Source organism: Cryptomeria japonica, chromosome 4 (assembly GCF_030272615.1).
Source record: "Cryptomeria japonica chromosome 4, Sugi_1.0, whole genome shotgun sequence".
NCBI classification, from domain to species: domain Eukaryota; kingdom Viridiplantae; phylum Streptophyta; class Pinopsida; order Cupressales; family Cupressaceae; genus Cryptomeria; species Cryptomeria japonica.
Window position 1 is genome coordinate 777,487,887 of NC_081408.1, and position 72,089 is coordinate 777,559,975.

Here is a 72,089-nt window from a genome sequence, read left to right on the forward strand (position 1 = left end):
CACCAACCATCAATCTTTCATTTCATCAACAACTCATCATCATCTTCAATCAACTTCAAAACCAAACTTGTAAACAAAATGGCTCAAACCCGATCCCGATCAAGGCAACGAGAAATAGAAATTGAGGAAGAAGAGGACAACCTCAATGAATTTCAAGAAGCACTTGGAGGAAATATGAATGATGAAAACCCAAGTACTCCCACTCCTGCAACAATAGAGAGGGCCCAGCATAACCCTCTCTTTAACAGACTGTTTGACGAAATACTCAGGAGTAATGCGGATGCTCACTTCTTAAAACTCGCTCAAGAAGGAGCCAAACTCCCCTCTGACTTTGATCTTGCCCAATTAAGACATGCATCAGAAAGACAAAGTCGCCATGAGGAGGAAAGAGGTAGAGATCACATCAAATATAACATTCCTCGAGGTAACCCACCACCTCCTCCTCCAAATGAAATAGAGATGTTGCGGTAACAAGTCAAGAATCTCGCCCAACAACTTCATAGTGGTGTTAAGACCAATCAATTCTCACTTAACGACATCTGTCCCTATCCTTTTGATAGGAATCTTTATATGCCACCCTTTCCACGCGGGTTCGAAACACCCAAATTTGAAAAATATAGAGGAAAGGGGGATCCCCGTGATCATGTCCAAGAATTTCATTCTGCTTGTCTTGAAGTGGCTTATGAGGACACATACCTAATGCGCCTTTTTCCCCAAAGCTTGGGAGGAACCACCACATCATGGTTTTCCCGACTACCAGGTGGCATTAGAACATTTGAGGAACTCATCCAGAAGTTCCTATCTCATTACTCTCATAACATTGAACGCGACATCACCATGGCTGATCTATGCAACACCAAACAAAAACCAGGTGAATTATTCTCAGTATTCCTGCAACGATGGCGCCAAATGTCTAGCAGACGTTCTCTTCAGTTACCTGAACAAGAACTAGTGGAAATTTTCATTTCCAACTTAAACGAAGAAATGGAATTTCACCTGGATGTCAAAGACACAGACTCCTTTAACGATATGATCACCAAGGGTATAAAATGTGAAAGGGCACTCATCAAGAAAGGACTCATCAAAATCTTTAATGAACCAAAAGATGGTCCTCGCCCGCGCTTCAATAGTGATAAACCAAACTTCTAGAACAAGAATAAAAATATCGTCAATGATGGGGTTGTGGATGCTCGAACTATCCAAAATGCACAACCTGTGGTTCAGTTTGCAGGACAAAATCCTCCACCTCAGAATAACACAAATGTTCCTCCTAATCAAGGTCGCATCACATCTCATGATGAACCAAGACCTCATCCACAAAAACAAAAACGCACATACACTCCCTTAGGGGAACCCATTGAAACAGTGTTGCGACAACTCCTTTCTCAGAATTTGGTCACTCTACCTAAACTATCCAACTATGAGCCTCAGGTCAAACCAGCATGGTGGAGAGATACTGAACACTATGAGTTCCATCAAGGACGAGGACACAAGACAAGTAATTGTCACCGATTGAAGGATCTCATTCAGGATCTTATTGATCGAGGAGAAATTGAAATTGAAGGACATGACCCAAAAATGACCAATAATGATCATCTCATGTTCAAGGATCCACTTCCATCACAAGATCAAAGGGGTCCTTCCACTTCCCGGTGAGGCACTGATACCACTGATTATACGCAGGCTGTGTATAACTACACTGTAAATCACCTGTATGATGCCAGTGAACAAATTGCAACTATAACCTTCAAAAATCCCACCTCAAATTGCAATGTTGTTACACGTCGTGGCAAGGTCACCATCAAGGCAGCTCCACAGGGCACCACCTCCGTCCCAAAGCAATATAATCTTGTGGAACAATTAGATAAAACGCCTGCGCTCATATCCATTTTAGAACTATTGCGCCTATCGCCATCTCATAAAACAATCTTGGATCAAGCACTCCAAGAGGCGTCAGTCCCTGCAAACCTGAACACAGACCAATTTCAAGCCATGTTTGGAAATCTAAAGTCATCACCTTGTCTCACTTTTTCTGAAAGTGACAACTCTTCCTTCCAACAACCTCATAATGCTTCACTACACATTGAAGGCTTTATCAACCAACACAGGATCAAGCGAGTCTTGATAGATAATGGAGCAGGCCTAAACATTTGTACGCTATAGTTGGTCACAGCATTGGGATATGTAATAGAATCAGTGGATCCTCGCAAGAAGATCACCATCAAAGCCTATGATGATGCAGAGCGTTCATCTAAAGAAGCTGTGGTCCTACCAATCCGAGTGGGCCCTGTGGTAAAACACATAATTTGTTAGGTTCTGGACCTTCCTCTGCCATATAATCTATTATTAGGGAGACCTTGGATACATGCCATGCAAGCCGTTCCATCTACCTACCATCAATGTATCAAGTTCCCACATAACGGTGCAGAGATCACAATCCTGGGCGATGCAAATCCCTTCGCATTTTGCCATAATATCAGCCATCAACCAGAAATTACTGTTCCTAATAATAGGGAAGCCATTTCCTCTACATCATATGTAAGTCCCACCTCTCTTGCCAGTTCGAACACCCCTATACCCAAGCAAGAAAAGCTTAAAATGAAAGTCGCAGAGGAAGGTCCCGGGGAATATAACTTAAGTCAACTCTTTTGTGTGGGACAAATGCCCACTTCTCCTAAAACACATGGTAAACCATAGCAGTTACTCCAGCAACGACTAATCACGCCAGCATGTGCTTGGACGCCTTTCGTCCTTGGAAGGAGTCAAGAGGAAGAAACACAAGATGAGGACCTAGCGGACTGGATCTATAAAGATCCCATCACCACTGACATACCGCGAGTTACACTTCCTACAGAATAGTATGGCAAAGGCCTCCTCATTATGCAAAGAATGGGATATGATGGTCAGAGTGCTTTGGGATACTGCAAACAAGGACGACATGAACCGCTGCTGCCAGAGTTCAAGCCCAAAGGTAATAAAGGCCTAGGCTTTGAAAAAGAGATCCTTCCTAAACTCAGATTTAAAGGAAAACCTAGCAAACCATTTTTCCCACCTACTGTAAAGAGGACACCTTTCATAATCAAAGCACCATCAAGCAATATTGTCACTGCCCCATCAAGGCTCACAAACCCACCGCAACCGTCATCAGTGCCAAAAATCCCACCAATCGAACTAGTAATCCCATCCACAGCAGTCATCACATCAATAAAACCATTCATAGCAGCAACTATATTGGAACCCGTAGCAGCATCTATGGCACCAGCCATTCCAATAGAAGCCACTAAATCAACCCTGTCGATACTTCCAGTGACAAAACCTTTAAACCCCATCACAGTTCCTGCAGCACCGATCACCTCAAAGGTACATAAACCAATCACACCTGCAGTATTCAACTCCAGTGACATCCCAGTATGGTATAGCAATTGGATGCTGGAAAGTGATTCAGAGACCGACTCACATGAGTGGGAATTTGATTCTGTATAGCTTAACACTTCAGATGAGGAAGACACGTCACCACCTCCGCCACGCAAAGACATTCCTATTTACGGAGAAGCACAGATAAAGACCACTTGGGTACCTGAGCTGGAAACATCTTCCACAGACCCTACGTCTCATCCTACGCCGGATTTTGATAGGGAGAGTACCATCAACGACCTTCACCACACTGTCTTAACCCTCACTGATACATCTCCCGCACTTAACTTAATCGATGAAGTAATGCCCATTATCCACCCTGAACTCATCGAATGGAACCAACCAAATCCCCCATGTCTTGACCTCTTCCAAAATGATGAGGCTATCATTGACTTTTTGGAATTAAGGGATAATCTACCAAGCGGGGATCACAAAGCTGGATTCGCCATTGAACTTAATAGCATAGCATACTTCGAGGCGGATGCCAAACCCTTCAGCTGCAAAAATATAACATTAAAACATGGATCTTCCAGTGAAAACCACACTGTGGCACTGTTTGATCCAACAAAAGTAAAAAGAAAGAGCGTATCCAATGGTGAAAACCTCTCTGAGGCACTTGAGGATGAAGGGTTTGACATTCTCCCTACTAGTACACAACAGGAACGATCAACGATTCTCATTGAGGAGACTAAAGAATACAATGTGGGGACTCCTGAAAACCCTCATATCATACATCTGGCATCTCTTCTCACTCCAGAGGAACAGCCTCAATTTATAGAGTTCTTCCAACAGCATCAGATCAACTTTGCATGGTCATATGCAGACATGCCTGGGCTTGATCCTGATTTAGTCATGCATCATCTCACAGTAGCAAAAGGAGCCAAACCTGTCAAGCAGAAGCTTCGTAAGATGCATCCTCAGATTGCCGTGCTAGTCAAAACAGAACTCAAGAAACTCCTGGATGTTGGTTTCATTAGACCAATTGATTATGCAGAATGGATCTCCAACATTGTACTAGTTGGCAAACCAAAAGGGGGCATCTGCATTTGTACAGACTTCAGAGATCTGAATAAGGCATGTCCTAAGGATGACTTCCCTCTACCAAATATCGACATCATAGTAGATTTGACAGCAGGACATGTCATGCTTTCACTCATGGATGGCTTTTCAGGATACAATCAAATAAAGATCGCACCCGAGGACCAACATAAGACAGCCTTCACATGTCCATGGGGCACATACTACTGGAATGTAATGCCTTTTGGTCTAAAGAATGCAGGAGCGACCTATCAAAGAGCAATGACCACCATCTTCCATGACATGATGCATACTATAATGGAAGATTATGTGGATGATTTACTAGCAAAATCACTTACTAGAGAAGGACATCTTCACATCTTAGATAAAATCTTTGATAGACTGGAACAATACCATGTTCGACTCAACCCAAAGAAATGTGTCTTTGGAGTGACCTCCGGGAAGCTTCTAGGATACATTGTCTCAAGCAAAGGTATTGAGGTTGATCCAGCAAAGGTTAAGGCAATCATGAACATGCCACCTCCAAGGAATATTAGTCAGCTAAGGACACTACAAGGACGGCTTCAATCCATCCGCAGATTCATTGCACAATTGGCTGATAAGTGTCACCCATTCACACACCTGCTACACAAGAACATCCGCTTTCAGTGGGATGCCCGATGCCAGCAAGCATTTCAGGCGCTTAAAGACTATCTCATGAATCCACCATTGTTGATGCCACCAGATCCAAGTAGACCATTGTTACTTTATATCTCAGCAACAAGTACAGCATTAGGTGTATTACTGGCACAACATAATGCAGAAGGCAAAGAGTGTGCTGTATACTACATCTCTCGTACACTGGTTGGCTATGAACTCAATTACACACCTATTGAGCGGGCTTGCCTAGCAGTAATCTTAGCAGCCACTAAATTGCGACACTATCTGTTGACACACAAGGTACAACTCATCGCAAAGATTGATCCACTCAAATATTTACTCAACAAAGCAACATTGACAGGTCGCTTGGCCAAATGGGTGATGATTCTAAGTAAATTCGATATTGAGTATGTGGACCATAAAGCTATCAAAGGTCAGGTTATTGCAGATCAGTTGGTCGATGCACCTCTCATAGGTGATCATCCTCTCATTTCCAATTTTCCAGATGAAGAGATATTCATGATTACAGAAGCACAGTCATGGAAATTATACTTTGATGGTTCATACACTAGGCACGGCTCGGGGGCAGGCATTCTGTTTATCACACCTCAAGGTGATAGCATCCCGAAGTCTTACAGGCTCACATTTCCATGCACAAACAACATAGCAGAGTATGAGGCCTTGATCACAGGACTCAGATTAGCCATACAATGGAAATTAAAAGAATTGCAAGTATATGGCGATTCCCAACTAGTCATTCGACAAGCAACAGATGAGTATCAGACCAAAGATGATAAACTCATGCCATACAAGCAAATGGTGGACAATCTAAAGACATCATTTACTACTATCACTTTTGAGCAGATACCAAGAGATCAGAATCGAGCTGCTGACGCTATGGCTACCATCGCATCTCTACTAGATCTTCCACAGAATTCAACACGCTACGAGTTCTTGGTAGAACAACTTTGGATCCCTGCTTATGATATCCCCGAATCTCAAATGATATGTTGCCTTGTTGGTTCTGAATCCCCATGGTACGGTGAGTTCTACACCTATCTCCGTGATCACACCCTTCCTCCCAACCAATCAAATAACCAACGTAAAACCTTCATTCGCCAAACTGCTCGATATACCATTATTGCCGAAACCCTATACCGACGCGGTCTTGATGGTACTCTCCTTCGATGTCTAGAACAAGGTGAGATAACAAAGGCTTTGGAAGACGTACATGAAGGAATTTGCGGGACTCACTCAAGTGGTCCATCACTAGCCAAGAAGATCATGCGAGCTGGATACTATTGGCCATCTATGGAAAAGGATTCCTACTACTTTGTCAGGAAGTGCAAAAAATGTCAAGTTCATGGCGACCTAATACATGCACCAGCTCAAGAATTGCAACCAATCACAACACCATGGCCTTTTTGTCAATGGGGTCTTGATCTTGTGGGTAAAATCCATCCATCTTCATCCAATGGCCATAAATTCATTATTACCGCCACCGAATATTTCACCAAGTGGATCGAAGCTGTTCCACTTACCCAAGTCACCGGCAAGCAGATCGCCTCATTCATCCTCAATTACATCATCTGCCGGTATGGTGTGCCCATGTCCATTGTCACAGATAATGGTCTTCCTTTCAAAAATCAGGATGTTCGTGAGCTTTGTGAGAAATTTCATATCCAACACCGCTTTTCCACTCCCTATTACCCACAAGGCAATGGTCAGGCCGAAGCATCCAATAAAAACATATTGAGGATCCTAAAGAAGATAGTCAATGATGTCGGTCGTGATTGGCATGTTCAATTGAATCCAGCGCTATGGGCATATCGAACTAGCATTCGGACCCCTACAGGTGCAACTCCTTATTCATTGGTCTATGGTGCTGAAGCTATCTTACCTATTGAGGTCGAGATACCATCCTTACGAGTTTCATTGCACAATCTCATCGATGATGAAGCATACAGAGTATCTCATCTTCAGGACTTAGAGTTACTAGATGAGAAGCGACAAGCTGCATACAATCACCTCAAAGCCTATCAGCAGCGCATGAGTAGAAGCTACAATCATCGAGTTAGATCTCGTACATTTGAGGTAGGTGATCTTGTTCTTTGAGAAAATCCTCGCAACCAACCAAACAGAGAACATCAAGGCAAGTTTGAATCAAACTGGTTGGGCCCATATGTTGTCACTGCTGTATTTGGGTCCGGGGCATATCAGTTGGCTACATCAGACGGAGAACCGCTCGTAGATCCAATCAATAGCATGCACCTCAAACGGTTTTATAACTAAGGTGTACAAGGCATCAGGCTCCCCTGCATATCAGAAAATACCAAAAACATTCAGAAAAATGTCCTAAAGAAAATACCAAAAACATTCAGAAAAATGTCCTAAAGAAAATACAAAAACATTCAAAAAAGTAAAGAAAAATCATGCATCCAAACGGTGAACAACCACTCCAGTGGCACCTTGGGTAAGTACGATGGCGAAAACCTGGCAAATAGGCACCACTCGTAAAGGCAATGGCTCCAGTATCTTTCAGGCTCATTGCGATCACATTCATACATACACACATCCATCCATCTAACCATGGCTTGTTATTTGATCTGTCATCCAAGAAAGTACTTCATGCGTCTAGCATCCCGCTTTTTCATAAATCATGTCCAACTTGGGGGCAATGCCCTTACAATCTAGATGATGGAAGTGGATTCTACATTACTGGTGATTCATTGGCAAAAACATTCAAAAATGTCTCGCAAAATACAAAAACATTCAAAAATGTCTCGCAAAATACAAAAACATTCAAAAATGTCTCGCAAAATATCAAAAACATTCAAAAATGACTCACAAAATCCACAAACATTCAAAAACTATTACACAAAATCCAAAAACATCGAAAAACCATCGAAAATCACCCAAAAAACATGACAACACCTTGTACATATTCATCCGATCAGATACAAAATACTCACACAAATGACCACTTATCACTCGACCAACACAATCGACATCAACAATCCAAACTATCTTAAACAAGGATGCATCCTTCCTTATCAAAACAAAGACAAGATGACATTTTCTTTGACAAGAAAATTATGTTAAGCTATCAAATACTTGGTTGATTTATGAGTACAATCATTTGTTTATCTGTATCGGGATCTTTCAGCATTGTTTTGTATCGTTTACGCATTACTTCCGATGAAGTACTGGGGCATGTACTAATGGTGTCTACGTGGGAAGTTCACCAAGCTACATGATCTTATGCAAAATGTAGTCATAGATCACTACGGCTTGCTGACTACAGCGTATACCTCGACCATATGAGCATGAACCATTACCAAGGATCCATATTCTTTATTCTTTATGTATATATTGTTTGTTTGTAGGTACAATTCTCTTTCTTTGGTTCCTCCTACCTCATCCAAACTGGATAAAGGTTTTATCTCTTATTACGGTATGCACTTGTCTCAGGATATGATCAGCCTAAGATCAAGGAGGACGTTCCAAGTCATGCATGAAAGGAGATAATCCTTATCTGTTCCACAAGCAATACTCAGGTCAACTTGATCCATTATATCAAGTTGCTTGTATTAACTTGCTATATAAAAATCCATGTAAGAAATACTCTGGTCATCTTGAATCTTTATGTCAAGTTGCTTGTATTTTCTTACAACATTTTAAAGCTCAATGATGAAAAATAAAGCACCATGGATCGGCATTCCATCTCATTTGTATATATTGCATTTCGTTGCATTCCACCCATCCATACATTCATAATAGCTGCATATCATGCATACGTAGTCATAATAATGCATACTCTATTTTACTCATCTTCTTCCATAGGACTCGATCCTAGTCCTCCATATCTTCTATCTAACATCAAATCCCCCCTCACCCTCCCTATCTTGATCATCAACATCATCCTAATCCCTTCATCGCTTCCCATCCTCACTCATCCACAAAATTAAGCCAGTTACTCTGTCTACACAGATACATCGACTCCCACACACCTAGACTATCAACAGATACTCTGATCACGTATCTTCGGGTCTCAACAGGTAATCGATTATGGTAATCCTAGACTACATCAGGCATTTATCATAATGACCTAGTCTCAACGGGGCTGCCATGATTCCCCACAACCATCCATCACATGCACATACTATCAATTGATCAACCAATCAAACACAATCCAATGGACAATTACATCAATTGTCTAAGTCTCAACGAGTATTTTGCTTCATATACCTTGACTTCATCGGGCAATTACATCAATTGTCTAAGTCACATCAGGTCACTTTGATTCACTTACTCAGACTTTATCATGTCCAAGCGACCAACTGACATCAACTGTCACGCTTTGACTTGACCGGGGCAATTAAACCGATTGCACTAGATTGTCCAAACAATTTTGATCAATTGTATAGCATCAATCCAAACCCCACACTACATCTGCTATGTATCTCTTGCATGACCTCAGGGTACTCGTTGGCTTGTTGTTTCTTCATATTCACTCCATTTTCTCCCATTCTTTCATCATTAGTTCTAATTTCTTCTATTCTACCTCCCCTCCACTTTTCATTCTTTTTCGAGAGATCGCCCGATTTTAGAAAAAAAAAAAAAAAAACATTCGGCCCATCTCTCGAGGGGGCATACCACCCATTAAATTTACATTTTATGGGGCATTTCTTCACACCTATTTTTCTTTCTTTGAAACGACGCGATAAACCGCACCGTCTCAAAGAGGGGCAAATGTAGTCACATAAATCTGTCCACTTAATTAAATGAATACTTAGTATTTATTTGATTATTTAACCATCAATTAATAATTAATTAAATTAATATTTAATTAATTCATCTTAACCCTATTCTCCTATTAATTAAATAAATTATTCAATTTATTTGATTTAATTCACTTAACCAAATTCAGACCATTAATTAAATAAATAAATCATATTTATTTAATTAAATCTTCTCTCACATTTAAATAAATTAATATTTATTTAAAACCCCCAAAATCCCACCTCTCACATTTAAATAAATAAATCATTTATTTAAAATCACCTTTATCCTCCACCCACTTGCATTTTCCTACAAATACAAGTTGCACAATTATTTTAAATAAATAATTTATTTAAATCACCTTTATCCTCCACCCACTTGTATTTTCCTACAAAAGCAAGTTGCACAACTATTTTAAATAAATTATTTATTTAAAATCCTATTTATCCTCACCCACTTGAAACCTTTAATGGTTTCCCTTAAAGTATTCAAACTTGATGGCTTTAAAGTCTTCAAACTTGATGGCTTCCTTCTATAATCTTCTTAAGACTTTAATGGTTTTCCTTAAAGTCTTCAAGCCTTTAATGGTTTCCCTCAAAGTCTTCAAGCATTTTAATGCTTTATCTTCATTTTTCTCATTTAAATAAATTAATATTTATTTGAATATTTATCCAAATGCAAATTACACCATTTAATTGAAATAAATGATTTTATTTTAATTGAAAATACCAAAATTTCTCCCACTTGCATTTTCCTACAAAATCCACTTGTATGCCTAAACCCCTTCTAGATTCTTCTAAACCCTTCCTAATTAGCCTAATCCATCCCCTAAATATTGTCACATTCCTAAGCAAATTGGAGTCACTTCTCAAAGACTCCAAAGTCTTTGAAAAGCAATTAATGCTTTGTGTGTTCAACAAATTAACCCTCAAAGTCTTTGATAACCATTGAAGGCTTTCAACCTTCAACCACTTAATCCCCAAAGTCTCCAATAACCATTAATGGTTACCTCAAACCCTCCCACATGGTTAAAACATTTGTTTTGACTCAACCTCTACCCAACCCAAAGGTCTCATCAAGCCTTTAATGCTTTGACCATGATTATCTCTTAATCATTTGCACAAAGGTTTATCCTTGGATTAACTCTTAATCCAATGGGTAATCTTAATTTGGACTTGACCCTTAGCCTCTAGATAACCATGAGGTCTTCTCAGGCCTTTAATGCCTCCAACCTCTTCTCTCAACCCAATCCTATGTTGACACTTGTCACCATTTTATTGGTGCCAATTGTGCACGTGGATCCCCAACTTTCAAACTTGGCCCTTGATTAAACCATTCAATCTTAGCCCTTCATTTCCCCATTTCTTCTATAAATAGAACCCTTCTCCTCAAGCAAAGGAAGAAGCATTAGAGTATTGTTGTTATACTGGCATTAGCATAGAGCTTTCTCATAGCATCACTATCTACTCTTGCATAGTATTTGCTTATCATATTCAACCATCTTGAATCTCCATATGGCATCCATGGCTAGTGCTAAAAGCTGAGAGCTACACTCATTTGGGACTTGGAGAGGAGAGGAACAAGGGAGGAGCAACTATGAGCATCTTGATTAGCTATTTTATTCTATGTTTATATGCTTTCTATTTCATGCTTAATATCTCTCTTGATATGCCTGTTTAGGATAATCTTTTGTTGCTAACACTAACGTTTGTTTCTTGTGCTCTTGTGTGTGTTGCCATCAAACAGATTTTCTAATCCTTTTTGCAGAGCATCAAGTAGTACTGATAATCTTAGGTAATATTTTCTCCAATTTGCATGCAGTCAATTTCGCTAAGATTTTATATGACACATTCAACAGTGTAATAGGTCTCCAGTTTTTAATTAGGGTTTTGTCACCCTCTTTAGGGATGAGCTTGATCAGACCTTGGTTAATGTTTTCTCCCAGGGATCCAATGTGGATAGCCTCAGTATATAGAGAGTGAAGATCATCCACAACCCATTCAATATTTTCTTTGTAGAATTCTATCATAAATCCATCAGGGCTAGGGGATTTGTCATTATTGAGGGTCGATATAGCTTTCCTGATATCTTCTTTAGATATAGTCATTTCAAGCATCTTACTATCTTCCTCATCAAGAAGTTTGGGGATGAAAGACATGACTATCTTTCTAGCATTATCCTACTCCTCCCTAACTGGTTCTGCAAAGAACAATTGCTTGTAGAACTGAGCAAAGCACTCTAGAATTTCAGTTGGCTTAGAGAGGTTCTTATTTTGTTCCCATATGGTGTCTATTTTCTCTCTTTCTTGTTTCATTTTAAGAATCTAGAAGAAGAATTTAGATCTTCAGTTCCCACTATCTAGCTAGTTTAACTTAGCCCTAGTTCTCCATCCTTTGATTTTCTGATTTTGCAATCTTCTAAGATCATTCTTAACCTTAATTAGTTTCTTGGTGAGTGCTAAATTCTTAGGATCCCCTTGAAGATCAAGCTCAACCACTTGTAGGGCACTATGCAATTGCATCTCGAAGGCTCTGGCATCTTTAGCCTTCTTTTTACCCACAACCTGACAAAGTGAGGTCCAGGTTATAACATTTTGGTTCCATCTATCAATGTTGAACAAATGGTTGTTTCCATATTTATTAAACATTCTGACCAGGCACAATGCACATTTTAGGTCATCATCCTTTAGAAGACTAATGTTCATTCTAAAGTTTGAACTAGGGCTTGGTGGGGCCACTCTAATATTAGTTATCTTTAGCCCAATCATAATAGGGTGATGATCTGATAGTGTATATGGTATGACAGCATATTGAACACCCTCCTCATTTTTAACAATTTTGAAGAAGTCTTTGTTGAAGTAAAATCTATCTAGTCTGCAGTAGACTCTCTTATTATATTGTTGGTGGTTACACTAGGTGTACCATATTGACTTATGCTCTCCCTTCTTTCCTGCTATTAGGTCAGTCGATCTCATCTTGTTAACCATCCTTTCCCAGTGTATTCTCTTAGCACCTTTCCATTCCACCTTGTTCTCTCCCTATTTATCTTGTGCATTAATTACCATGTTGAAGTCCCCTCCCAAGAGCCAGGGGATGTCTTCCAATTTTGCAAGCCATTCCCACATCGCCCCTCTTTCTCGGTAGTCATTAGATGCATAGATTGAGCAGAGACCAAATGTAGAATTATCATTCTATATGATACCCATACTACCCTTTCACAAGGGGATTGTCCCCATTTAACAACTTTATTTGCCCATTTAGTTTTAATAATATTGCAGCTCCACCCTTTCCTTTAGGGTGATTGGTGTAGAAGGGAGTGGCCTCCCTCCAGATGGATTTTAGACCAATTTCTAGGGTAAACCCCACTAATTTTAGTTCTTACAGCATAAGGCAATCAATGTCCTTGTGCATATTTAGAAATCTTTTGACCACATATTTCTTGTTAGGGGCCTCTAGTCCCCTGATGTTCCATGAGATGGTTTTCAGCATTAGGAGGTTAATTCAGGAGTGTCCACTAGGGATTTAAATCCCTCAAAGAACTTAGGCCATTCCTTAGGTTTAGAAAGATGACTGGCATCAAAGGCCACTATTGAGAGTGGTCTACCTCTCTTCTTCCTAAGTTCAGAGAGCTGCTCAGGCCCCAATGATTCTTTCCTAGTTGTAGTCTCTTTATTGGCCTTAGGAAACCTTTTTCTTCTTTTTTTATTGTTTATTAACAGCTAGGTTTTCTCCCCCATTATTACTTCCAAAATCAAAGGTTCTAGGATCAGGGGAAAATGAATTATCCCCCTCATTACTGCTAGTCACAATTCATCAGACTTCAACCCAAGTCCAGTACCATGACCATTCTCTAAAGATTGGTCGGAAGGGGGAATGGTAGGCCCCATCTCCCCATCAGTGTTATCAGATGCCTTCTCAAGAGGTTTGGTGGGGTGTGGTGTTGAATCACCTCCATCCTTAGTCTCCAAGGGAGTAATTGCAATTTGAGGAATGCTCATATCCTCGGTAGGGTCATTTTTATCCCTACATTCAAGCCCTAGAAGAGAATGTCTAAGAACATCGGTAGCACTAGTGGTAACATGAGCACCACCATCCTCCCCTTTGATCAACTCTTGGAGGAAGGGTATGGTACATGATTCAATCTCCTTTTTTTGGTTACTTAATGTTAATTCAAGTTATTTTCTGTGTTTTGCAGCCATTTTCAACTTTTCCAAGACAATTTGCTAAGCATTTTGAGTTCTGGTCCACCTTTAGTGGAGATTTTAATTGCATCTAGTTCCAGTGGCTTAGATTCACTGGTAGCCACATTAGCTTCTTTCAAGGCCAACTGATACTTGAGTAAGGATTCGGCAAGCGAGGGAGGAGCACTGATAGGAATAGGGAAAGCTTGTGGTTGACAAGGTGGGGGAGTAGGTTCGGATGGGGCTAGTAATTCAGTAGAGATAGGATGAGTATTGATTGATGGATCAAGAGGTGAAGGGGCAGAGTGCACTGGGTGAGGAGTAGGATCATTCTGCTTAGAATTCGAGGGGTCTTCTGAGGTTAGAAGCAGGTGGTTTCAAACAGAGGATTTCTTGGAAGAGGTACCATTTTTCCTTCCCATCAGAGGGCAATTTTTAAGGAAGTGCCCACTTCTTCTACATTTATGACATCCATTAATCCCCCCCAAATACTCTAAGGGACATTAGAATAATTATTTTTCAATACATATATCTATTCCAAAGGGGAAATTTGAACCAGGGTTGAAAACAATGAGTACCCTTGCATCCATATGGGGTAGTAATGCAGTAGAGGAATCAATTTTAATTACTTTGCCTAGAGGTTCAATGATTTTTGTGATATAGTTCCATAAAAATGGGGGGACATTTTTAATAACTACCCATTTAGGGTTGGAGAGTGCCATTATTTCTCCGTTACATGTAAGACGGGTCTAGGGAACAGCCCTAAAGCAGGCGTTACCTATATTCCAGAATTATTTATAGACAACCTTCCTCTGTGTTTCTTTATCATTAAAAAAAATAAGAAATAACCCTTTTTGCAACATTCTAGAGAACGAAAAATGAATTCCAAATTTTATACACCAAGTATCTTGAAACCATTTATTCAAATATTGTCTAGATGGTATTCTATCTACATCAAGGGCTGATAAAAAAATCACAAAATCCCTAAGCCTAGAAATTTCTTTAGAAATGCAATCAGTCATAGAAGAATTAAGTTTGATGACGACCCTTGAGGGCGAGGCAACCTCACCTTCTTCGCGGGCTTGGGTTGCTGCTGCATCATGAGTGGCCTCTAGTTCAAATCTCGCCTCATCTAGGAAGGTTGTGCAAAGCCCTTGGACAACTTGATGAAACATTTTTTTCCCACCATTGGTGTTTTGATGGGTATTAATCCCAGCACCATCGGAGTTCTTCTCCATTAATGGAGGCACAAGCAAGAGGAAATATGGGGGCTTCCCACTAGGTTTGGGATCTCTCGGGTGGAGAGCCGACCTACCACCAAGGACTATTCGTATTCATCCTTGGTTGCAGAGCTCTGCCAAAAAAATCTTGTCAATAGAATATATATTTGTCTAAAATTAGATTATTTAATTAATTATATTTTATAATTTATTTTTAATATGTTTAAATTGATAATTTTAAATATAATCATATTATAATATATCTATATTTGTGATGATATTTCAATTATAAAGTATAATATATAATTACATAATCATTTTAAAAATAAATTTAAATTATATAAAATACAACATATGAAAATAATGTTTTCATCTTCATACTTGGTTTTTCTTTCTTTGGTTCATTCAAACAAAAGAAAAACTATGTAGATGTTAGGATATTAAGATTATTATTAAGAATTATATGATAAGATTTTATATAGGGAAAAGAAATTTTGCTACTTAGAAGCCCACTAAAAAATATGTATGGGCCAATAGCCACCCGTGACTAGTATACCAAGTAGTTGGGCAAAAAGTTAATAACTAGACTAATTGTGCAATTTTATTGGTACCAATAGCGTACGATTACTAGGGCATTTGTGCACATTGGACTAGTTTTGCAAATTTTGTGGTTGCCAAAGCGAATAGTTAATGGGGTAATAGATTATGTATTGAACGTTAAATCAAAATGATCACTTTTTGACCCTTGCATGCATAACATTAAATCCCACTGCATTTGGAACATCATAACTATCCAGAAGACAAAACAACAGGTATAGCTTGCACTTATTAATGATTATATATTATATTTTATAATAAATATTATTAGATATAATCTAATATAATTTACAATTATTATTAAGTTAAAACCCTAAAATTATATTCTCTATATTAATTGATTGGGAACATATTGTCGATTCTTATATTGGGAAATAGTAATGAGGGTTTGTTTTAAGTGTCATGGTTATTTTAAAAATGTGAGAGAGCATTTGAGACATGAAAGAAGAGATCAAATTGCTTTGACTTCTTCTCATAATAGCCAATGAATAGATTTGGAGACTGTTAGGATTCCCACAGATACTAAGAGAGGGGAGGGGGGGTGAATCAGTATCTAACCGGTGAATTGAATTTCTTAACTTAAAACATGTAGAACATATTATAACAGTGTACTAGTATGTAAGAAATAATGCAATAAACAAAATTAAAAGCATTCACATGAAAAACACACCATAACAAAAGGATTTAACGAGGAAACCCAATGTGGGAAAAACCTCAGTTGGATTTGTGACCCACAATATTCACTTACTAGCCAATAAGAGAATATTACTGCTACAAGAGGGGCCTGCACATGCAGGAAGGCCAACTACCTAGAGCTCACTACTCAAATACAAAATGGGAAGTCTCACTGACTTACAAAAATGGATTATATAAATCCAGTATCTTGAACTACTTCAGAATAGCATGTATAATGCTAGATCCAATACCGGTTTCTACTCTACTTCTTACATAAACCCTTAACCTATAATTCGCATAATAGGTCTGCCTTAATTCGCCTAAAATATTCCACTCTCTTACTTACAAATGTTCTACAATGATCTCTCTTATATAAGAGTCATTTTACAATGATGCCAAGTCGGCTTACAAAGATTTTACAATAATAAACAAAATATAATATAACAAAAATCATGTCGGCCTCTGTGCCGGTATGCTTCCTTTCTCTACCGGTGCTAGTGGTCTGAGTGCAAATGTTGAGTCTGATCTTGCTAGTGCCAGTGTAATGCCTTGTCGGTGCCATAGGATTGTAAGGTTTCCATCAATGACAAAACCTTCAACCATCTACAATGTCTCATTGGAGTGTGCATATGCCAACAATCTCCCCCTTTGGCATTGATGGCAACACTCATGAGAAAATTAAAAAGTGTATCCAAAACTTGTAATCCAAAAATGTTTCCAAAAATATGTTACCAAAAATATAAGAACTCCCCCTGAGTAGATAAGTCTTTTGTCAATTATTTTCTCATACTATTACTCCCCCTTTGGCATCAATGACAAAGGTTGTCAAGATGTCAGTAGAGTTGTAGTCTCAACCTTGTAACTGGGTCGTTACAATTTGAAAAAAATCTGCCAAAATTAAGTTTATACTTTCCATAAACTTCTTGCTATCCTTTATTGTTGTCTCTATTCTTTGAACTGTACCGGTGAGTTGCTGCATATGCTCTGCTGGTGTTCTTTGTCCCTGTACCAGTGCCTTAGATATTTCCTTCCATAATGATGCTAGATAGTCCAATCTTGGACTCAGTTTTAGTCTCAAATTCTTTGCCTTATTTACTATTCTCTCTCTCCCTTTCTCTTTCTAACTTAAGTAACTCTTCCTCAAAACTTGTTATCCTTTGTTCAAAAACTGATAATGTATCAGGTGAGTTAACAAAATTATCAATAAGTTTATTGATTTCATCCTATACCTTGCTCATTTTCTTATCTATGTCTACTGTCAAAAAGTTTGTCTTGCAAGTATCTTTGTACAGAGTTTTGAATTCCTTCAATAAGTTACATAGTTCTAGTAGAAGTGTGTCAAATTCCCTAGTACACTTCTTTATCTGATCTTCAAAGAATTTTTGCTTTTCAATTTCTAACTTGTCCTTCAATGCCTCTTCCTTTATTTGCTCAACAGTCACTGTGTTCTCAGTGATGTATTTACACAAAGTGTCAAGTTGTTTTAAAGAATCCTTATTGTCCATGTTATAGTTAGGAGCTATCATCTTCAAAATTGGGATTGTGTCATCTATAGCTTTATAAGCCTGTGAACTACAATCTGTTATCCTTTTAATGGAGTCCAAAAGTACTTCAGTTACATTTGTTGATTTGTATCCCATTGAGGAGGAACCAACATTTTGAATTCTGTCGGTGGAGGAAGTAACCAAGCTTGTAGTGACCTCTAGTAGATCAGTTTGTGTTTCCATTTCCTTAAGCAATGGTTTTTGATCTTCTCCTGTTGCCGGTGGCACTATTTCCACATGAACCTGTTGCTGTTCCAAAGCCTATTGCTTTGCTTGTCTCTCTATTTGTTGCTTTGTTTCATTCTGATTCTGAGTCTCTACCTATTGCTCTATGCTATCAACTTCAAATTTTCTTTCAGTATTATCAATGCTGTCAGTTGCTAGTGGCTTACTAGCCATGTCTGTCTTGTCGATTGTATATTTGTCTATCATAATGTTGACTTTTTTTTTATCAACATCAACGATGTATAGTACCTCAGGGTTAGGATTTGTATCCTTTATGTCCATACTCTCATCTACTAGTTAATCTTCAGTAGTTGTTACCGGTGATGTAATTGGAGGCGATGGGAGTAAGTTGTCTTTTACTTTGATGCTCGGAGGTCCACCAACCTTTCCTTTTCCTTTGTCCTTCTCCTTTTGGTATACCTTTAATGGTTTGGGGTTCCTGTACTCTTCCTATTTTTCTTTCTCAACAAGAAATATGTCCCATGCATTTTTTGTTTCATCTGTTACTTCATTCACTCTTTCAACCATTAATGCAATATGCTGGTGTGCAGTAGAGAATACTGACCGATTGGCTTGTGCAATTCAGTCATCTATATCCTTAGATGAGTTTACTGGTAAACAACAAGTAACTTTTCAATTTTGATTTTATTATCAAGCTCTACAATAGCTTGTCTTCTTGCTTCCAGTCTTTTGAACAATTCATCTGGTAGTTCATCTACAACTTCCATCAGAAACTTCTTATAGATATCTAGGTGTAAAATGACACTGTTTTCAACTTGTTCTTTTTCATCTGTTGACAGTGTATCATGGACCTTTCCTATGTTCTTGAGTTTCCCTTCCTCTGTGATTTCATTTAGCAATTTGTCAAGAGGGGCCATGTTTTGTTTAGTCTTTTTCTTCTTTGGTGTTAACTTTTTCTTTAGTGTTGTCTTTCTAACCGGAAACCTCACTGCCTGTTGTTTTTGTCTAGTCTTTCTAAGCGAGGGTGTGGATGCTGGTGAAAGATCCCTTTTCCTTACAACTCTTTTGAAAGTTGCAGGCATGTCATTCTCTGAAGAAGTAGCTACCAGTGAAAGGTGAGTTTCTGGTTGTTGTGCCTGTAACTCATCTTTAGTGATACCAATTTGTTTTAGTATATCTTCTTTAATAGCCTTAGCTTGTCTAGAACCTCTTCTCACAACTACTTCAACCTTTTTCACTCTCTTCTTAGATTGAATTTGACTTTCTATGGTCTCAGCACTACCAAATACTTCTTCCTTAGGTTCATTTGGTGCTTCCAGAAGTGCTTTAGCATAAGTCTCAATGATATGATCATCGATTTCATAACCCATCTCTGTTACCCAAATTGTTCTGGGGATGGTTGCTTCCATCCAGCTATCCTTTTTTATTACAAAACATATATCATCCTTGTATTTGTTAACAATTTCCTGTGATAGTCTGATCCTTTTGTTCATCCTAACCTTTAGTGCTTGAAAATAGTCATGAATATTCTTTTCTTTGTTTTCACCCATATTGTTGAATAGGTCTATTAACTGTTTTCCTACCGGTATACCAAATCCAAGGTTCTTATGCCAATACTGGGAACCTATTTAGTTATGTGTAGCATCAAGCATACAAGTAGATTTCCAAATCTAAAGGTTCCTTTCTTATCCTTCTTGATTTTGCCTAAGTTATCAATCAACTCATCTTTTAACCATTCACATACATCAATTTTACATTGTCTTTAACCATGTCATAAGCACTCTTAATGCATAAACTAGAAACTGAGTTAAGTCTATTTGCATGAGTTGCTTTGTACCCTAAAATCATGCTAACAAATCTCACATTTATATCAGTCACATCATTAACCCTCAGAGACCTTTTGGCTAATGTTGCACCAGTTAAGTTCATTACCAAGTCATTTAAGACCTTCTTTGTCTTGTCTGGTCTATTACTGGTGGAAGGTAACCTTGTTACTGCTTTCACAGCTTCCTTTGTAATTTTGTGAACCGAATCAAGCCAAAAGAATGAACCATGTAACCTGCTTAAAACTATCCTAATCACTTCCTTGGGAAATTCAGGAATGCAAAGGATTTCAGTGAATCCTAGGGTTTCAACAACTTTATGTTCAAGTTTTATATTTCTGAAATTGTCACATATAACAGTCTTATACATGTTTTTAATTTCTTCATCTCCTAATTCCTCTATGTTGTAATAGATGTATATTCTGGGATCTTCTGCAAAAACAACTCCTTTTGGAATTTGGGAAAAAGTACCTACATTGTCATCTTTCTTAGCTACCTCAGGAACTAGTTGAAATATGGGCCTAGGGCATTTTATAACCTCGACTACTATAGGGTTTTCTATGAATTTAGGTGTAGAGGAGGATACCATGATAAATACCTTTTTCTGCCTTTGGATGGATTAATTTCTGAAGTGCTTTGCCTCTTGCTCGAAATGCCTTAGCTCTGGAGATTTCACGCTCTTTGAATGTTTGAATGCTCGATGAAGTGAAATGGAGCCAAAAACATTAATTTATAATGTCAAACTGCCAACTACCGCATTTAATGTATGTCAATTAAGTATTCACTTAACATTGTCTACCGGTATAGAAGTAATTTCCAACTTCTCACCATTAACCGAGGGAATTATAACATATGTCTCATTGATTGCCAAAGCCTCAAGAAAATTTTCTTCAATTTGATGAAGAGCTTCCTACTGGTGGAGTGTTACTCTATCTTGTCAATGAAGCACTACTCTATCCTATCGGTGGAGGAGTATTCCCAACAATATTTAGGTCAAACTTTCTAATCCATTGTTTTGAGAATTCTTGCTTAACCTCTTCAACTTTTTCTTTTCCTTTAAAACTAGGAACTTTGTTGTCTATCAGTGATCCTTTACTTCTATAGAATTTTGCAATATGCCCAATCTTGTTACATGCATAACAAGTCACATTATTTTTCTGAATAGCCTTTCCATAACCTATGCCGGTTTGTGTTCTGCATTGATTAGATAAATGTCCAAATCTTCCACAAACATAACATCTCACATTCATTCTGCAATTTTTAGAGTTGTGACCAACTTTGTTGCATTTTGAACATTGACCGGTGGGTGTGTTGATATTCTGATCATTTCAAGATCTATATTCATTTCCTCTATGACCATACTTATTATAGTTAAAGCATTTTCCATTGAATTTATAAGCATTAGGTTGCCTTACCAATTTGTTATGATCCTAAGTGTTTGTAGTACCAGAGCTTTCACCAACTTCAAAGCTAATTCCAGAGGTGTCACCTTTAGGTTTTTTATTCTTCAGCAAGTTACCAAGTTCCTCTGAGCCTTTCTTGAATTTTTCTTTATGTTGATTTGCAGTATCAAGTTCTCTTTCTAAGACTTCTTTCTGTCTCATTAGTTCATTTGAGTCATTCTAAGTGTGCATCAGGTCTGTCTTCAACAAATCATTTTCATAGCTAAGTCTTGTGTTCTCATTTGCTGCATCACTTAGTCTTCTGGTCAATTCTTCTTCATTCTTCTTCCTATCTTCAATTTCCTTACAAAATCTCATAGTCATATCCTGCATCTCATTCTTTATTGTCATGTTCTCTTGTTTCAGCTTGTTTATCATATCATTAAGTGATTCCTTTTCATCATTCTCATTTTGCATCTTTTCACAAAGTTCTCTCCTTTTGTTTCTAGAAATAGTAAGATTCTCTTGAAGTGCCTGAATGATATCCTGAGTAGCCTTTAGATCATCTTCAAGTTTGATATTTTTCAGTTTCTCTGCATCATAGTTTGAGAGAGCTCCTTCAAGTTGCTTCATCAGATTTTCCATCTCTACCGGTGTCAAGATCTTCCTCAAGCTGTTAGGCTTCTGAAAATAGAGGACCAAGCTCTGATACCAATTGTTAGGATTCCCACAGATACTAAGAGGGGGGGGTGAATTAGTATCTAAAGGGTGAATTGAATTTCTTAACTTAAAACATGTAGAACATATTATAATAGTGTACCGATATGCAAGAAATAATGCAATAAACAGAATTAAAAGCATCCACATGAAAAGCACACCATAACACAAGGATTTAATGAGGAAACCCAGTGTGGAAAAAACCTCGGTGTGATTTGTGACCCATAATATTCACTTACTGGCCAATAAGAGAATATTACTGCTACAAGAGGGGCCTACACATGCAGGAAGGCCAACTGCCTAGAGCTCACTACCTAGAGCTCACTGCTTAAATACAAAATGGGAAGTCTCACCGACTTACAAAAAAGGATTATATAAATCTAGTATCTTGTACTGCTTTAGAATAGCATCTATAATGCTAGATCTAGTATCGGTCTCTGCTCTACTTCTTACATAAAGCCTTAACCTATAATTCGCATAATAGGTTTGCCTTAATTCACCTAAAATATTCCTCTCTTACTTACAAATGTTCTACAATGATCTCTCTTGTACAAGAGTCATTTTACAATGATGCCAAGTTGGCTTACAAAGATTTTACAATAATAAACAAAATATAATATAACAAAAATCCTACTGGCCTCTGTGTTGGTATGCTTCCTTTCTCTGTCAGTGTCGGTGGTCTAAGTGCCGGTTTAAAGTCTGATCTTGCTAGTGCCAGTGTAATGCCCTACTGGTGCCATAGGATTGTAAGGTTGCCATCAATGACAAAACCTTCAATCACCTACAATGTCTCATCAGAGTGTGCATATGTCAACAGAGACAAGGTGGTTTATCGGTCGCCTTCTTAAGTACGTGCATTCCATGTAAGACATTAGATCATACATAAGGTGTAGCTAATATGCATTGGTGAATTGAATGTTATAAAATAGAGCATATTTTTTTATGAGAATGGAGAACCTATTATATGAAAGAATCAAAAGACTTTTATGCAAAATATTTTTTAGACTATTCTTAGCATTGAATTTAAGCACATAGGAGTACAATCTTTTATAATGTTTTGACCATAAAAAAATATAGAATTTGATGCTTTTCATTTCTACAACTTAGACTAAAACACAACAAAGTAAGAGAACTGAAGCAAAGATAAAATGTACATGCCAATATTAAAAAACTTTAAAAAAAATTTGCTTCACTGGGAGTCATTACTTCCCCCGATTAATTGTACTTAATATGTTTAGTTCTAGAATTCTATTAACATTTTCATCTCTCTCTCTCTCTCAAACCTAACACAAGTCTATTGGTAATGGATACATAGTTGATCTCAAGCTATCCCTTCTCAATTGAGACCCTTTTTATATAAACAACATTATTTGTTGAATGGTTTTCCAAACCTCATCTATTGCATAAAAATATGGCAAAAAAAAAACCATAAGTTTCCTTGATTGACTTTCAACAAATCTTCGGTGTTCCCATTGCACACCAAGGTGTGATTGCTAGTAATATTTATATTATATTTTTTATATTTAAATGGATCAATTTAATGAAGTTCTTTCAAAAAATAAAGAGCCCTTATGCTCAATACAAAGTATATGAAGAAACAAGAAAGCAAAGAAGTGAGGAAGGTATAAGACTCAAGGTTAGGTTTTTATTTCTCTTTAATAGTTATATCAAAATTGTTAACCTCTCACTCAAAATTTATAATATCAAATGAATAAATAAATGAACACAAAAATATATGAAGAAACAAGAAAGCAAAGAAGTGAGGAAGGTATAAGACTCTTGTTTCTTCATATACAAAGTATATGAAGAAACAAGAAAGCAAAGAAGTGAGGAAGGTATAAGACTCAAGGTTAGGTTTTTATTTCTCTTTAATAGTTATATCAAAATTGTTAACCTCTCACTCAAAATTTATAATATCAAATGAATAAATAAATGAACACAAAAATATAAAAGAGAGGATCTCATAATTTTGGGATAACATTTATATAGGAATCAAATTGTACTATTGATTATATTTATTTTATATTTATTAATTAATTAAAAATTAGAATATAGTTGTTTTTTATTTTTTATTTTTTGATTGGTAGTTGTTTTTTATTTTTAATTGATTAATAAATACAAAATAAATATGTTCAATGGTGTAGTTTGTTCACTGGATAGACAATTTTTAATTTTGATCGTTAGTGAAGAGTGGTATAAAGAATTTAGAAAATCAAAATGAAAAGTTATAGCTCCAAAATAGTTGTTTTTAAATTTGTAACGACCAAAGACCAAAGACCCCTTGCAAGACAAACAAAAAAAAAAAAAACTTTATCAAATAAAAAAAAACATTGAAACTCATAGAAGTTAAGATGCAAATATGTCAAATGGTATGTAGAATATTAATTTTGATACAACCAATAATCACATGCTCAACTAAAAACTGAAAAATCATCAAAATGAAGTTCCATAAAATTACTAATGGAAAGTTGGTAAAGAAGAATTAATCAACAATATAACTCAATGCTTCATAATTGGAAAAAAAAATCTATCAATGGAACCTTCAAACCACACAAGAAAGATAAGAAGAAAATTATCCCCTAGTCATCCAAATTATTCCAAACCAAGAAATATACAATTAAAAGCATATGTTGATTTTTAAAAGTAGTGATCAAAATTAGAAAAGTAATTTAATGATATTGCTACCAGGGTTCAACTATGTAGTATTTAAGTCAAACTCATTTACCCATGTTTCATGAGTCGTTGTTCACAAGAACCCATCTCTCATGAGAATGAATGGTCCAGTTAGCCCTCAATGCATCTAGGTGATGCTCACAGGGGTGAAGCATTGGGACTTTCTGAGAGGTCACCCATCCCAGTACTACTCCACCTAGATGCAATGAGGGATAAGTGGACCTTCATTCTCATAAGAGATGGGTTCTTGTGAACCACTATTCATGAAACATGGGTCAATGAGTTTGACTCAAATAATATATAGTTGAACCTTGATAGCAATATCATTGTTTGACTTGCTATGGAAAATACCTCCTACTTATCAAAGTAATTTAATTCATGCTCATAATTTAAGTATTATAATAATTTCTTTGGATTCTCAAGTTAGAAATCTAGTTTGTTAGTTGATTTCTTTTGGTTGATTCTAATACTTAAGAACTTGTTGAGAAGATAAATTGTTTCTAGGAGAAGACTAAAATGCTTATATTGTTTAAATTTTTAACATTTTGAATTTTTAATAACCAATTTAGAATCACCTTGAACATTGATTTTTTGAGAGATATATATTAATCTCAATTTTAGGCCAAGAAACATACCTTCTATTTTAGTAGAATTATTCATACTACAATGGGAAAACTGGGTTCCCAAACCAACTACCTTGCCTTAATGATTTTTATCTTACCCTAGGCTATTTTTTTTATCATCCATCAAAATTGGTTTTTATCCATTCTTCAAATGGTAGAGACTACTTTGTTCTTTATTGATTTTTATCACATTTAGATTTTTATTTATAAAAAACCAAAAATATTTCAAGCCATATTTTAAGAATAGTAAGATCAACCAAAGGGTATGTGTAGGATCATGGTGGGCCAAAGAGGCCCTTAAGTGACAATGAAAATTAAAAAAAACATAATTAGGCAACTAGACGTAAAAATTTGAATAAGTTACCAATATTATTTCAAAAATATGTAAGAATAGAATCTGTAGAAAATTGAATTTAGTTTCTAGAGCTACTATTTGTTCTCTAAAAAAAAAATCTCTTTGATGAAAATTTTAAATTTCAATGTTGTAGTACTAAAATTCAAGGAAAAAGATAAGCAAGTGTTTGTCTGACCACCCTAACCACAATCAAATTATAATTTTTTTTATAATATTGTAGATATAAGTAGAGGACTCATGTCTAGATGTGACACACATTATTTTGTATTATTTTATAAATAAATAATTAATTATGATATTTTTACTACATCTTTTTAAAAATATAAAAAACTTGTATGTCTAACGACCATAACTTGGTCAAAACTTTATGAAATTCTTTTTTTTTTAATCCTATAGTATACGAAGCATAGAATGTGACACATTTTTTAGATTCAAAAAATGTGATATCGTTTGAAAGTTATAGATATTTTTCAATCAACCTATCAATCGGGACTTTAGTAAAGATACTGTCACTTTTTGACCCCTTATGATCATGTGCATACCCCAAACTAGCTTCTATATTATTATTTTTTAATTTACTCATATACAAATAATTGAATAGGTGTGCATTATTTCTTTCCATATAATATCTAAAAAAAAATCATTGCAATAAAACATCTATTATTCCTTTCAAGTTAGATCTTCTATACAATGAAACTTGAAGCCATCTCCCAAAGTTCTTAAGAAAATTTAGGCATACAGGAGATTCCCATGATTCTCTTAAAGGTAAAGAATAAATCTAGTTAATTCTAAGAGAATCAATGAAGTTATTCATGATTTTATTACAATAGTCATATAAAAAGTGAAGATGGCCATTGCTATTTTACTTTCTCAAACAAAGAGGGTATATTCCTAGACCATTAATCTCATGTTTCTAAAGATGATCCCAATTCAAAATCCTCAAGGGGCAATTCAACCATTAAATAACATTTTCCTTTGGCCTTATCTAGGGAACGAAACAGCCTTATCTAGGGAACGAAAAACTACCCCAAATCCTTTCCAAAGATACTTTGTCATCGTAGCATTGATTTTGTTAATAATGATTAATTGGAAGAATGGAGAAGAGATAAATAGGAATAGCCTGAAAATAGGGGCGAGAAGAACCAACTTCCTATCCGAATAAATCCATCCAATAATATTCTTGTAGCGTCCTAAAATTGTGACACTTGCAATTTCGACTACATTTCGGTCTTCACGATGGCGACGCAACACGCAACCTGAATGGAGACCCCAAAACCTGTTTTCGACACCAAAAACTGCATTTTTCAAGCACCCTGGCTTGAACCTCCTTGCACCCTGCTGTCCCGAGAGGTGGGACCAGAGCGCCCAGTGCCCTGGTCCCCAGGACCATGGCGCCCAACGCCCTGGTCCCTGGGTCCTATTTTGGGCCCAGTCTCCTAAGGAGATTGCGGGTCTTTTTGTTTGCAATTTGGAAATTATATTTCCTGGTCGGCCTAAGGTCGGGAAAATCAATCTATCAGCCCTAATTGACAAGTATATAAACTACATTTTTCTCTCTCATTTGGCATGAGATGAAGAGAAGAGGATATGACGTGGAAACTATACTCAAGCATTCAAGCATTCAAGCATTCAAGCAATTGATCATTTCAAGTCTCCATTCAAGGCTAAGTGTTGCATTCAAGTCAAGGATTCAACCATTGAAGAGGAGATCACTTACTACATGCTACTACAACATACAACAAACAACAACATCTAAACCTTCGCACATAAGGATACAAACATCCTTAGAACAAGGTATTAGTACTTGTTTTACATTATAGTCATTTACATTTACAGCACTTGCTCATTTCTTGGTTAATTCCAAAACCGGGGTTTGACCTAAAGGCAAACCCCTAATCCCTAACCCCCCAATCGTCTTCACTTTTCTGTGTGTAGGTTGCAGGTACGTGGCTGAAATTGAAGATCTGGAATCCTTGTGCAGAGACGAACAGATCCCACTTCGTTTCGCGGATTTTTCGGAGGACCGTGGCGCGGGGCACCATCGTCCCAACAACTTTTGCTCAAATTTGCAGGACAGCGCCGTATCGACATTCTACTACTAATTCCAGGTCCGCAACTTCATCCTATAACCCGAACTCAGTTTATAAGCGAATCTTTATGACTTTCTATGCATTTCTAGCTTAATTTCCTTAACAACATTCTTTACAAAAGAGGGTAGCCTTGCTTTCCTAACCCTTGAAATTCATTTAGCATCCAATCTTACATTGTGTGGGATTGGATCTTATGAGTTTTAACCCCTCTTTTGAATGTAAAGTCTCTCCCCTAAGTGAAAACCATCCAACCCTAGCGAACCTCCCTTCTCTCTCCTCGGAGTTGGAAGAGGGGAGACCAACTAGGGTTCGATCGCGATTTTTTGCTTTACATTTTGGTGAACCCGACATGAACATCCTTTCTGATTTTTCATGCTTAGATCTGAAAATTGATTCCTTGATTACATTTCCATGTTTGATCTTTTGCAAAATTTTAGAGGTGATTGCATGAAAACCCTAAATTTTCTTTTTGAACATTGAACTTGCGAAATGTTTAATTGTTAATGCTTGTTTCAGATCTGCCCTTCTATTACAAATTATCAATTCATATCTATGCTTTAATTTTGAAAATTAAGTGGTTAAGTGTCAAAACCCTAATTTTTGAAACCCTCTTGATTCAACCTTTGTTCGACAATTTCACTGATCAAAACATCTCCAAATCAGTTATAACTTTGGATTCCGCAAATAAAATCACAATATCTTTCATCCCTGAAAATTTGGAAAAAAGTTGCGAGGACCGTGGCGCCGAGCGCCATCGTCCCTGACATTTTTTCTGAAATTTCTGGAGTGAGATCTTACTGTATTTTCCTGCTAAAATCCAGAATTTTGGTCGATTTTATCAATTATAACACTTTCAAAATTATAGTCAAAGTTGGTCTTGTGATTGCTTGGTCTAGGGCTCCTAATCATTCAAAAATTATCGAAATTGAAATTTTGTGTCAAAATTGTGTTCTTACTATCTTAAATCTGAAAATTGTGTTTGCATTCATTCGAAATTTCAGTGCTTTATTCAAATTCTTGCAATTTGTTACTTTTGAAATTAAGTGCTTAATTACAACAACTTTGATTTCCGCTTTCAAAATTGAATTTTGCGTGAAATTGAGTCAATTTTTAAATTTCAAAACTTGCATTGCTTTTGACATTCCCTCTAAAATCATAAAATTCAAAATTTCAGTTTCCCTCTCTTTTTCAAAATTCAAATTTTGCATTTTTCGACAATTTTGATAGGGTTCAATTTTGAGATTGCAACTTTAATTTGGCCTATCTACAGATCGTAAAATCCCTCAATTTTTTCAGATTAGCTCTAAAATCATCATACCTTTCATCCCTGCAAATTTCAAAAAAAGTTGCAAGGACCGTGTTGCACTCTGAGCGCCATGGTCCCGAACATTTTTTCCGAAATTTCGGGAGACTGTCGTGACTGCATTTAACAGCTTAAATCTGGAAGATTGGCTGGTTTTACTGAAAATTGCTACCTCTAAAATCAAAATCTTTTCTCTCTCTCTAGTGCATGAGTTTTACAACAACAAGCCCTACTTACACTATTCCCGTTAGACGAAGCCGTAGAATTAAGTCTTTCCGAGGTTTAACTACCAAGGAGATGGAACCTAATTTGAGTAGTCTTTTTAACGAGGACATGGGTAATTCCTCTAATCCTCCTAATGATGAAGAAGCTCACCATGAGGTTTCTGTTGAACAACTTTCGAAATTGGATAACCAATTTGACGATTTTCACCAATGGATGTCTCATGAGTATCCCGATAGTCAAGCTCTTCCTTTAATTGAGGGTCTAAAACGCATGCTTCAAAGTGATAAAAATGGAATTGATATTTTGCGTGGTATTTCACACATTGTGAATTCGAATGTGATGCCTATGAAGAGTTGTGCTGAAACTTTAGGTTATACACAACCTCCTACACAAGTCAATCATTCCATTCCTCTGACCACTCCTATTGCTAGTATACCTACCTTTACATCAAACATCATGGCTACTTCTATACAAGACGTTCCTCCTGTGATTACTAGTCATGGGGGAAATCCCTCTTCTTCAATTAATCCTCTTCCTTCATTTAATCCGACTTCTTCATACATTCCTTCAATGAGTGTTCCTATTACATCTTCACAAATGAACATGACGCAAGGGGGCAATTCATTTAACCATTCCATTCCTCCTTGTAGTGTTCCTCCTATCCAATCATCCCCTATGGTTGACTATCATAGGGTCCCACCACCTTACTCTCTACCTTCTTTCAATAACATAACACCTCCATCTCAGTCTAACACACCTAATATGAACTCTTCGACTGAAGCGACCATTAACAATCTTGCACAAACTGTCTCTTCTTTACAGCAACAAATTGCCTCTATGAATCAATCTAAGTTTAGTGTGCCCACATTTGATGTTGCGAGCCCACTTTCTCTTGACATTGTTCGAGCTATCCCTCCTAAACATGTTGAAATCCCGCATTTGGAGCTTTATAATGGTAAAGGTGATCCTCTAACACATGTTAAGACTTTTCAAACAATTTGTACTGATTTTGCTTATGACCCAAGGTTGCTTGCGAAACTGTTTACTAGAACATTAAGAGACAAAGCCTTACAATGGTATTGCTTGTTGCCTTCTTATTCTATTACTTCTTTCGAACAACTTGCAAATGCTTTCATTCAACAATTTCAAAACAATATAAGTCCTAAAGTTACTTTGATTGATTTAATGCATTGTAAACAAGGTGTTAAAGAAAAAGTGACTGATTTCATTGGTAGATATAAGCATTTGTATGCTCAAATTTCTTTTCCAGTGCCTGATAATGATATTCAAAGAATCTTTATTTCTAATTTGCAAAAAGATATTCGAGACAAACTTCTGTTTTCTGAGTTTACTTCTTTCCAACAGTTGTGTGCCACTCTTCACAATTATCAACTGACCGTGAGTCAAATGGAACAATCACATCCTATGGCTCCGAGTGATAAGGGTGATAGCAGTCAACAACCATTTGGGAAGATTAAACCGAACAGAGATTCCATCAAATTCAATGAAAACATCATCAACAACAATGTGAATGCAGCATCAAGTGTGCCTCCTGTTTCTAAATTTTTCAAGAAAGAAAGAAAGTATACTCCTTTGAATGAATCATTGCATGGTATTATGAATAAGTTATTGGAACAAAATGTGCTTACTCTTCCTCCTATAAGACAAATTGATCCTGCAAAGATTACTTCACCTTATTTTGATCATAAAGCTTTTTGTCATTTTCATCGTCAGCCTGGTCATGATACTGAAAAATGTTTTTCTTTAAAGGGTAAAATTCAGGATTTGATTGATAATAATACTATTTCTGTTTCTGGAGTGAATGATAAAGGCAACACATCTGTAGCTCCTCCTAACCAAAATCTTCAGATTTTTACTGATCCATTACCTTCTCATACTTCTCATACCTCTAATGCGATTGAGGCTAATGATTCCTCTCTCTCATCTGATGGTCTTGTGTCTATGACTCTGAATGTGATTAACTTTGTAGAGCAGCAAGAAAACCCTGAAGAACCTTCCATCACATTTGATGCTAGTGAAACCATTAGAGCACCTGATGGTCCTTTATACATAGTTGCCAAAGTCAAGAATACACCTTGCCGTGGAGTGCTTATTGACCCTTCGTGCATGGTTAATATTATTACTGAGGAATTTCTTTTTACTTTGCAATTGAATCAAGTGATTTATGACAAAACAGATGTGGTTGTGAAATTATTTGATGCCTTTTCTTCTCCTGCAATTGGTTCTATTACATTGCCTATTGAGGTCCATAACAAATCCCTTGATGTGAACTTTGCTATTATTCCATCTTCCGAACAATTTCGTGTGAAGCTTGGCTATCCTTGGCTATCTTCTAGGAAAGCTATTGCTTCTCCTATTCATAAGTGTTTGAAATTTCCCCATAATGATGAAGTTGTTACTGTCAATCATAGTCTCTTTAAACCAGCTGAAAGAACTTCTAGTGTTCCTATTGATTACTTTTGGCCTAAACAATTCCAGTCTCTTCCTCCGCGAAGTGATCATCTTTTCAAATCTTATCAAAAGTGGAAAACAGATATGATCCTATCTCTAAGTGAACCTAGAACACCTAAACTTGACATTCCTATCATTCTTGAGAAGGAAATTCTTCCTTTGAAAGATAAAACTAATGTCTTTCCTCAAGAAGATCCCCAACCCGTCCCCATGGATGTGACTATGTCTATGCCTAATAAATCTTCTAAAAGTAGACTTATCCCTCCTTGTCATGATGGACTTGGTCTTCTTCCTAAACCAAAAATTCCTCCTTTATATGGAGCAGTTCCTTCTCCTGCCTTTTATAGAGAAAAGAGACCTTCTTCGTCTCCTATTATCCAGCCTAAGAGACCACAACCTAAACACCCAAGTGATAAGGATGAGAACATTCCTCCTCCTCTATCTTCTCCACTTCCTACTAAGACTAGACGAAATCGTTCTGCACGTGAACGCCGATGAAAGCGTCGTCTTAGGGCTCAAGCAGCTGCTTCTCAAACTTTGCAATCTCCAAAGACACCTTCAAGAAGCATTATTCCATTTTCTCCTCAGCCGGATATTGAGCCTAAATCTCCTAAACATAAGATGCATGATGGTCTTGATCCTGTGGGAGTTAAAGATCCTATTTTTATAAATCTTGATGATGATATAGATGAAAATGTTATTCATGATGAAAATGTTACTCCTCTTGCTTCTAATAGTGAATATGAACTTGTTGATGTTGATAACCATTTATCTAACGAATTTTCTAAAGCACTTATCCTAGCTCCTAGACAAGAACAATGTGGCATGGAACATGAACATAGCCCTTGTTTGGATCTTGTGATAGCTCCATCTGCTGTGTTGGATGTTCCTCCTCTAGCTTGTTCCCTGCCTTCCCGAAACATTGATCAGCAAGATCGGGGGGTAGATGACATGCTAGACTAGTTACATTAGCATAGCAGATTCTTTCCCCCTCTCTTTTGTTACTTCCTCTATATGTTATTCTCATTCTTCTATTTGTTGTCCTTAGTGCTGTCTACTTGAGGACGATGCAAAGCATTGAGATCTCTCTTGGTCTCTCTCATGTTGACTCAAAAGACACATGTGTTCCCTTCTTCTAGGTGACCTTCCTTGATTGGGGAATGAAGAACAATTATGCATACATACATATGATATATATACATGAATTATCATGCAGCATACTGACCCCAAGGAAAGTGAAGTCACTTTGTGCTTTGTGTTTTGTGTCTATTATCCTTGGGTTTATCTCACACTTGGGGACTACATCTTTGCGATAACGTGCTCCTTTCCTTTCTCATTTCTTATGTGTATCACTACGTTAAAACAATCACCCCCGTTGAGGCATGTGCGATCGCTTTAACGTAGGGGGGCATACACCCTATCCATCCCTTTAAGGTACTTGAAAATTTCTTGGTGAACTTAGCTTTGCCTTGAAAATTTTTGGTATTTCCTTTTGCATGACTCATAGTGAGGGAACCTTACTACTGACAGTCATGGTTATCCCTCATGATCTTCCCTTTTACTTTGTCAATCGAAGTCGTAAGATCCTTAGTCCACTGGGGGCTTGGTGTATCTTGCCTCCTTGATGTGGTGAAAGTCTTTCAATGTTGTTTCCTTGTACTTTATCGGAAGTATGAGCATACATACTCCCGCTAAAGTGGGGGCTAAATGTAGCGTCCTAAAATTGTGACACTTGCAATTTCGACTGCATTTCAGTCTTCACGATGGCGACGCAACACACAACCTGAATGGAGACCCCAAAACCTGTTTTCGACACCAAAAACTGCATTTTTCAAGCACCCTGGCCTGAACCTCCTTGCACCCTGCTGTCCCGGGAGGTGGGACCAGAGCACCCAGCGCCCTGGTCCCTCAGGACCAAGGCGCCCAGCGCCCTGGTCCCCAGGACCATGGCGCCCAGTGCCCTAGTCCCTGGGTCCTATTTTGGGCCCGGTCTCCTAAGGAGATTGCGGGTCTTTTTGTTTGCAATTTGGAAATTATATTTCCTGGTCGGCCTAAGGTCGGGAAAATCAGTCTATCAGCCCTAATTGACAAGTATATAAACTACATTTTTCTCTCTCATTTGGCATGAGATGAAGAGAAGAGGATATGACGTGGAAACTATACTCAAGCATTCAAGCATTCAAGCATTCAAGCAATTGATCATTTCAAGTCTCCATTCAAGGCTAAGTGTTGCATTCAAGTCAAGGATTCAACCATTGAAGAGGAGATCACTTACTACATGCTACTACAACATACAACAAACAACAACATCTAAACCTTCGCACATAAGGATACAAACATCCTTAGAACAAGGTATTAGTACTTGTTTTACATTATAGTCATTTACATTTACAACACTTGCTCATTTCTTGGTTAATTCCAAAACTGGGGTTTGACCTAAAGGCAAACCCCTAATCCCTAACCCCCCAATTGTCTTCGCTTTTCTGTGTGTAGGTTGCAGGTACGCAGCTGAAATTGAAGATCTGGAATCCTTGTGCAGAGATGAACAGATCCCACTTCGTTTCGCGGATTTTTCGGAGGACCGTGGCACCGGGCGCCATCGTCCTGACAACTTTTGCTCAAATTTGCAGGACAGCACCGTATCGACATTCTACTGCTAATTCCAGGTCCGCAGCTTCATCCTATAACCCGAACTCAGTTTATAAGCGAATCTTTATGACTTTCTATGCATTTCTAGCTTAATTTCCTTAACAACATTCTTTACAAAAGAGGGTAGCCTTGCTTTCCTAACCCTTGAAATTCATTTAGCATCCAATCTTACATTGTGTGGGATTGGATCTTATGAGTTTTAACCCCTCTTTTGAATGTAAAGTCTCTCCCCTAAGTGAAAACCATCCAACCTAGAGAACCTCCCTTCTCTCTCCTCGGAGTTGGAAGAGGGGAGACCAACTAGGGTTCGATCGCGATTTTCCACTTTACAATTCTAAATTTATTAAAAGAAAAAATACCCTCACAACTCACCTTACCATTTGTTCCACATAAAAGAGGGAATCCTAGATAGGAGTTTATATATATATATATATATATATATATATATGAATGAAAACTACTTATACAAACATTATTGTTCATTTCCCCCCAATTTAAGAAAGAATATTTTATATTTAGATTTTTTCAAAATTTGACTAAAATCCTATTCATAATTATCTAATAAATATCTAATTCTGTCACTTTTTGAGATGGATTGAGAAGAAAGTATCACTATGCCATTCACAAACTATAGAAGAGCAAGAAAATTTCCCATAGATGAAGCTTTGAGAACTTGTAGAAGACCTTTATTTTTAAGGGAACCAATACGTCTTAATTTTGTAAAGGAAACCCTAGTTTACCTGATCATAAAATTTGGTAATGTCTAATGCTAAGATTTTACCTTTTATTTTGTTGGATTATTGCCTATTTTATAGGTTATTTTGATAATAAATAAATGATAATGTTAGTAAATAAAAGTTAGTTCATATTTAGATTGTTAGTTGGTTGGGAAATTACTTTCCTCTAAGGGAGTTTGGGTAGTTTTATATGGACAAATAAAGGCTTTAAAAAGTCAATCAATTCAATGTAAATATTACTCAATGAACATTAATATATATCCCTTCAAGTTTTTTATATTAATATTAAAAATGGTGTAGTCTATACAATCTAATCACTATCTCAATATGGTATTAGAGAAACAATGTTACCTCAAATTATTTTCCCTGAATAAACTAGTATCACCAAATATAGGTTCGTCCTAGATAACATCATTACAATCTGCGAAGGTATAGAATAGGCCCAACTCTCTAAATAGAAAGATATCTTTTTGAAAATTTGACGTAATTAAAGCTTATGATTGCATATAATGGCCCCTCATTTTAGCTATTCTTGGTGCTTTGGGGTTTTGACCTAACTTTATTCACTCTGTTAAAATACTTTTTATAGATGCCTATGTGTGCATTATTATCAATAGCTACCAATCTCAAGCCTTTGGGTTACACCGAGATACATTTGATAAGGGTGTCCCTTTACTTTGTCTTTATATGTGCTTGCTATTGAAGGATTTGAGTATTTGTTGGTTAATTGTCATTTTGTATACGATTTTTTTCTCTCTCATTGAGGAAGATCAAAATTTAGAGAGATATTTTATTTCCTTGATACTTTATGTCTAGCTTTTGGTTTTGCCATTCAATGGAATAACACTTAGTGTTACCATCAATCATTTCTTCCTACGGCTCCCTAACTTTTTAACTATGACTGGAAGTGGATTGATAATGGGGAAATTCTTCAACTTTTGGAAAGGTTTCCAACTAACCAACCTACCTAGAAGGGGATTGGCTTTCAAACCCTTCTATTCATGGAAGATCAAGACACAATTCATATAAAAGGCACTTTTATTGCTAGAATAATTTAGTGTGCTTTGGAAGCCATCAAGTCCTTGCTTTGGTGCATTGGTTCTAGCTTTCGAGATGGGTTATCTTTAAATTAACACAACCTTTGGTGGTCTCTCCTTATTAAAGTTCAAGGGCTCCCTCTAGCTTGTTTATGTTGGGTTCATTGCCTAAGGTTCAACAAAAAGAGCATCTATATTCCTTGTGATTGTTTTTATAGAGCTATAATGAATCTTCAGTCTTAGGAAGATATGAAAATTCAATTTCATCCCTATTGGCTAGATTGAGAGACATTTGATATTGCCTTTTATCTCTTCTACTACACATGCTTCACAATATTGGTATTCATTATGTCAAACCTTGGTTGAAATACCAGCAAATTGGTCTCCTAGCATCACCTTTTGCAATTACAAGCTATTCTTCATATTTCACTAGGTTTCTTTGTACCTTCATATGGTTTTGATTCTCAATATCCAATGGCATTTGTAGTCACCTTTGTCAATTTGGCAATGTTAATTTTATAATATTTGGCTGGTTGTTATTGAGTCTAAGCTCCCTCACTTTTCTTAGTGTACTATTTTCCATTTTTTTCTTGGGGGTTCTCACCTTCATCATATGGGCATTAAAGACCCTCATTGTCCATTTTGTGGAAAACCTAATGCATTCAAGAATCTTCTACTTTTGTTATCATACTCAACAATTTTGGAGTTTGATTCATGATTTTTCGCCCCTCTAGGCCAAAACCCTTTTCCTAACATGTGATTTTTTTGGGAGACTAGTTTAACACCCATTCCAAATATACCCAAGTCTATCATACTTTTAGGGTGGAGATTTTATTTTCCTTATGAAAAGAAAAAAATACTATTATTTTTCTCATAACTCTAATGGTACTATTGTTTTCCTTTACACTAAAGCTGCTATTGACTCTAATGTAATGATTCAAATTCAAGTCCAAGCTAGTAAGGTGGCTCTAGAGGTTTCCCATCTACAGGAGCTATTAGATAATTGGGGTAATGCCTTGTGCACTATGACCAGGGTTCCCTAGATAATTTTTCTTCTTGCACTCGTTCTTTATCTCGCACCCTATGGTGCAGTCAGAGCTTCTCACCTCAAAATTCATTTTCCCTAAGATCTTAGGCTCCTCACAACCACTTTGGTGGTAGGAGATATTCTTCATAGTGTCACTCCTTCTTGCATCCACCTATAGGTGTTGCCTTTGGATGGTCCTCGAGTGGGACAAGACTGGCAATTGTTGGTGGTAGTTATTGGTCTTAATCTAGTGGTGGTTGGATGGAGCTTTCAAAGTGGCTCCCTTGGTTTTATTTGGCTATTTATTTGATGCAAAATGAAGACAAAGATAGAGAAGAGGGAGAAGAGGGGATAGAAGATGGGTGGTTCATTCCTGATGTCACCTTGAATGCTACTAATATATGGGGTTAACTAAATGACCAAGTGTTTCTCTCACTGCTTAGTGGCTATTATTGTTATTTCTATTTACTTTCTTTTTAGGCATTGTCTGTGTGACTCTTGGGAGTGACCTTGTGTCCTCCTACCTTTTTTTTGTGAATATGTGAACATTTTATAATTAATATAAAATATATTTATATAGAGAGTTCAAATATTTCAACCAATAACATTTCACATAAATTATATTATTTTTCTTCATTAAAAATATACATATTAATATTTTTAAAATAAAATTAGCCTTGATGATTGAATTGATAAGGGAGAAAACAATAACACTCTGCAACTAGGGTATGCAACTTGGTGTTCTTGGTTATTATCCAGGCTATGTACGGGCACTCCCAACACCATTGGGGAGCCCCCACAATTAATTCTCAATCAAGCGGATAGGATGGATATTAATATGGTTGATGGACTGCCGAATGAGCCTCATTCTTCCTCAATTGTTCAAACTCTCTCTGGCTCGGTGGTGGATTCTTCTAGATCCTTGAAGCAAGCCCTTGGGGGTCCTCAGATCGACACTCCTACGGACGTGTGTTTTCTCACTCTATCTAGCCAAGATAATGTGACCAATTCCAAAGAGAAAGGAGGTAAGGTTCTGCCTACCACTAAACTCATCATTTCGCCAAATGCTTCTATGTTTGCGATGATTTCTAAAGAAATTTGTAGGATTAGAGAGTTGGCTATCTTTCTTGTAGACTTCGATGTTAATAGAGATCCATCTAGGCTATTCATGAATAAATGGCTTCAAGATGTCTAGGTTAAAAAACTAGGGCTTCATTTTACATACTACAAAATGATACAAAAAGGTTTGTCTCTAATTTTCTTCAAAGATGCGAATAGTCAGAAAAAAAACCCTAGATAGAAATTTTTGAGTGATATGCAATGCTACCTTTTGAACCAATAAATGGGCCCCTGAGTGTTGTAATGAATAAATTATGTCCTTTTCGAACCTCATATGGGTTAATTTGAAGAATGTCCCTCTGTTCCTCTAGTCTGGTCTGCCAAAAATGTTGGAGCCTTTGGGTAAAATTTTAAGGATGGACTCCTCTCCGGCCCTTATCCCTCATTTGGATGTATGGATTCTAGTTGCATTTGATCCTAGCATAGATTTACCCTCTGAAATTGTTATCAAGATTGAAGAGTCTCTCTATTCTTGTCATGTTGAATATTTAGGGGACGTTAATGCTCGCCATATATTTGTCAAAAAAATGGTCATTTTAAAAAGTATTGCCCTCTTGTGGCTAAGCATAAACCCCAATCTAACCCCTCCAATGATCCCCCCCATCCTCCCAATCTCCCTTGGCTCCCCCTCACTCCAACCCTGTCTCTGAAGCTGAATTAAATAAAATGACCACTCCTTCCCTCCCCGCTGACCCCTCCATTGTAGAGAGAATCCTTAAGTATAGACAAGCTCTAAGGGAAGCTAAAAAAGCCTCTGAACCTACCTAGACTTCTCTCTTTGATTACTCTGATGGTTCAGCGTTGAATAAGGGCCTAAGGACTCAAAATGCATAACAGATAGTTTTGGCCAAGTTGAAAGATGTGGTCGAGGATAGGAAGCAACTTGAATGAGCTATTAGTTCTTACAAGGTTGATCTAGATGTGATTCTCCATGTTCCCTCTAGTGAGTTCATGGGTGGGGATAGCAAGTTGGAGACCCCTGCCACTGATAGTGTCACTATTGGTGGCCAGGTGGATTGTGTTTCATATTCCACTAAGCTGGAGACTAACTCTAAGGTCACTAAGTTTGACTCTGCTCTCAATGATGACTCCTAATCTCAGGGGGACATGATATCAGGAAAATCTAGCCCTAACCTAAAACTCTATCAAATCTACTACTGAGTCTTATGATGAAACTGAAGGTCCCTAGCTATTGGTGGATACTCCTAGGTCTCCAATGGGTACTTTTGTTGAGGGTAGTGACCTCCCCCTGACTAACCCCACCTCCACCCATTCCTTCACTAATGGACAAGTGGATGTTAACACTGGTACCCCTTCAATGGGGAACGAACTTGATTTGGTAGGCCCTACGGAGCTCCTAAATTTACTCCAGGGGTTGGTGATAAGGTTGATGGTTTCATTGAATTCAAAACAAAGAGGGATAGAAATAAGAGATCTCCCATGACTAATAGGGATACTTCTGTCAGAAAGGAATCCTTAGGACCTAAGAAAATTTTTGAAAGTAGGAAGAAGAGAGGTAGACCTAATTCAGTTGTGGCCTTTGATGCTAGTAATCTCTCGAACACGGAGGAATGACCTAAAATATTTGAGGGGTTTAAGCCTCTAATGGATGCCTCTAAATGAATGTCATTAGATGATTAATACACTATCTTGGAATATAAGGGGCTTGGAGTCCCTGAATAGAAAGTACATGGTGAAGAGATTCCTCAGTATGCACAAGAATATTTATTGTCTCATATTGCAAGAGCTGAAATTAGTTGGATTCTCTCTAGAAGCAGGATTCAAACGTAATTGGAAAGATGCCACATACTTCTTCACTAACCAATCCAGCAGTAAGGGGGGAACTGCTATTTTTCTTATCCATAAATGGGCTAACAATGTGATTAAGTGGGGACAATCCCCCTATACCAAAGTTGTGTGGATTATACTTAAGTTTGAGGATAAGATCTTTGGGGTGTGCTCAATTTATGCCCCTTATGATTATAGGGAAAGAGTTGAACTGTGGAACCAGATATCCCAGGTAGATGACATCCCTTAGTTCTTGGGGGGGGATTTTAATATGGTAGAAAATGCTCAACATAAGAGAGGCGGAAATGGATTTGAATGGAAAGGAGTGGAGAGAGTGCATTGGGACAAGATGGTTAATAACCTTAAGCTTATTGACCTAGTTGCTAGAAGGAAGGAGGAACTAAATACTATCTGGTATACATGGTGTCATTATCAACAACTCAATAGGAGGGTTTATTGTAGGTTGGGAGGGTTCTATTTTAATAAAGATTTTTTTGAAATTCAAAGAGATGTTGAGGGGGAGAAGTACTTTGTGGTTCCATACACATTATCTGATCATCATCCTATCAATATTCAGTTGGGATTTGCAGTGGATTGTTCTCCTAACTCCCCTAGAGATGCTTCCTTTATATTGAGTGTTGGCTTTCTTGAGGATGAAGATGTCACGTTTGATTTTACTTTTATATGTTTGTTTAATAATAATAGTAACTCATTATGTTCATGATGTGAGAGATGGGGTTAGAATATTAGAGTTGGACATATTTGTGTGAAATTGTGGGTAAGAAGAAGGCAAATGATAACAGGAGGGCTGAGATGTTTTGCCAAGGGGCCATGTCGGTAGCTAAGTCCAAACTTCAAGACAACCTAGAAAATGAATAGCTTACACATGAGTTGATTGGAACTAAGACAATATTAAGGAGGAATCAAAATAGTAAGGTTAATGGGTGGAAAACTAGGGCTAGGCTAAAGTGGCTTGAAGCTAGAGATAGGGGGTCTAAGTTCTTTTTCCAAATGCTTAAGGTGAAAGAGGAAAAGGAAAGGATTCATAGTATATGGGAAGATAATAAGAATATCTCAGACCCTAAGGAAATATTAGAGCACTTTGCATAGTTCTATAGATCTTTTCTTTCTTCATAGGGCAGCGGGTTGAACAAACTAGAGCTAGGGAAGTGATCAACAAGGTGGTGCCAAAAAAGATAAATGCAGATGACTACTCTCAAATTGGTATGCCTCTATAGAAGGAGGAGATAGTGCAGGCCATTAATTCCTTGAGTAATGATAAATCCCCTAGGCCGGATGGATTTCTAGTGAAGTTCTATAAAGCAAACCTCGGGTGGATCTTAGAAGCTCTTTTTGATCTATATAAAGAAATTGTTGATAGAGGCTCACTTGGTAGGGAGATTAATCAGGGGCTTATTGAATTGATTCCAAAGGAGGGGGACAAAACTTTGATTAGAAATTGGAAACCTAGGTAAATGCACAAAGTTGGGTCCCAATCCCAAGGAAGTCCGTGGGTTGGGAAACAAGCTCGCTAGAAACGGGTAATTGGGCACCCATTTCACTTCGAGTGCTCGAGGCATTAAAAAATGAGCGCACATTTTTCAAAAATCTGCACCTATTTTGGTTCAGGTGCCCAAAGCTAAATGGGTGCTCATTTTTTGAATGTATGTATTTATTTATTTTAAACCATTTTCCATCATTTTCACTATTTCAAAAATGGGTAAATGTTTCAGAGGAGCACAGGTACCCATTTTTTTCATCCCAGTTGGCCCCCCAGACCATTTTTTACCTCCTTCCAGGTACGTAGTTTTTTATTTATATTCTTTTATATTTTATTTTTATTATTTTTCAAATAAAAAAATGTTAATTTATTGTTATTTTTTAATTGTAGTGTTTTAAAGTTTGAAAAATGTTTTTTATTTTATTTAATTTCATGTTTAAAATAGTTTTTATTTTTTAAATATTGCAAAAAACATGAAAAGTAAAAAAAAGTAAAAACTTAAAACCATAGGAAAAAAACAAAAAACAAAAATGTAAATGAACAATAAACATTAAACACAAAAAATAGACAATAAACCCTGGACAGAAAAATGAACAATACACCCTAGATAGAAAAACAATGAACAATAAACCCTAGAAAATAAATAAACAACAAAACCCTAAAAAATTAACAAACAATAAACCCCCCTTCTCTCTCTCAGACACAAGTACATGTTACCCTCTTTGTCATTACACTCTCTCTCTCTCTCTCAATATCTCATTACTCCCTCTCTCTCTATCACACACACACATTACCCCCTCTCTCTCTCCCTCTCTCTATCTCACACACATTACCCTCCCTCTCTCTCACACATGTTACCCTCTCTCTCTTTCATTACCCTCTCTCTATCATTACCTACTCTCTATCTCTCATTATCTATTCTCTGTTTAACTCGTTATATCTCAAATTACCTACTCTCCCTCTCTCTCTCTCTATTTTAATCATGCATAAAATTTTGAATGTTTAAGTTTTTATTTCTAAATGTTGTATTTAATTATAGGATTCTTTTGTAAAAGTTAGATGTTTAATTTATGTTTAAATTTAACTTTAAAATGATAATGAATATGAATGTTCTATTTTTGTGTGTGTGAAAAATAGGGTTCTTAAATTTGATAATACTCTAACTATCACTATTAATCCTCACTACTTCCTAACTTAGCCCAATCTCTAAAGATATACTATATATTTACAAACATGATAACATGTCATATACTTTGACTTAATAGTGGAAAAAGAAACCTCAACCTGTCACCTACTCATCCAACTAATTGCACCACCACATAGACTAAATACATAGTCAATGTTAGACTTCCTAATGTCAACATCCCATATCCAATTTGAGTTTACAAGTCCCTATATTTTTAATAACATGTGGAACAATCCTACTACTAAAATTTGTTCTTTCCAAACTTTGTGCTTTGAAAACATGGTTGTTGAAAGCATTTTTTCTAAAGATCCTTGATAACAAATAGAGAAATCCAAAGTACCATAAAGATATCTAAAAAATCTCTTGAATGCAGCCTTTTGATTCTTTTTAAGATTAGCCATAAACCAACTCAAAACCCCCATTGTTTGGTAATTTATTATCTAGTGTAGGCCATAGCATACATGAGGCTCCCATATGACACTATCACAAAGCACATAACTCATGTCCTCCAACTCTTTAAGTGCAAACAAATATTGCTCAAATAATTCATGTTTTTTCATCATTCTAGGTGTATAAAAATGTTGTTTCTAGTTAGTTTATATTTTTTCCATATTTATAGGTGTAGAAATATCTCTAAGTATATATCAAATAAAACTAGAAACAATTTTTTTCATATATACAATTATCGCAAAAGTGAAAATAAAAAATAATTAGTTGATCCCTCAACAAGATTTTTAGTTTTCAAATATCTAAGTTCTTTTTCACTAATGTGGCCCATGTGTTCATGCTACACCATAGCATATTTATTTAAAACCTTATGGAACTCTTATATGTAAGGGTGAGTCATTGAGATGATAGATATTAAATTCCAACCTAGAGGTAGTATGCCCATAAAGTCCAATGGCTACCAAAGCGATAGATTTCCACTAAATGTTAGCTCTTATTGAAGTAACATTAAGTGTTGTTAAAGTGTCATAAAAAGTTGTCAAAGTTTCAACTTGTCATCAAAGTGACATTATTGGTGAAGTATCCCAATTGTTTGTAAAATGACATTATTATACTAAATTTCAACTACTCCTAAAGTCCACCTTCTACCAATGTCGCAATGTGCATCTACAGATGTTTTTGAACTTAATAAATATTACACTAAATGTAAAATTATGCCTCAATGAGAAATAGAATGTCATGTGGAAAGAATCTCTATATTTAATCATCCATGTATCCTCACATATATGCATTCCAAATAAGTAACAATTATATCACTATTGTCATCCTAATAATTTATTGAATCTAAATCATCATTTAATTCATTCTTGTAATATTTTTCTTGCATTCATTTTTATGTGGATTTTCTTGACATAATTATAAAGATTAACATAGGATTTATTGAGAGACTTAGATCTCACTTTAGATTTGGAGCTTTGTCCTTTTTCTTATTTTTTCTCTTTGTTTTATCCTTTTATCTTCCTCTAAGAACCAATGCATCCTTTAAATAAATTAGTTTTTTTTTTGTTAACTCCTCCAAGAGTAGAGAACCTACTATTTATTCAAGCTTCAACTTAGTGTAGTACTACTAGTTGCGATCACTAAATCATCCCATGATTCTAGCAAAGAACACAACAAAGCAGTACAAGTATTGACAAGTTCATAGATATAACTTATGACTTTAATGGATTTAGTTAAAACTGAAAGAGAGTAGTTGAATCGATTCCTATCAAGTTGAAAATATAAAGTGGTAGCCTAATTTAAGATAATGGTTAAATATTGCATGGGTACTAAATTGTAATTCTATGGAAGTTACCTTCTTTGAAAAGATGAACTATAGATCACTATAGGAACCAAAAATAATAGGCTTTCCAATTCACCCATAGTCCTCCCCAATCAAATAAGTTATTGGAAACACTAAGATCTTCCAAAGGGTAGAGAAAAACCATGAGAAGTTACCTTCTTTGAAAAGATGAACTAGAGATCACTATAGGAACCAAAAATCATAGGCTTTCCAATTCACCCATAGTCCTCCCCAATCAAATAAGTTATTAGAAACACTAAGATCTTCCAAAGGGTAGAGAAAAACCATGATATCCAACCAAGAAGATAACACCAACTATGTAACTACACAATGCTACCATTAAACTATGATTAGAAGCCTCTCATGATAAGATGGTCAACTATTATGGGTCCCAAAGTACAACTATCATAGGTATTGTAATCATCCATCTCTCTATAACAAACATACAAATGCACCATGATGGCCCAAAATGCCAACTTAAAAAAAAATCTTAATCAAGAATTAGCCCTCAGTGGAGTCTAAAGGAGATGATTATTCATTATCTAAATCAATGGAGTCATTTTATTCATTATCTATTCTCTCTCTCTCTCTCTCATGATTATTTTTTATGATTTTGATGGAACTTATACTAATGCATCTTTAGATGTTAAATCAAATTCATGTTCCTTATATAATATTGATCTATCTTAAATCAAAATAATTTATCAAATTCATGTTCCTTATGTTAAATCAAATTCATGTTCCATATTAAAAATGACTTATATAATGATTATTAAAAAATGATATATATTTAAAAAAATAGGTAAAAAAGTATTGTCTCAGTTGCATGGGCATTATGATGTTTTATTTTGCAGAATATTTCTTATACTTTGATTTAAGTGGACAATATTTCTTTTTTTTGGCAAGGTGGCAATGCCACTTGATATATTTTATTAATAATATATAATTTTTACAATATATTTAAAAACTGATTCAAATTGAGCTCCTAGATAAAAGAACCAACAAGAAAAACTTTGATCATTGCTCACCAACATGCCTATAGAAGAGAAGTAGTGAAAAACCCTCTAGCCGAAGCTACTTACAAAATAGAGATTAGCAAAGGAGCATGCAGGCTCATTTACAAATAGGAGCATGCAAGCTCATTTTACAGAATAGGAGCATGCAAGCTTATTTACAAAATAAGGACATGAAAAAGAAATAACATAGGCTACCCAGTGAATGAAGAAGAGAGCTCCAAAAAGCAAGAGGACTAAACCAACATCGAAGGACAAATCCATCTTCATGGGATATCTTGAAGGCCCACCTATTAATAATATAGATCTGTGTGAGTTTTCTTAAATGATGCTTATTATTAAAATAGACCCACCTATTAATAATATAGATCTATGTGAGTTTTCTTTTTTTATATTTAAACTAGTAAATTGTATTTAATTATAAGTTTTTTTGGAAGGTGAAATGTAAATTAAATAGTAATTGTAAATTTTCATGTTTGTATATATATGCAAATTAGTTTTACATAATGGATGAGTTTGAGATATATGACCTATTAGGTTTAGCACCACCTCCACCTCCACCCCCTTCACCTCCACCTCCACCTCCACTTGATCAATTAAGGCGGACCATTAGGAGGAATATTGATTATTTAATTAGAGATATCCACACCATTAGACACAAGCCTCATCCTCCTCCATAATTGTTACGCCTTGCAGATAGTATGCAAGGGATTGTTCAGTCTGTATAGGCTTTAGATAGCAAGTTGGATAGCTATCATAGTTGGGGGGAGGGATTGCCTGCTTTTTACGCTGATGTCCTATCATACAAATAAGTCAATGAATTAAAAATTAAAAAAATGGATTTGACATGATATTTTGTGAACCCTAAGATGGGTGCAGAGATAGATCTGAAGAATCCACGGATCTCTATTCAATGGTGTAGGCATCCTGGCATAGCTAGACACTTTTGGGAGTGGTGGTGGATGGTCTTTGACTATCCGCCACACTCCAATCATGAGGTTCCCATGTACTTTTAAAAACAATTGTGGGCCAAATTTGAATTGGGTAAAAAACTCAATTATTTTGACATTAGATCATTTCAGGGAGTCAGAAGAGGCATGTCCTAGGATAGGCTGGGGGCCAAATTGAGTGACAGAGATAGGAACCGTGTATGCGATGATCCCTTGGTTCCTCTTCCTACATCGGTTGTTCCATCATGTGCCCATCATCGAGCAATGGATTTTGCTCTTGGTTCATTGACTGCCTTGTCAATAAATTTGGTACAGTAATTGTGTGAGGTGAGGGCTACCCCCAGCTTAGCACATGTTTGCACAAGCTACGGGAATGTATATACGGTTCCACAGAGTGAGGCTTCCCCTAGAGGAGATGGTGATTTTGATAATGCTGATGCTAGCCATGGTGGTCATGATGATGTCGAGGAGGCTGCACATGCTGATGCCATCTCTTCATATGTTGATCTCCTATGGGAAGATGATGATCAGCCTACAGAGGTACAAATTTATTTATATAATTTACAATGCAATATTAAATTCCTTATATATACACATATGAACCATACCATGAGTCAATTTTTCTAAACAGAGGATGGATCATACCACATCATTGAGGGACTGACATCATGTTACCTTGACATCTAGAGATTTTGATGCCCCATTTATGGTATGCTCTTTCATCTAGATACGTTGTATTGATACGTACATTTAAAATAAACATTAAAAAATTTAATGTAATGATGTGTATGATATGTTTTTCAATTTTGTAGGGTGCTTCGTGTAGCACCGAGGTGGGTAGTTATTCACGTGACCCGTTGACCGCTGAGGCTCAGCCTCATAAACCACTAGTATGTTTTTCATCCATTAATTTGAAGTGTTTATATGCTTACTAATTTATGTACAACTCTGATTCATGTTCATTATTTTTTGCAATTGTAGGCTTCTGTATTGTTTGATGGTGAATCACATGTATGCCTTCATCCATCAGTTACTTTGGCTGCACATGACACACCATATGTATTCTTTTCTATGATAAACTTGTAGTCTATATATATACTTATAATTTATGTATATATACAAGTTTGATTCATGCTTTATATATGTTGTTCAGTTCGATACCACTACCAGTATTGGTATGGCTATGGGATTGAGCCAGACGAAACCGTTGACATTATCATTTGTGGTGATGATTAGAAAAATAATTTCTAATTTGTTTATATTGTGTACTTAGCTTTTATAGGGATTATCAAAATTGATGTACAATATTTTTTTTACAGGACTTGACTACAACCACTTTTCTTATTTGTGATAGTGGACCTCCATGTACCAATGAGGGCATTGTAGAGCATGGTTGTATGGTAATTTATTTTAAATTTTTTAGTATTTAATTACTTTATAAGTGAATTATGCAAGTAACTTCTTCTCATGTTAAATATTCTTCTCATGTAAAATCTTTTAATAATGTATAGGAGGGTGGAGACACAGATACTACACACACAGAGGATGGTGCATCTTAGGACCATGTGCAGCAAGATGATTCATCTCAACCACCTTCACATGGAGTGAATCTAGGACTACAGATGAGATGCATGAGAGTTCTTAGATTATATATTTTAGATCATGCCATGTTATTGTATTATGGACTTTTTATGATGACACTTGTTATGTTATCCTGAGACTTGTTATTATGTTATTTGGATTTGTTTTAATGTCATTTCCTTGTTATTATTTTTTTAGGACTTGTTATTATGTCATCGAGAATTGTTATGTGATTATTTATAGGACTATTTATTATGTCATTTCCTTGCTATTATTATATCAGGTCTTGTAATGTGATTTGGCACCCTCTAGTGATTATATATGTGATGTTGTTATGTGATTTGGTGCTCTCTAGTGATTATATATGATCTATTTATGACTTTATATTTTAACATTGTGATTGATCATCTTATAGTGCAACAATTTATAATTCAATAAAATAATTATCCCAATTAACAATAACATCCTATTCTTAAAATAATAATAAAATCAAGAACTTACAATTAATCTATGAAGAGATTATGATAAAATAAATATATATCATAAAAAATTAGAATGATTGTAACATGATTACAATATGCATAAAATAACATTAAATTATTATCAGACCAAAATTGTATCTAAACTAGACAAATACAATGTAACACAATAAAAAATTAGAATGATTGTAACACAATTACAATGTGCACAAACTAACATTAAGAAGAAGATAACTAATACAATGTTGTTTATGAAACCAAAATTGTATCAAATGTAGACAAATACAATGTTAAAGGGCCAAAGAAAAAAATTATTATAATTAAATATAAAAGAGTTCACACAATTAACACAAACTTATATGCATATAAATTTGATTCAACCTAATGTACCATCTTCATCCTCTCTCTTCTGCAATGTGTCTCTGATTACCTCACGCTCTTCTACTGAAAGTATCCACAATACCTTATTAGCAGGTCTACCTTTGTATCTCTCTAATTTGATGTTTGTTGCCACCACCAAATTAGAATAGTGTATAATCTTCTTTTCTGATTGGTAGTCTTCATAAGATGGTAAGCTATTCCTTCTTGTTAAGTATTTGCGTAGCCATGTGCCAACTACCACAATAGACCCAACTGGATATTGAAAACCATCATCATCTACTTGATCACATATCAACTTTTTCTTAGGTTCTACACATCTAGCTAGACAATACTCAACCTACTCATCATTATCCTTAGGTGCAACAACAACATACATGTGTCCTAGAAAACAAATTTAAGTACATGTAGAAGTAAAACTTGTTAGAATTTAAAATTCAAATACAATCATAAATTATATGACAATACATAAAAATATATAATTTAAAGTTATAAACAAGAAGTACATAAAAATATATGATCTAGGTCTTCATTTCTTCTAACATCTTGATATTGTGTCTCACTAGGTGTTAAGGATTTGTGTTGCCATTCTTCGACCCATTCCGTATTCTTGCATTCCTCCCATTCACCCACAACACAAAATTGACAAAAACATGCAAGCTCTCTAGTCCATATAGTCCAAGTGTTAGAATTAGAACTCTTAAATGAATGCCATCTAGCTGACCCATTGATTGTATCACAATCATATCTTGGAAAGATATTCTTCTCTTTAACTAGCCAGAAGAAATGTCTAATTGTAGAATTCAGACTTGATCCTGTGGATAAAGTTGCACTACACCAATCCACAATTGCACTTGCATTTTTAAATTTAGCCTTTTCCTTGAATTTGAGTTGCTCTCTGCAAAGGGCTCTCTTAAAACATGCACCGGCACCGTCATGTTCTCATTTCCCATGTCCAGCCTAAAAAAAACTCCACATGTGTTCAATATTAGTTTTCTTTTGAATCCTACTCAACCAATAAAATATTCTAGCATTCTTGAATTTCCCTGTGCAATTTTATTTGACCATATTAGATGTTGTGTCATTTGAATTTCTCTCTCCCTCAAATTCTCAAAAAAGGTCTTGAAGCAATACTAGACAAACTTAGATGAGTGTAATTTATTATCACTCATATAGAAATGGTACTCTCTCAAAATTTTACAATCCTCTTCTGTACTATTTGGTGCATGCCTATAGACAATATGGACAAAAATCAATACTTGCACTGAATTGTAGTATTGTGATTGGACCTCATCTTGTACTACAAGCGTGTAGTTCTCTGTAAAGTCAACAACCAGAACTATACTACCAACAGGAAATGTATCCTTACATATTCGAAACTTACCATCTAGCCATCTAGCATTTTGAGAGTGTTTAATATATTTAGGTACGATATTACTCTTAAATCCATTCATAAATGCATGAACACTAACTTTTTTAGTGATTAGATCCCACCATCTTCCAACCTTTCCATCCTTTAGTGGATACTCAATAGTTTTAAATATTTTAACATCAACTAATTGTTGTCCAAAATCATTTAAAATATTTTCATGCAAACATTCATCCAACAATGCAAGATTTCCACATATATCACATACACCGGAAACACATGCAATGAAAAGAAAATTTTGCTCATTTGGTGAGTTGCAAAACAAACTTGATATAAACTCCTTTATAGTTTGAAGTGGTATATTTATACCACATTCTTGCAACATTCCATTACTATGCATGGTAACACATATATATCAAAATACATCATAATGGTAGCAAAATTGAACATGAGTTTTGCAACAACATGTGACTCTTTCCTTGTTAATTCGAACATACCAAGGTTTACACTTTTCAAAAGACCTTTGACAAATGCTAATAGTCAACACCTTATCATCCAAAAAAAAATTGTACAATTCAATTTGAGTCATGTTCAATAGGTGTTTAGATGTGGATCACAAATTTTTGACCCAACTCTTAATTTAAGAACATCTCTATCATTAGGTGATACTCTCGTATTATCATGCCAGAATTTTTTGATCAAAATTTTAACTTCACCAATAAGTTTCATATCAGACCTTGGTATTCTACCACTAAAATTCTACAAATTGTTTCCCGAATCACCTTCAAAGTTAACTCTTCTTGTAGACATATAAAAAATGACCATATTCCTAAATGAATATTTTATGTTCATTTCTCTATTTAATTAAATCCAATTTAATTAAATTACCTGCATTCCTCTATTTAATTAAATAAATTACTCAATTTATTTAAATTAAATTCACTATACCCATTTAATGAATAAATCATTTTATTCAATTAAATCCCCCCTATCCACTTTTAATTAAATTCAAATTTAATTAAATAGTTATCCTAAATTGAATAAATCAAATTTATTTAATTTCCCCAAATTACAAACAAATTGAATTAAATTAACTTTATTTCAATTAAATTCTATTATCCCTCCATCCACTTGCATTTTCCTACATCTCCCACTTGCATCCTAAAACCTATTTCTAATCCCTTCTAGACTCTTCTAATCGCTTCTAATAAGCCTAACCCATCTTCTAAACTTTGTCACATCCCTAAGCAAGGGGAGGTCACTTCTCAAAACCTTAAAGTCTTTGATAACCATTCAAGGCTTCAAATCCTCAACCACTTAATATCCCCAAAGTCTCCCAAACCATTAATGGTTAATTCAACCCTCTTACATGGTTAGAGACTTTTTGCCTAATTTAACCTTCATCCAACCCAAGGGTCTCATCAAGCCTTTAATGCTTTTACCATGATTATCTCTTAATCATTTGCACAAGAGTTTATCCTTGGATTAACTCTTAATCAAATGGGTAAGCCTAACTTAGGCTTGACCCTTACCCTTTAGATAACCATGAGGTCTTCTCAGGCATTTAATGCCTCCAACCCTTTCTCTCAACCCAACCCTATGTTGACACTTGTCACCATTTCATTGGTGCCAATTTCAAACATGGATTCCCAAATTTCAAACTCAACCCTTGATCAACTCTTTTAATCCTGACCATCCATTGCCCTATTTTTGCTATAAATAGAGCTCTCATTCCTCCATTTTGATCATCCTCCAAATTTGTAGTATCACACTTATGCTCAAATACTTTCAAGCTTTCACATTTTATATGCTCATCATTTAGCCTCTCTTTTCAATAAGAATTAGTCTAAATATGCATGTTTAGAATACTTTCTTTATCATTTAGCTCAATCATAGACTAATATAGTATGCTAGGATAGTTTGTTTACTAACCTTGTCATCTTATAACTAGTTTATTGCATTTCTAGAATCATGCATAGCTTAGAATGCATTTCATTCTAAAATCTATCAAAGCATCCCTCATTCTTGCATTTGCCATCCCTAAACCATTTTGCTCAGTGATCTGAGAGCAAAAATATTGGTTTGAGGGACATTGTGAGATAGAGAACCATGGGACCCACCTTGGGAAGCTGAGTAATACTTCATTACTCCATAGCTTGCACCAAGAAGTCATGTGTGTGTGTGGACAAGTCTTTTAGCTCCATTTTTCACATATTGAGTTCTATCGACCTGCTTTTCCCGCATACATTTCTGGCGCCCACCGTGGGGCATTACCCCATATATCTAATCAGTTTTCAAATTTAACCACTTTTGTAGGCATGCGAGAAAAATGAATTAGCGTGTTAACTTTTTAGTGCATCCACTAAACAGCATAGCGCATCCGGTTCACTGTTCAGCGCATGGAGTCCATCATCTAACGCTTGAAGTCTATATGTTAGCACATCAAATCACCAATTTCCTGTAAGTCTCGACGCAGGAGAAAACCAGTGCAGTGCTTTCGGCGCACAGAGTAGCGCATCCAGAAAATAGTGTAGCACGTTGGGACTTTCTTTTAGCGCATTGAGGGTATATTGCAGTGCGTACAGTCTATTCTATAGCGTGTCGCAGATAGAATATAATTTGTAACTGAAAGATAAAAATTAGGCTTGTGAAGCCCACCATGATGATTTAATTTTTTTCTGCTAACTGACTGTGTGCAGGTTCTAACATTTTATGCAGGAACAAAGGGGATCAATCTAGTTTTCTTTTCTTTCTTTCCAAGTTAGTAAAAAGAATTCATCTTTCTTTATTGCATGTTAAAAAGAATAAAAAAACAAACCTTTCATTCCTGCAAGTTAGGAAAAACACTTCATTTGGAAGCTCTAAAAAGAACAAGCAAATTTACTTTTTGCAAAAAGCTTAAAACAAACCTCACTTTCCTTTGGTGTCTAAAAGGATCCATTTTATTTTGCAAAGGAAAAAGAATCTCATCTTTATTTTGTGCAAGGCAAAGAGGGAAAGTTTTCCCTTATCGATTTTCATTTTGCTGACCAAATATCACGATTTACTTTGTTGACCAGGCTTATTTTTCAAAGGTTTTTAGAAATACACACTTTGCTATGAAGGGTTAAAAAGAACACCATGTTTTTGGGAGCAACATCTCCAAATAGAAGTTAGAAAATCATTGTCTTAGAAGCTAAAAAGAACAACTTGACTACTTTGTCTCAAAAGTGCAAGGAATATGCTCTCCCCTTAACTGGGTGATCAAAAATCCAGATCACTCTTACAGCTTTCTGTATTTCAAGCATAAAAACTTTAGCAGGCCTGCCTTCCCGAGGAGTTGGAATCAACTCTTAAAACCGTTTATGGCCAGTGTGAAGGGAATGACCTAAGTGGGGAACGACTTTGACACCAAGAATTCCAACCCACTATAATCAAATGTGGAAAGCGATAAAAGTCCTTTTCAACGGTTGCACGCAGTGATTAGCCTTCCCCCAGTATCCTCGAAATACGTAAAGCCTTTTTTCTAAAGGTTGGGAAGCCTCCTGAGGGATTTTATCACTGACAGCCGAACAGGAAGCCTGATTATGAACCATAGAAATAGAAGCTTTGAACCAAGTCAATAACCAGACATTTATAACATCATAATGCAAGGGTGGGGAAGAATCCGCCCCCAAGATTACTCACCATATATCTCCCAAGATAACTACTCAACTGTGAAGTGATTCACTTTGAGTTAATTTTTGACAAAAGACAAAAAAATGGGTGCCCTCTATGGCGTGACATGGTTGTTTGAGCTGATGGAGTATCGAGACTAGTGGGCTATGATGTTATTTATGACCCTTGACTAAAGAGTCTTTCTGAAGTGTATTATTTGTATCCAAACCTATTAAAACATTGGAGATTTGAACACATCCTCGCAGAACATACACTTTTTGTTAGATTAGGCAAAATGGTTGTACTTTTTGTGTCGTGCTTGCATTTACTACTTCAGAAAATCATCCATCAAACTTGAAAAATTCACAACCACAATCCAAAATTTACCAAAAATCAACTAAAGGAAAAATCAGGCCAGTTTAGCGCATAAGAGCAACTTCTTAGCGCATGAGGTACTTCTATTAGTGCATCCAACCATCAAGTCAGCGCGTCAGTTCTAAACAGTAGCGTTTTATCTTAAAATCAAAATAGTGTCAAAACATTTAGTGCATCAAAAAAATAGTCTAGTGCATGGAAGCATCAGCTTAGCGCGTGGAAACCAAGATTTAGCGCATCAAGTTCAAAAGTTAGCGCGTGATAGGCCCAGGCTAGCGCATGACTTTTTAAACAACTGGAAAACAATTTTTGAATAGCCAAAACTTTAGCGCATGTATGGGGGCAGCCTAGCGCATGTGCTCATTATTTTAGCGTGTGGAGTAATTTCAGTAACGCATGTAGTCTTTGTTCTAGCACATGATCAAAAACATAAAAATAGGGGGCAAAACAGTGAGGAATTTTAAAAATTTTGAAAACATTTTCAGAAGCCTTTTTCCATCAACATCATTTTCATTAAAGCAGAGTGACAAAAACAAATCGTTAAAACTATTTCTTGAGCTAAATTTGTGTCAAAGCAAACGTTGTCAAAATCCTAAATGAATCACGTGATAAAACATGTCTCTCTTATCATAATCCAGAAACCTTATCATCAGTATCAACAAAATCCTTTACCATCTTACAGATTTCATCTCAAAAACACTTGTTTAAAATTATCAAATTGTCAAATCAAGTCTCCATATCGGGAGACTTTTATCCATATCATTTGACACACTTTGTCGTGAAGGGGCATCTAAACCTTCACTTTGATAGAGTAAGATTTGAAATTTTCCAAACAAGATCAACTGAATCCAAACAAATCAAAGGAAACCATTGATCACTCATGGATGACTAATCCCCATATTCTGAGAAGAAAGAACCTTTATTGTAACATCACGTTGAAGAAACAACAACCTAGTTTTTCCAAGTTCATCAAGAGAAATAAGTTTTTATACATCAATCGTCAACTCTTCAAATCTCATCAGGTTTTCCTTCATCATGTCAAACGGTATATCCAAAACAAATCCAATGAATTTGACAAAGAACCCTTGAAGACAAGAGCCTACTGTCAAAAGTCTGCTTTTAATCAAATCATAAACCGTAGAGGAAAAATCAATCCAGCATTCTTGCCCGATGATTGTATCACTTACAACACATCTCGACCAGAACCACCAACCCCCGAGCAACACATCAAAGAGGATTTTGTCCCCTTCGTCACTGAAAGTTTCTACTAAAATGCCTGTTACTCGCTCTCAAAAAAACCAACAAAATGAGACACACGCAGAGTCTAGTATGAATCGAAGATTGTCAAATCTTTTTGAAGTTCCACACTTGGAAGAGACTGAAATTTTTGAAGCACTTCTTCAGGAATGTCAGGAAAACCCTTCATTCCAAAAACTTGTAGAAAGGCTTATAGAAAATGACAAAGAAAAGTATCTACTCATGCTCACAAGTAAAGGTGTTAAACTTCCTGGAGATTTAGACACAAACATCTTTCAAACTGGATCTCGACAATATGCATATCAAGAACAACAAAGAGAAGAAGAAACTCAAATACCTGAGCAACATATTCCAGAACAACGTATACCAGAAATGCGTATACCTAAGCTAGAAACTCCAGAACAAAACATATTGTTTACCACACCTTTTCAGCTAAGAACAAATACAAGGGAAGAACTTTTCCCTTGGCAAGATAATGCGCCTTTGGTTGCTCTTACTCAACAAATGCAAATGTTACAATGACAAATATAGGACATGCAACAAGGGACAATAGTGCGGTACTCTTTAAATGAAATCTGTCCTTATCCATTTGACAGAAGATTGAATATGGTGCCTTTTCCTCCAAACTCAGATGTTCCCAAATTTGATAAATATGATGGGAAAAGTGATCCCCGAGATCATGTTCAAGAATTTTGCACCATGAGTCTTGAATTTGCTCATGATGACACCTATCTAATGAGGTTATTCCCACGAAGCCTAGGAGGGCAAACAATGGAATGGTTATCCAAAATTACACCACATGTCAGATCATTTGATGAATTGGTTAACAAATTCATAACCCAATATTCCTATAACATCCAACATGCCATAACCATGCTAGATGTTTGTAACACCAAACAAAAGAACAATGAAACATTCATGATATTCCTTCAATGCTAGCAACATATGGTATCGAGATATCCTCGAGATATTCCTGAAAAAGGAGAAAATGGAAATCTTCATCGATAACTTGAATGGTGAAATGAGTTACAGACTAAAACTTCAATGCATACCATCTTTCACTAAATTGATTGAAAATGGCATTCAAGTAGAGGAAGTATGTGTCAAAAAGGGAACACTCAAATTCTACAAGGAAGGAACAAACTCATCAAACTACAATAACTAGAACAACACCAACCTTGACAAATCTCGATTTTGGACTCGAAACAAAAACGAAGGCAACAATGAATCATATGATCCCAAATCTAAGCAACCAGTGCTTGCATTATCCGAAAATCCTCAAAATACGAAAAATCCTAAAAATGCTAATCCAAATACTAACACATATGCACCAAACACCGATCAAGGACAACTCAACACCAATGATACTCAAAGCAAAAACATGAATCCAGGACCAAACAACAATTCACGCAACAACACGAACAATTTCCAAAAGCGTATCTTCACATCACTAGGGCAATCATTAGAATCAACATTTAGAGAACTTTTGGCAAACAAGATTCTTTCTTTGCCTCCAATCAGCAACTATGAACCCCAAATCAAACCACCTTGGTGGAATGATTCACACTATTGTGATTTCCATCGTAGAAAGGGTCATCGAACAAATGATTGCATGAGATTGAAACACATGGTGCAAGACATGATTGATCGAGGAGACTTAATGGTAGATGGTCTCAAAACAAATGGTGATCACAGAGCCTTTAAAAATCCTCTCCCAAATTACAACAAAGATGGCCCCTCAACCTCGGATGATACACGTGGAGCTTGTATCAACCATATCTACAACAACACCATCAACCACATATCAGCTGAAGATCATCAAGTAAATGTCATCACCATTCGAGATCAGCGTGATCATGAATCTATCAATGTAACAACCCGAACTTAGAAATATGTCTTGAAAGGACATACTACACCTGCAACTACTACACCAAAAATCCAATATGACTTGGTTAGCCAACTATGCAAAACTCCAGGTCAGATATCTATACTAGAATTGTTGAAACTATCACCAAAACACAAAGACATATTGGAACAAGCACTATTGGAAACCAATGTACCTCAAAATCTGGATATAGATAGATTTCAAGCCATGGTTGCCCATATGATAGGACCTCATAACCTCACCTTCTCAAAGCATGACAATACTTTCTTAAGCCATCCGCATAATACTCCTCTCCATATTGAAGTCATTGTTTGCAAACACCGAGTAAAAAGAGTCTTAATAGATGGAGGAGCCAGACTTAATATATGTACTTTAAAGCTTATCTGTGCATTAGGCTTCTCAGAAGAGTCTATTGATCCCTGCAAGAAGATTACCATAAAGGCATATGATGATGAGGAAAGGTCCTCTAAAGGAACTATGATATTACCTATTCAAGTGGGACCAGTGCAAAAAGATACTATATATCAAGTCTTAGACATAGATCTCACCTACAATATTTTGTTAGGGCGACCCTGGATACATGAAATGCAAGCAGTACCTTCTACGTATCACCAATGTGTCAAATTTCCTTATGATGGACAAGAAATCTCCATATCAGCTGATCACAATCCATTTCAACATTGCAATGCAATGGGGGCAGCCCAAGATAGTTTGGTTCCTCATAATAGAGAAAAGCTGCTATCTTCGACATCAGATCTACAAACAACAAAGCCCAACTCCTTATTTGGAGACTTCAAGTAGAAAATGCAAATCAAAGACCAAGGCATGGAAGAATACTCTTTGGAGCCTTTATGTTTGGCCAAATTACCAACATCACCTAGATCTCATAGATTGCCTACTACATCCGCACATCTGGCCACTCAGCCCATCACCAAATTTGATGGTACCTTCATCCAATTGGGTACTCTAGCACATGAATCAGAAGACAAGGATGTTTTTAACTGGTTATACAAAGATGAGGAAGAAGATAATAGAGCAGCCGCTCTGGACATTGTTCTCCCAACACACCTGTATGGAAAAGGATACTTAATCATGTAGCAAATGGGATATGACGGTAAAGGACCTATTGGGAAACGTAAAGAAGGAGTCACTGAACCTATAAATCTTCCTTCACAGCCTAGTAGAAACAAAGCAGGATTGGGTTGCGAGCTCACTTTCCTATTGAAAAAGCCACCTAGCATAACTACAAAACCTCAATGGAAAGTAAAGAAGAAGTACAAAGAAGAATCCTGGCAGGAAGCACTCTTTGAATCAGCAGAAACAATCTACAAGGCATGGGAATGTCAAGATCAGAAGTTACATCAGGGAAAGATTCTAAGTCATAAGAAGGCCATATCTGCAGCAGTAGCTCATATTCAAACACCAATGTCTCAAGAACAAATCATGTCATCTCCAAATACCATTATTCCTCCCCGAGGAAGCACAGTCTATGAACAAATCTAGAAAGTAGACGACGGATCTAACACAGAATCAACAAAAACTATTAAAATGGTATCTATCATCAAAGATTTGTTTTCACCATACAACATACCTATTTACAACACTAATAGAATCTGGGATGAGGCCTCTAAGAAAGATTCCAATGAATATGAATGGGGTACCTGCTCCGATGCTACTACAGATATCTCTAATGATACTAATTCTATATCCCTTTCTCAAGAAGAATATAATGTAGAAGATAGACCTTTTGAATTTGGACCACAAAATATCTATGATGCCAAGGAAAGCGAACAGAAACATTATGAACAAGTCTATGTGGAAGATAATACCATCGAAGACCTCGACGAAATCCTAGACTTCTTTAAAACCAAGAACAATCACGATGAAAACTCTGTCCTAACACTTATAGTAGCAGACCTTGATCCACCTAACGATTCCTTACCGCTTGTCTTTCCTGACCTCATCGACTGGGATGAACTTGAAACCCATGATATACCAATTTTCCCAAATGATGAATCTATTATCCATTACCTATGTACCATAAATCCAGAAACAAGTTCTACCAGTGAACAAAATAATGATGTCTGCCAATCAGGGAGTGCCAAGTCTCTCAGTCACAAAAATAAACCAAATAAAGGATCTGATGCTAAAAACTAGTCAATGGAAGCTCTAGATCACAAAAAAGTAAAAATAAAGGACGCATCTGAGGGTGAAAACCTTTTTAAGGCACCTAACGATGGGAGACTTGACACTCTTCCTGAGCACTTTCATGAGCGATCACCCATATTGATTGAGCCCACTCAATCAATCAACATTGGTACCACAGAAGCCATCAGAAACATACACCTTGCAAAATCTCTGACAAAGGAAGAAAGATCGGCATTCATCATTTTCTTTCAAGAACAACAAATTAACTTTGCTTGGTCATATGTTGATATGCCTGGAGTGGATCCACACTTAATCATGCTTCATTTTTCCATCTCTTCAGGAGTTAAACTAGTCAAGCAAAAGCTATGAAAGATGAATCCATAGGTGAAACTCATGGTCAAAACTGAACTAAAGAAGCTATTAGATGTCAGATTCATCCGACCCATTGACTATGCAGAATGGATTTCCAACATCATTCCAGTATCAAAACCAAATGGTAGTATTAGAATATGCACTGACTTCAGAGATGTCAGCAAATTTTGTCCAAAAGATGACTTTCCTCTGCCCAGTATCGACATAATTGTAGATCTCACAGCAGGCCATGCAATGCTCTCACTAATGGACGGTTTCTCAGGCTATAATCAAATCAAAATAGCTCTAGAAGATCAAGATAAAACCGCGTTCACCTGTCCTTGGGGAATGTACTATTGGAATGTTATGCCTTTTGGCTTAAAGAATGCCGGGGCCACTTATCAAAGAGCAATGACAACAATATTCCATGACATGATGCACACATTTATGGAAGACTATGTGGACGATTTACTAGCTAAATCCTTCACCAGAGCAGAACATCTCAGCATCCTAACAAAGATTTTTTATCAATTGGAAAAATTCCAAGTCAGGCTCAACCCTAAGAAGTGTGTCTTCGGGGTTACATCAGGCAAGTTACTAGGCTATATAGTCTCAGCTAAAGGTATTGATGTAGATCCAGCAAAGGTACAAGCCATTATGGACATGTCACCACCAAAGAATATCAGTCAACTCAGATCTCTACAAGGATGACTTCAATCAATCCGGTGATTCATCGCTCAACTAGCAGATAAAAGTCTACCATTTAACCATTTACTACACAAAAATGTACCATTCAGATGGGAGACCAAGTGTGCTGAATCTTTTTACCAAATCAAATAGTACCTGATGAATCCACCAGTTCTGGTACCACCAGTCGTAGGAAAGCCTCTTATACTATATATCTCAACAACAGATATATCGCTGGGGGCACTATTGGCACAAGAAGATCAACAAGGAAAGGAACAGGCCATATATTACATCAGTAGGACATTGAATGGCTATGAACTCAACTATACGTTCATTGAAAAAGCTTGCCTAACAGTGGTCTTCACATCTCAGAAGTTTCGACATTATATGCTAGCACACACCATTAAGCTAGTCGCAAAAATTGATCCTCTCAAATATCTACTCAGCAAGGCAGCTCTTACAGGCTGATTGGCTAAATGGGTCATGATTCTCAGTGAATTCGACATTCAATACATAGAAAGACAAGCCATCAAAGGACAAGCAATTGCAGATCAGATGGCTGAAGCACCGCTACCAGGAAAATAAACCATGGAGGTTGAATTTCTAGACAGGGACCTTCTTGCTCTTTCTACCCAACCATGGACCCTATACTTTGATGGATCCTATACACAACATGGTTCAGGTGCTAGCATTTTATTCATCACTCCTGAAGGACAGACTATACCAAGATCATATAGGCTTATGTTTCCATGCACAAATAATGTGGCTGAATATGAGGCATTGGTTATAGGCATCAAAATGGTCGTAGAATGGAAAATCACAGAATTAAAAGTCTATGGAGACTCACAACTAGTCGTCAATCAAATCAACAACAACTATCAGACAAAGGATGACAAGCTACTACCCTACAAGCGAATGGTGGATGACTTCAAATAGTATTTTGTGCACATCACCTTCGAACAAATACCAAGATTGAACCACAAAGCAGCCGATGCAATGGCTACTATCGCTTCATTACTACAAATTCCAGAACAACAGATTCGTTATGAGTTCCTGGTAGAGCAACTATTCTCCCCCACCTATGACCACTCTGAATCCCATGTTATCGATGCCTTGACTGGTTCAGATTCTTTGTTATATGGACCAATATATGACTACCTCAAGCACTATATCTTACAAATTGACCAATCCCGTAACCAAAAAAATAACTTTATCCGAAAAGCTGCCCGTTACACCCTTACCGTTGATACTTTGTATCGTCGAGGTCTAGATGGTACTCTTCTTCATTGCCTTGATCGTAATGATTCTGATTTTGCTTTACACAAGCTTCACGAAGGTATTTGTGGCACACATTCGAGTGGTACTACTCTTGCTAAAAAGCTTCTACGGATGGGATACTACTAGCCTACAATGGAGAAAGATTCATACCACTTCACCAAGAAATGTCCTAAATGCCAAATCCATGGTAATCTGATACATGCACCAGCACAGGAACTACAACCATTTACAACATCTTGGCCCTTTTGTCAGTGGGGACTAGACTTAGTTGGCAAAATTCATCCTTCATCTTCAAATGGACACAAGTTCATTATAACTGCAACAGAATACTTTACCAAATGGATCGAAGCAGTTCCCATGACCACAGTGACTGGGAAACAAATTGCCTCTTTTATCCTAAATTATCTGATTTGCAGATATGGTATTCCAAGTTCAATCATCATAGATAATGAACGACCTTTCAAAAACCAAGATGTACAAGAACTATGTGAAAAATTCAAAATTCAACATCGGTTTTCTACACCATACTACCCACAGGGAAATGGTCAAGCAGAAGCATCCAACAAGACAATCTTGAAAATCTTAAAGAAAACAGTGAATGATGCAGGCAAAGATTGGCACGTACAACTCAATCTAGCACTTTGGGCATACAGAACCAGCATCCACACACCTACAGGAGCAACACCATACTCATTGGTATATGGATCAGAGGCCATTTTACCCCTAGAGGTAGAAATCCCATCTCTCAGAGTCTCTTTGAAAGGATTAATCCCAGATGAAGAGTATCGAGTTAACCGACTACAGGAACTCAAACTATTAGATGAAAGATGCCAACATGCTTACACTCATCTCAAAGCATATCAGCAACGCATGTGCAGAAGCTACAATCACAAGGTCATTCCCAGAAACTTCAAAGTTGGTGACCTAGTCCTCAAAGAAAATCTGAGAAATCAACAAGATCGAGAAAAGAAAGGGAAATTTGCGCCTAACTGGTTGGGCCCTTATGTCATCATATCAGTCTATGGATCAGGTGCCTATCAGCTAACAACTTCAAAAGGAGATGTGCTCGACGAACCAACTAATAGAATCCATCTGAAGAAGTACTATACTTAAGTAGCCTAGTGCATAGAAAAAGCAAAAAAAAAAATCCAGAAAAAGCAAAAACAAAGTACAATAAAAACAAATGGTGAAAACTTGGTAAACAGGCGCTCTTGTGAAAGAATGACTCCTCTATCTATCTATATATACCATTTTATCCGTATCCGTAAAAATATTATCGGCCATCACCCGACACTTAGCACATATCCATTCAGGACATACTTAGCGTAGTCACTATCCTAGGTTATCCATATATATCCTCTTACCACATTCCACCATGGCTTGGAAATCATTGTACATGATCATATCAAGAGGCACACTCAGCTAGGGGCATTAAAATCGATCAAAACTTGCAAACATTCAAGATATCAAAACTCAGAAGCATGACATCCAACAACCAAAACTATGCTTCATCGCAAAAAGAAAAACCAAACAAATCAAAAAATACCAAGAATGGATGATTTTCTGAAGTACTCAATGTTGCATTATCACATAAAAATCTTGACTTTTTTTGCATTTTGAACTTTTTAAATTATTGGATTCTCTTCCTTTTCTCATTAAATGCTTCAAAGCTAGAGATCATGGGAAACTTCCAATATTTTCTTAGTCTTCTGTCTGGGAAGCGATCACTTGTGATGTGTGAATACTTGCCTCGAGATGTGATACATTGAATATCACTAAAGGCCTGATTCCACTTCATGCATACAAATGATTTAATCTTGTCTGTTTACGCAATATGCACTCAGGTCGTCTTAGTTCAATTATACCTTGACAATTGTGCTATCTTGCAAAATCAAACATCATGTAAATTTTTCTCAGGTCATTATGGTTCAATTATACTATTATGCTTGTATAAATTTTCAACATATCCTAAACAAATCAATGCTCAATGATGATACCTACAAAGAAAGCAAATAACATATGGCTATATCGGATGGCAAATATAGAATGAGGATGCTACCAAAAACATAATTACATATCATTTTAAAATAGCTGCATATCATTTTACAATTAATTGCATAACATTTTACATTTAGTTACATATCATTATCATACATCTCATTTTCAAGATACATCTCACAGCATATCATTATCATTTTCTCATTTTCAAGATACATCTCACAGCATATCATTATCATTTTTCTCATTTTTTAAGATACATCTCACAAGCATAGAAAAGCATACATCCTACATCATACATTATATCATATATTTAAGCATTGCATCATCATAAAGTAAAGAAATAACCCACATAACATGCATCCATATAAACACACCACATGATCAAAGAAAATGGTGCCATATATATATATATATATATATATATATATATATATATATATATATATATATATATATATATATATATATATATATATATATATATATATATATATATATATATATATATATATATATATATATATATATATATATATATATCTCAAAAATGATCAAAATGTACAAAATATATCAACACTGTGTTCGGTACAAAGAACGCAATGATCAAAAATACAACAGAGACCACGTCTCTCAAGTATGACTATCCCCTGATGGAGATGGTCTCGCTCCAGATGTCCCCGCCCCTGGATCTCCAGGAGGGTCTTGTCTCGGTGGCCCTATCACACCTCGGCTCTCAGACCGTGACCTAGTATCTCGAGATCGACTAGATCTCGACTGTGCAAAGCTCTGTACTTGATGATCCCTGGGTACTGCCGCCTCATAGTGCCGCCGGTAGTACTCCGCCTCCTAAGCTCTCAATGCCAGCTCTCTCAGGGTGTCTCTCATCGGACCACCCACTGCTGCTCTTTGCATACTAGATACCAGCTCCTCCGCTCACCCCCTCCGCTCTATCTTCGTATCTCACTCAGTAGTCAACTGCGCAATCTACTACTGATATGTCAACACCTGTGCCTGTAGCTGCTGTACAGTCACTTGTAGGGTTCGAATCTAAGCATCCTCAATGTGACTAGGGACCTGAACCCGTAGCAGTACCTGTGCAGGGGCAACCCCTCCCACTCTGCCTGTCCTTAGTGCTGGAGGTGGGAGCACATTTGTCTTCCTCCTCTGCACTGGTCACCTCACCTCATCCATACCACCCACTAAAGCTAACACCTCCCCCGCTCTCCCCTCTCCACTAGCTCTAATAGCTAATCCAGCTCTCTCCCTGTCTATCACCGCCTGTCTCACTACTCTCTCCACCCCTTTATCTCCTCTCCTCCCTCTATCTCCCTGTCTCCCTCTAACTCCTCTCCCTCATCCTCATCCTCCATCTCCTCCATCATCTCCATCATCTCCCTCATCATCATCATCTCCCTCTCCCTCCTCATCATCATCATCAAAAGCTGGAAGCATCTCCTCCGGATCAGATATCCTAGCCACTACCTAGGCAGCAAACAATCTAGTAAACTCATCAGTCATGCCAACATCTAAAATCTCTGGGGCATAATCCCATATCTACCCTGCCAACCCAAAAAACTCCTCCACCGCCACTGTGCTATCAATGGTCGGGCCCCAATCAGCTACATCCTGCCTCCGTCGTGCATATAGGCAAGCTCCCTGAGGAATACCCTACTGGCGCCCAAACTGTCTCAAAACTCGAGTCACCACAAACCTCTCAATGACAAATGGGGTCCTCTCGATCAAATATCTCATCATAAATACAAAGGGCATATCTAGCCCATCCTCCGCCCACACCTCACAACCTGTATACAGTCGCCATGTGACCGTATCAATATCATCTAGTACTCTCCTCCAATGCTCTAGTTTGCCCAGCTTGCGCTGGACAACTAGACCCCTATATCCATACGCATATGTGCATCCCACGGACCTATCTCTATCTGCTAATGGCCTCGCAGCTGGAATGTGCTCCCAGCACCATACCTGTAACAATGTCAGGCCAGCTGACAAACTGTCGTAACCAAGGTATACCACCTCATGTAGGCCCCTGTATAGATGGGCTAGCATAGCTGATCCCCATGAAAACCTCCGGCCCTGTGTGACCATCTCCTCTAATACCAGCCCCCATCCCACAGAGAATCCCTTTGACTTGCAATCAGGACAAAGGAATCCACCAATGAACCCTGCCAGTACTGAAGGTAATGGTGCATAATCTAGGTCTAAAAAATCCTACCATGGGATCTCATAACCACAGACTGTATCATCATGGAAGATGCAGCGTAGTGCCTCTATACCACCCTCCTCTAACTGCTCATATGGTAGTAGTGCACCTACTACAGGAATGCATAGGATCCTGTAACAGTCCTCTGGTGTGACTGTCATCTCTCCAATAGAAAAATGAAAGGTGTTCATGTTGTTGTGCCACCTCTCTACAAGTGCTATCAATAGCCCTCGGTTCACAGTGAACCGAGGCATATCCAAAAGGGAAGTCAAACTGCATCTCTCAATGATATCGAGATCGGCTTGCGACAATCGCGATATCAATGTCCACAGTCTCAGAAATATCTCCCACGACTGAACCACACCTAATCGCTCTTGTCAAATATCCAAAACAAATCCAATATCAGTTTCCACATCCAAACAAAGATATCAAAATCAAACTCACATCAACAACATGAAACAATTTGCTTATCTACATCAAGTTCAAAATCCTATCATTTCATATCAACTTGTAAAACAACTCAAGTTCTCAAAAACCATATCAAAACTTGTAACACAACTCAAGTCTCCACAATCACATAAACTTGTAATACAACTTAAGTTTTCCACCCATATCAGCTTGTAAAACAACTCAAGTTTCCAACCCATATCAGCTTGTAACACAAATCAGGCTTCACACATTGAACTTGAAACAGAGTACGCAAATAAATCATATTTCGATCAAAACACCACATGGATATCTATACATAACTTGAAATATCGCAAATCAAAACAAGTTATATCGACACTCATATTGGCAAATCCATAAAATCATGACAGCATGACACAACAAATTCACACATCACCTCATCTTGAAATTTTTTTCTAGATGCACAAAAACAGACTCCCGCTACGCTAAAATCCGCCCACGCGCTAGGTTGTTTTTCCTACGCGCTAAGCTATTCACCCTATGCACTAGTCTGACTCTACGCGCTAATCTTTTCCCCCCATGCACCACCTAACCTACCCTATGCGCTAAAACCTACCGACGCGCTAACCTACACCTCGCTAGCGCTACCTATTTGACCCTATGCGCTAGGTTTACCCTACGCGCTAAAACGCTAAAATCAAATTTTAAAAATCAAAAAATGACCAAATCAAAAATCAAAAGAGGGTCAAAAGTGTTGACTTACTGGTGGTCCATACGCTGCAGGTCTCCGGTACCTCCGAACGCACTCAAAATGGTGTCTATGATACGGAATAGGCATTTTGACTTCAGACCAAATTCTCTTTCTCCAAAGTCAACAAGGCACAAATGAATAAAATCAAAGCCCTTTTCCCCTTTTATAAGAGGAAAATGAAAATTAGGGTTAGCCAAACGGACCTGTAATGTGGTCGCGGTCTCCTCTATACCCTAACATTTGTAAATTCTCGGGAGATGAATCAATTTACACACATTTCACATAGACGAAATCATACACATCACACACAACTCATCAAATCCAATCAAAATTTTCAAAATATTGATTCATCTCCCAAGGGGGCATCACCATCAAATATCAAATCTGGGGCATCACACATCAAATCAAATCTAGGGCACGACTTGCAAATTATAAGAGCGACACAAAAATTGCATTTGATCATAAATCATGATAACGTATCATTTTCTTTGAAATAACATGTGCACACACGTCACTTCAAAAAGGGGCAAAATGTAGATGTATAAAGATGACCATATTCCTAAATGAATATTTTATGTTCACTTCTCTATTTAATTAAATCTAATTTAATTAAATTACCTGCATTCCTGTATTTAATTAAGTAAATTACTCAATTTATTTAAATTAAATTCACTATACCCATTTAATGAATAAATCATTTTATTCAATTAAATCCCCCCTATCCACTTTTAATTAAATTCAAATTTAATTAAATAGTTATCCTAAATTGAATAAATCAAATTTATTTAATTTCCCCAAATTACAAACAAATTGAATTAAATTAACTTTATTTCAATTAAATTCTATTATCCCTCCATCCACTTGCATTTTCCTACATCTCCCACTTGCATCCTAAAACCTATTTCTAATCCCTTCTAGACTCTTCTAATCGCTTCTAATAAACCTAACCCATCTTCTAAACTTTGTCACATCCCTAAGCAAGGGGAGGTCACTTCTCAAAACCTTAAAGTCTTTGATAACCATTCAAGGCTTCAAATCCTCAACCACTTAATATCCCCAAAGTCTCCCAAACCATTAATGGTTAATTCAACCCTCTTACATGGTTAGAGACTTTTTGCCTAATTTAACCTTCATCCAACCCAAGGGTCTCATCAAGCCTTTAATTCTTTTACCATGATTATCTCTTAATCATTTGCACAAGAGTTTATCCTTGGATTAACTCTTAATCCAATGGGTAAGCCTAACTTAGGCTTGACCCTTACCCTTTAGATAACCATGAGGTCTTCTCAGGCATTTAATGCCTCCAACCCCTTCTCTCAACCCAACCCTATGTTGACACTTGTCACCATTTCATTGGTGCCAATTTCAAACATGGATTCCCAACTTTCAAACTCAACCCTTGATCAACTCTTTTAATCCTGACCATCCATTGCCCTATTTTTGCTATAAATAGAGCTCTCATTCCTCCATTTTGATCATCCTCCAAATTTGTAGTATCATAGTTATGCTCAAATACATTCAAGCTTTCACATTTTATATGCTCATCATTTAGCCTCTCTTTTCAATAGGAATTAGTCTAAATATGCATGTTTAGAATACTTTCTTTATCATTTAGCTCAATCATAGACTAATATAGTATGCTAGGATAGTTTGTTTACTAACCTTGTCATCTTATAACTAGTTTATTGCATTTCTAGAATCATGCATAGCTTAGGATGCATTTCATTCTAAAATCTATCAAAGCATCCCTCGTTCTTGCATTTGCCATCCCTAAACCATTTTGCTCAGTGATCTGAGAGCAAAAATATTTGTTTGAGGGACATTGTAAGATAGAGAACCATGGGACCCACCTTGGGAAGCTGAGTAATACTTCATTACTCCATAGCTTGCACCAAGAAGTCCTCTGTGTGTGTGTGGACAAGTCTTTTAGCTCCATTTTTCACATATTGAGTTCTATCGACCCACTTTTCCCACATACACTTCTATTTACAGCCCTTGACAAAGTTTTACGATCAATATTAAGATATCCACTTATGTTACTCATCATTATTTTATCAGAAGTTGTTTGGCTTACTAAAGTTGTTTTTATTACCCGTCATGCTACATTTTTATCTTTAGAATGACTTACCATATTCGACGCTAGCAACAATAGATACAACTTGTTTTAAAGACTCATCCTTCTTCTTGGGTTTGACATAAAAACCTAACTTCTTCATCACTTTTTGTATTTTAGTCATTTTAATTAGTTGTACCATTAATTGACATTGAAACCCAAATTTATTATTATAAAAAAAATGTCTAAACAATATATTTTCATGTGTCCTAATCTATCTCCATGAAAACAAGCTAGGAAGATTGTCCAATACATCGCTTTTAATTTTAAAATTTTCATTTGTTTGATTATCATTCAAACATGTTTCATTTTCAATTGGTGTTTCCATGTCTACATCCACATTATTGGTTTCAGTTGCAGGTGGATTTTCAAATTCATTTGGAGTTTCAATTTCGGTTTCAATTTCAGTTTCAAGTTGAGATCTAGTTTCATGTGGGGTTTCAATTTGGATTTCAATTTCAGTTTCAACTTGAGTTCTAATTTCATTTAGGGTTTGATTTTCAATTGGCATTTGATTTAATAAGTAATTTGCTTCTACTAAATCACCAATTTCTTCATGAGAAAAAATATAGGGCTATGAAGACATACATGTATCCAATAATGGATTAGAAGATGCACCTGAATTAAATGGTTCTATTGTGTTTCTTTCATTAGCATTTATGGTCTCATCAATGTTCTCCTCTTCTGAAATGATTGTGGAACTTGAAGCTCCTTGTCTCATTCTTGCTCTTCTCTCTCATTGACATATTGCCTCCTTCCTATTTGTTGCAATCTCCTCAACTGTCAGAACCTTCCTTTGCCTCTTCTTACATTGATTTGATCCCATGGCTATGCCAAATTTTGAATTTGAATCAATCTCCTTACCAAATTGACAATAAGATAAAAAAAGAGAATGATTAATCAAAACATTCTCTTCGTAGATCGTACTTTTTAGGCAATGATTGAAAAATCATTCAATCATTGGTATTTGTGCTTGTGGGTTAGATTCTAGCCCAACGGATCTTTCCAGAAACGAGCACCCGTTATTTAATGAAATAGGTGCCTGTTTTAGAATCGAGTGTCTATTTTTAAAAACGGGCGCTTGTTTCGCTTTCAACAGTACAAAGTGAAATAGGCACCCATTTTTTAAAATTAGGGGTGGGAAACAACCCTTAGCCTTGTTTTTTGCTTCAGGATAGGCTTGGTCCTATGCTTGGACCTCCAAAAAAATGGCTAAGGTAAAACGACATCAAATTTCTACCTTGGCCTAATTTTTTGAGGGCCTTCCTAATTGAATATTTTGACGAAACAAAAACTCATTAGAGTTTTCAGCATCCTGATTTCAGAAATGTAAATTTCATAGTGATAAGATTATTTTTACTATTTTTGTATTATTTATTACTCAAAAGTGGTACCTAAACCTAAAAGACCGAGGTTCAGTAAAACTTTAATAACTTTTTTGTTTTTAGGATTTTAGAAAAATAAATCATATGACATTGATCTACATACAATTCTTTTGAATATTAAAAAAAAATTGAAAAATATGAAATATTCATCAAATTATGGTAGTCATACACCTCATGTTTTGAAAATATACTTTACAGTCAATTAAAAATTAATTAAAAATATATATATTCAATAAAAAATAAGAAAAAATTTTCTCATCAATATTTGGTGTCTTAGGTATCATTTCCTACAAGGATTTGCAAAAATTCATTTATTTGCATCAAAAAAGGGTGGTCGTACATGTGTGGTATGGTCCTAAAACAGGCATTTTGAAAAACCAATTTTTAAACATGCCAACTAAAAAGTGATTTCTACCATGTGGGTATTAAAATAAATTACATATTTGAAAAGTAGACTCCAATTATTACATTTTCTAGTACTAAATTTTTTGAGATTCAATCTCTAAGTGCATCAAATTTTGACATCAATCGACAAAAAATTTGAAAAACATAAAAATTTACTTTTTTCCCAAAAGTGGGACTCAACTTCTTGCAGCCACCCACCTATTACTCTCATGAATACCTCGTACAAAATATTGGCCAATGTCACAAATACTTCTCCTTAGTCTGGCTCTTTTCTATTTATCAATTTAATCACATTCAAAATAAAATCATGATTTTTTTGTGGTTTGATGGAAAAGGTAATAGGAAACAACATGGGGACAAGTGGGAATAGTGTGTCATGAAGAAGGAGAGTGGAGGTATGGGACTCAAAGATTTGCAGACTCAAGGGGTTGCCCTGGCCTCCAAGTGGATCTTTAGGGCCATTGTTGGAGAAGAGCCATGGAAAGTGTTGGTTAGGCAAAATATTTTAAGGTCGGTTCCCAGAAAGGCTAGATAATGGAAGGGTCTTCCGTTTGAGGACTTAATTGCAGGAAAAGTTGAAGTTTCTCCTTGGGGGTCTGAAGTCTTTGAATCTCTACAAAAGAAATGGGAGGTTGTTAAGCAGTTTGTGT